We start from the raw sequence: 65320 nt of genomic DNA on the forward strand, positions 1-65320 counted from the left end.
AGATTTCGAGAATTCTCCGATTGGTTTATTGGATGGCAGTCCTCTTGATGACGTCCCACATTCATCATGTGTCATGGATATTGACGACAAGCATAAAGCTAAGTCGAGCTTCCTTTTTTAAGTTTGATTGTGTGCGATTCCAATTTGCTATTCGAACTAAAGTGATTTTATTTTTTGTTTCTTGCCTAGATTAAACTCCTACATCTCCAACGATAATTCCAGCAGCGAGACATTGAAGTGGCCAGTGTACCCAAGCACTGATTGCCATCCAGTGATTTCACTGTGATAAAACTGGGTTGTTTCTCTCTATTAAAGTTGTTCATTCCATATTTTTGGTATTTACTTTGTTTTGTTATGATGTTGTGGTCGTAGGCAATTTAATGCCGAACAAGAGGCCACACATATTGAATACATGGCCATTGAGAGAAAAACATGAGTGAGGGCGAGACTTAGATTGGAAGAGAGAGAGATCCTTACATCTTGAGGACGACTTCTCTGGACGACCAATATTTTACCCTTCCGATATTGCGCACGGACCTGCAAAGCCCACACCCATATCACGACTAGTTGCTCCTGCCACGGATATCCCAGGTCATCCAGAAAAATGCAGCGTTCCTTCCAGTCGCGATCTCGAGTTCAGGGGCTTCGTCAATGGGAACCCTTGCCTAGCCGTGGAATTTGATTTGCCGGTCGCATGGAAGTCCCTCAACGTGAAATCAATGAAATTCACCGGGTGTGGTGATCAAAGAATCGAAGATCAGAGAGCACAGCTACGCTCGTGAAGGAAGGAGGGGAGGGCTAATAAAAAATTCTACTTTGGTCGCATAGGGGATGTTCTTCTTTGGCCTTTTCTTTTTGGATTATGTTTCATGGTTTCACTGTTCTCTCCACTCCATTATGGACACCTCACTTTTCAAAGATCTTTTTTTTTCTTGGGCGGTGCTAATGCGATCTGCTTGCCGCTCATGAATTAACGCTGCTTCTGATGTTCCTGCAGTCCTGGCGGTTACCAATTGACTTCGATTTTCATTGGTGAAAGTTCATCAATTGTTTTGTTGCCCTGCCATGCTGAGCCGCGAAGCCTCGACGTGAGCTACTCCGACACCATCCTTTGGCCCGACGTCAAGACAAGCTACCGTCCCGTTGGGCTCATCCCCGAACCAAGCATCCTGTGAGGTTTCTGTTTTGTAGGTTTGTTGATCGTAAGCATCGCCGAGAGACCCATGAACCACCACTATGAACCACCACGTGACCCGTCGCACTGTCAGTTGCGCCATTGGCCATCGTTTGCAAGCCATCCATCGACAAATTTCAATTTTGAATTATATCTGCAAATTAGGTAAAAAAATCTCATCCAAATTTGATTTAGCTATCATATTGCCTAGGTTGATGAGATTGATATCTAATTAAATCTTTTTGAGTAATAGGCATAATGTCAATTATAATTTATTGCCTAATTTGCAACCGCACGTCAATTTTTATTCCATCTATGAGGCTTTAGATGGAATAATTATTTATGCGAGAATAAAATTGATATCTTGATCTTTAAGGCTTAAGATCAATTTATCGATTTATTAGTGAAATAATCAAGTTTGATTAGATATCGTTTCCAAATTCGAGTGATGGATAATATCTTTGATGACTGTGGATGATTTGATGCTTATCTTTTAATTGCTTTATTTATCCCAAAAATACAAAAAAGGTTGCATTTACATATCATGTAGATTACTGTCATGCCCCGATCCTCCGGCACGCACACATCCTTCTCACTTGGTCGATTATATAATGCGATATCCCAGGACTATGTATCGCCGACCCTTTCTCTTTATTAAGCACATGCGGAAGCAGTTAAAATCCTCGGACAATAAAACGATGGGATAGAAAAGCAGGGCCATATTTTTCATATTGAAACTTATAACCAAACTTTTATACAAAACACAACCCATAGCACTTCACAACTTTTTACTCTATCTCTATTCACATCAAAATGGAGATCTCAGAATCTCAATCCCTCTGGGCCGTACTCAAGGCCCCTCTCGGGATTATCTTCTTCTTCCAAAAATCATTCTCCTTAAGTTTCACCTCCGAGTTCTCCTTCTCAGACTTCTCCTCATCAGCTCCTCATCGGGGTCCTGAAATGTTTTCCCCAAATTGGGATGAGACTACGTCTCAGCGAGTTCTACTCCACTAAGCCCGATTAGTAAACCATTATACTACAGGCTGCCTAAACACACACAGGGCAGAAGACGTACCTTGGCCTTAGATCCCACCTGCAAATCAGTACAATTCATAATAGGCACCTAAGCAATCATATCACCGATCAAAGCATCGATCAAATCGACCTAGTCGATTAAATGCCAACGAGACCACTCACGGTCATTTCCATTCAGTCAATCAATTCACAACATCAAATCAAAGTAATGATCAATCGACCTCGTCGATTACATATCAGACGAACCATTCTAGGTCAATTCGATTATTCCATCTCAATCATCAATTACGAACTACGATCCTCATATCACATCTTAAGCAAAGGTGGAAGACACAGTCCACCACTCGACCACTTTCGATACTCAATGGTTTTACGGTCCCACTCGACCACTTTCGATAATCAATGCACATAAATACGGCCACGTAGGCACAATCTACGCCACACAGGCATGATCAACTATCGCCACACAGGCATGATCAATTATAGCCACACATGCATGATCAACTATCGACAATTTACGAGCATTCTCTAAGGCAACCTTTTTGCCAAGATGACATATTCAACCACTGAATACACGTGCATTCTCCAGGTGACATTCCGATTCACTGAGCCCACGTATTTCCTTTTAGGTGATAACCAATACCCAACGATTGCTCAATCAAATAATTAACCATCAAGTCAATATGAATAACTCGTAAAAATTCATAATTAAATCAATTCCATACAAATTGATGCTCAATTAAATAAACGGACTGCGCCACGATGATCAGCACGAGATTTCGATCGTTGGCCATCTCACTCTTAATTTCCGAAAAATAAATAATTAATTAATTAATTTCTAGATTAATAATTAATTACAATAAATCAAATTTAGCTCAAAATTAAGCTCAATAAATAAACGAATCATCAGCATACAAATTCGATCACGGGCCATCCGAGTTGAATAGTTAATTAATTAATTTCGATTAATAATTAATTATAATAAATCCAATTTAGCTTTTCTAAAATTCTGATTATAAATAATTATTTAATTTAATTCCGAATGCATGTTTAGATGATATCTTTCAGTAGTTAGATAGTAATCATTTAATTAACATTTATTAATTAAAACTAAACCAACCTTAAGCATAATTAGCTCAAATCCTGATAAATTTATGAGTTAAGATAGGATTCAGATTAGTCTCCGGCGGGGTTGATTGAGCAGAGCTGAATCGAGCGGGGAGAGGCGTCTGGGCGGAGGAAAGGGCAGGCGGTGCACGGCGGCGAGCGGCGGACGCACGGCGTCCTTGACTAGTCAAAGAAGATATGTAATATCTCACTTTAGTTAGATTTTCAATTATTTTTCTTTCGAAATTTTTTTAAAAAAAAATTAACAGACAAATAAAATGTCATTGCAAAATGTCATGATTAAAATTAGATTCAATGAAATGCATATCATTTAGTGATTGTTGCTAGGTCCATTTAATTAGATAAATTGCATGTGCATGTTTATGATATCTAGGTTAATAGTAGGAATTAATTTAGTTATATTGCATTCCAACTAAATAGATAATTCTCATTAATTTTTAAATAAATTTTTAAAAAAAAACAAATAAAATGTCATTGCATGTCATAATTAGATTCAGAAATGCATATCATTTAGTGATTGTTGATCCATTTAATTAGATTGCATGTCATTAGAATTAGGTCATTTAGTTATATTGCATTGCATAAATCATGATTTTCATTAATTAAATAAAAACAAAAAGAAATTGCGTGTTAACTAGAAATCATATCTAGGGTTGATGATGTGAATTTTAATTAACCACGTAGATGCTTTTGTTGCTATAAGGTAAGTCTATGCAATTTATTAATTATTTATCTGGGTGTTAAATTTGTGGTTTGCGCACCCGCATGATCGCCTCACATGTTAGGAAAATAGATTTAAAATCAGCTGCCTGCAAAAAAACATTTTTCAAAATAAAAAGAATGGTACCGAAAGGGCATTGAGAAATCTAGTGTAACCAAGTCCCCGTACCTTTAGTCTCTGGTTCGTAAGAGTAAAGTGAAACTCCCGTTACTTTACTTGGGTTTCTAATCGACCCACCAAAAAATAGATTAGTGGTGACTCCTGATTAAAAAATCAATTGCATGTTAAGAACTTGAATCTAAGTCGCGAATTGGTATGTGCTTGGGAAAGTCCGAGTTAAGCCTAGGCTTAACAATCCATTAGCCAAACTCTAGGTAGTTCACCAAAAAATTGGTTGCGACAGTTTCAAAAACCAATGAACTTCTTTATGAAATGTGATATCATGGATCTTATGCGTACTGCATATATGGTGATGTTTGGCATATCATATGACATCAAAAGATGGTTTAGATCTTTGATATTGTTGCATCTAATGCCATGATGAAAATGAGACATATATAAGATTATATATTGTGATAATAATGAGACTGTCGGAGGTGTGAGCCGACGATGCCCTGGGAGTGTTGGGATGCCCAGAGTGTGGGTGTCGGATACCTGGAGTTTGTGTGCCGGATGTCCTCGGGAATTTCAAGATACTCGGAGGTGTGTGCCGGAAGCCTTAGAGGTGTGTGCCGGGGATTCCTCATAATGCTAGTTGGGGTGCGAGATGCCCAAAGGTTCGAATGAGTTAATGCCCTTTGGATGCCTGGTTGTATTATGGTATGAGCCGGAAGGTGAGGGGTTGTATTATGATGCATGCTCGAAGGTTTCTCGTGACGCTAAGTTGGGTACGAGCGATAAATTGTGGGATGCAAACATTGGCTCCTGGAAGAAAAATATTGAGATCCTTGTGAAAGATAAGAATTGAAATTGAATAATGTGCATGGGTGTATGCATATGGCATGATGCATGATCTGCTTATGAAAGTAAATTGATGCTATTTGATATTGAAAATGTGATCATGAAGTCATGAATGGATCTCATGGTGATGTATGCTTGATAGTATGGATGATACGAATCATGATGGTATATGCACGATGACATGGCAAGATATGCATGACTGCATGGTAATATATGCACGACTGCATGGTGATGTATGCTTGATAACATGGATGATATGTGCTTTACTTGTGATATCTTGATTGTTCTTACTTGTTGCATTGTGTAGTTTGGTGGATCTTTACTGTTGAGTGGTTGTATTCACCCTATTTGGGGACTAATATTTCAGACTAGATAAGATACCTCTGCTGCCACTGCCATCGGTAGATGGATCAAGTGGTTGGATATGACCGTGAGGAGGAGGATAGCAAATGAAGGAACTTTTGGACGCCGACACTAATCGATGGACTTTAAGTATATAATTATTGGAGGAGATGTCGGTCATCTTTTGAAGTATAGCTGAGTATAGAAGACTATGGCATTTTGATGTACCGATGAATGATGTCCATTTGATTTAAGTAAATAAAAATCTTCGGCTTTTATCTATAAATGTTTAGTTGGTGTGCATCGTTTTCTGAATATAAGGAAGGGAGTTGATAGATGTGCTTCCGCCATATAAATTGCGCAGGGACCGATCTAAAAGATATAAACCCCCAAGATTGATAGACTTTCAGGTCAAGCAAGAGAATGGTAATCGAACTGTGGTGACCCTAACGGTTTGGGGGCAGTTGAGGGGTGCCACATTAATGGTGTCCTAAGAGAATTGTATTTTAAATTGAGTACTATGTTAAGATTGATAGGACTTAAGAGAGTCCTTGCTAAGCGTGGCCAATTGCCTCATGAGATAAATCTTTGTTCCTGTTTACTAATCTTTGGCTCTCCCTTAGGTGCTTCACCTTTGGAAAGGTCACGATAGCTCCTGGACTTCAACTTTTTTAAATTCAAAATGGCGAAAATTTTCATAACTTATAAATACTGATATATAAATTAATGTTGATTATTTTCATAATTTTCTGAAATTTATATAACCTTTTAAATTCTGCATTAAGAAAATAATTTTTGCTTTTGATTAATGGAAAATTGACCATTTCTCTCACAAAGTAGTTATCACTCACGTGTTAGTACCTATGAGATCGTCTAGGTGGAGTCAATGGCCTAGAAAGCCTTGGCAAATTAACATTCCACATATCAATATTAACATTCCTAACTTCAAGACTCCTGATGTCCTTTTCTTTTCTCAAAGTTGAGTTTTATTCAATTTTATTGACTTCTTGGGAACCCTAGCTACATTTTATAATTTTTTAAACGGGAAAGGTTCATATTTAGTTCTTAAACTTTAATTATTTTTATAATATATTCAGCAAACTTTTAAGTTATACAATAAAATCCTTATACTTGTACATTTTCCAATAAAGTCTCTTATCTCCATTTCAAGCAAATTGAAGATGATGAGGCTGTCAGTCCAAAAGCATGATCGAAAATGATAAATGTAAAAAATGAAATGAAAAGCTATTGAAGATTTGCTTAAATCTTTGTATAATACTTAATGGTACTGCTAATTTCAACAAAAATTGTTTGACAACAATGGCATTTTTTTTCTACATCACTCAACCTCTATATACGAAAAAGTAGAGATCAAGAGGATTGAAGTTTTACAAGTTCAAGAATGCCGAAATTTACAAATTTAAGGACCAAATTGAAAAAATAATCTCATTTAGAGGATGGGAAAAGTACAAAAAATTTCTAAATTTAATGTAATCGTGCCAATTTAGTACTAAATTTTTTTACAATTTGCCGATTGAGTCCTTTCGGTCAATTTTATTCGAAAATTGTGGACGTGGATGACAACCATCCTAGGTAGCATTGCCTAGATAGTTAGCACTAACATGAACATTTTTATTATGTAAAAATTAATTTTTCTATAATTATTTTCCTTTTTCCTTTAATCAAAGCCCTCATTGGCCATTGACAAGGGTTACGGCCCTCGCTAGATTTGGGTGAGGGCTATCTCGCCTATAGTTGGTAGGGTTGCAAAGGCCCAGGGTGAAGGCTTTGCGTCCTCAAAGACTTTGTGGCCCCAACGGCTATGGATGAGGGCATGAAAGCCCTCATTAGATCTGGGCAAAGCTCTCATCCTTCATGGCTAGTGAGGGCCTCGCTTAGACCTGACATGGGCTTAGGTGAAGGCCGCGATCCTCTTGAACAGCTGGTGAGGACTTGGGTGAGGGTTGCGACCTTTACTATCGATCAACAAGGACTTAGTAGCCCTTATCTAGTGGCCAACAAATGACTAAAATAAAAATAAAAATAAAAAAAAAGAAGAAAAAAAGTGAAAATTTTAAATTTTTAAAAATTATTAAAAAAATATCAATATCATTGTTGACCATCATTAGTCATGGTCAGTGAGTTTCGATCAAAATTTGCCAAATAGATTTAATTGATAAAATATGAAAATATTTAGTATTAAATTAGCACAACTGAAATGTTTGGGATTAAATCGACATAATTGCAATATGTTTATAACTTTTTTTGTACTTTTCCATATAAAGGACCAAATATTCTTTTTTCCCATTTTTAATTCATGTACTTCTTCTGCCAGCTTCGTCTGGTCGACTACAAATTGGATTTTGATCATCTATGACTTTCCATATCGCCATTGAAGCTAAAACCGTTAAATACATATTTTGCAAACGAATTTACCTTTTGGTTACCCACCATATTTTCCAGAGCCACATGAAATCCTTAACATGGGGACATATGAGAGAAAGAGAGAGAGTGTGTTTTTGGAGTATGTATAAATTTATTTATTATTCAGTGAGATTTTACACGAATACAAGAAAGCCACGCCATTTCAACCTCTAGGGTGAGACTTTAGTGCATCATGTTTTCTCTTTGGAGTAAATTTGGAATGAAATTTAGGTGGATATTGGCAAACACGAAAGAAACTGTCACATCGACAGTATCTCAGCTGTCCACAATCGCTAAAAATATTGCTTCAATGGGTGACGTCTTGTGCTTCGACCATCACTTGAGAACCTATACAAAATGGCACATGCCCATAGGATTGAACCACAAGCAATCAAATAAGAAACCGTCGCGTCGACCGTATCTCGGGTCTCCACAATCGCTAAAAATATTGCTTCAATGGGTGACGTCTTGGCTTCGACCATCACTTGAAGCAAATTGACTTCGATAAAAATTTCTCCATCATTTTTGGAAGGAGGATTAGAGATGATAACTAGGGAAATTTGATTCTTTCGTTGTAATCTGATAAGGTTTACTTTGCCAATCCCCGCTATGGACCTATACTTTGGCTTGATGTAAATGTGAATTAAGAGCCATATTATATAATGGATCTCGTCTGAGATTCTCATTAATTTTTATCGGATGTTCTTTCTCCATATGTAATAAATTGTCAAATTTTATTTACCCAGTACAATCAATTAAATTAGACTGTTAGAATGGAGTGCAATGTGGACATTAAAATCCCTCCATTATTTTTAGATTTTTCCTTTTATTTACATAAACAACCATCAAATAAATTAAAAGAGAAGATAAAATTTGAACATATTATTATAGGCATTAATATTAATATAATTTTCACAAACTACTTAATATGAGAATTTATTGACAAATCGGCAAGCCAGTCCTGTGCATCACATAAGGTTAATTAATTGTTGTCGTACATATACTTATTAGATCAATTTTAATATTTCACCCAACTAAAGTCATGTGGATGTGTAGCTTGTGAAATCAATTTAGATGAATTAAAAAGAAGTGCGCACCATCTATATTTATAGCTGGTCTACAAATATATATACCACTCCTTTTGTTCGTAATTACTTTCCAAGAAGAAGTGTAGTTGAAATGGAGTTTTAGATTGTGAGTGATTGGTCTATTTAATTTTCACCGAATACTTGAATAAAAACTTTTCGTAGATCTAAAACTGATGAGTAGATGCACACTTCTATCTAACAGAACTAAAAAGGCGAATTAAGTAGCTCCAAACTTAAAATTGATGAAAATTTTTCTAATCACCCAAAGATTCAGCATTAAAGTTGGACATCCTTAAATGACAACTCGATAAAGGAAATATCCACATACGATGCTATCGGAAAATCCTCATCACAAAAAAATCTAGTAGCAGACTGTCGATGAAAGCCGACGGCCAAATCGAGCTACGTAGGCGGTAGTGGGTGATAATGGTGGCTATCTACGGTGGTCTAGCTAATTCTAATTCATTATTAATTTCATAACGATTTCTCATTCTTTGGAATGCAACTCAGTTCCAACGGGCGAACAAGTATCGATTTCACATTCACCCATTTGAACTAGAAGAATGCACGCACAATTATCAAAAAGTCATAAATTTATTATAGTTGTGACAATTCAATCATAAACATTTTTTACCAATTGAGTCCTAAACTTTTTGTATTTGTGCTAATTTGGTCCATCTAATCAAATTTGGCTGATCAATGCTATTGTAGACAATTTTTAATATTTTTGAATTTATATTTTTCTTTTTTTCTCTATGTTTTTTTCCCTCTTCCTTCTTCCTCATTGTCACTGGGTGAGGGCAAGCTCATCCAACCATTAGTAAGAACTCGCGAGCGAGGTTGAGGCTAGCTTCACATAGCCATTGGTGAGGCTTGCCCTCATTAGTGGCCGATGAAGTCAACCTCACAGGTTCTTGTCTCTGGCTAGTTGTCTCAGTTCAGTGATCGGTTAGAGGAAAAAGGAAGGGAAAAAAAAAGAAAAACCTTCCTCACCCAACGACAACAAGGTTGAGCTTCGCCAGGGGCAAACAAGGCTCCCCCTTTGCTCGTGGCTAGTGAGCTCAACCTCATAGGCCCTCACCTCTAGCTAATTGCCTTAGTCCAGTGATTGGCTAGAGGAAGAAGGAAGAGGAAAAAAATAAAATAAAATAAAAAAATTAATTCAAATTTTTGATAAAAATTTAAACTATTATTAAAAGTTGTTTACATCAGCACTAATCATGTCAAGTTAGTGCTAGCTAGTCAAATTTGGCCAAATATACTGAATCAGCACAAATGCAAATGTTTAGAACTCAATTGGCATAAAACATGGGGTTTATGATTGAATTGATACAATAGGTTTAAGATTTTTTTTTGGTAATTTTCCTGAATGCAGGTTCTTGTTGCGATAGCTCCTGAATGATGCGAAACCAAATGATCCAGTTACGAGCACAACGCTGCAATTCAATTGCTTTTTATTGTCCTTCATTATGACCCATTTTTTGCGATCATCATCAAACCCAGCCCATGCAAGGACTCTTGAATCACCAAAAACCTCACTAAAACCTCAAAGTACGCAAAATTAAGGTAACAAAGAAATAGAACTTAACCGTGAGAGAGAGAGAGAGAGAGAGAGAGAGAGAGAGAGAGAGATGGCGTTTTAACTCCTACGAACGATTAAAACCACAAAATCTCGATCCAAGCTTACATCCCTAGCTTTACAAAAAGAAGAAATTATTCGGGGTCTTCTGATGGCGTTTTGGTCCCCGAACTCCTCCTCTCCCTCTTGTCCCACATCGAACGATTAAATGGCCACCTTACCAAATCTCGATCCAAGCTTACATCCTTAGCTTTACAAAAAGAAAAAATTATACGGGGTCTTCTCGTTAATGATTGTCACATATCCTCTCATCCATTTGGCTTAGTCTCTGTGTAAATCTAGACGATATATCTGAACTTCCTCTTATGTCGATGAAGCGCGTCACCTCAATCAAGAACCGCCTTCATTTTCGTTTTTCTTCGTCAAAGTTGCCTTGCTCTGGCTCTGATGATCGCTGCCCTTGGACCACCATCCTTTGACGGCCCAGCTTGATCTGTTACTACGATGGCTGCTGTCGTTGCAGTTCTCTACGTCCCTCAGCTGCATGAGCTGCCGCGCTGCAATGATCACGGAGGCTGTGAAGCCCTCTCGACTGCATAACCCTATCGATCCCTTAGTCTTGTCCATTTTAATTGCTTCTTTAGATTTTCAGGAGGAGAGAGTTCGATTCAGTAGTGGTATATAAAGGCAATTTTGGCAATGGCTTAACTAGTACATACATTGCAATAAATTTAGACCATAAGATCTGGTGGAATCTACAGAAACAACAATCATTTCAACCGGTCCAAATTCAGTTTTTATCAGGCTCATGCAATGATCTTTTCTTAAAAGGGTGGCGTAGAGCGCAATTCTTGTGATTACATATATGTGTTTTGGATGAATATTGGAAACGAAATACTTCATAAGTCATCCTATGGAGATAAGTGTTTTTTTTTCGCCGGATTAGACGTGAACTTCTATAATTTCTTGAAATTGATTTATTTTCAGTTGTTTGGAGTTTTAGGACGTACATGATAACCATTTTATTTTTCATGTTTCTATTTTTCTGTTCTTGGAAGCAAGTTTGGAACAAAAGTTTGTTTAGTAACGTAATTTCATTTTTTATTTGTTGAACTGATTTTTGGTTCAGTAATAGGTTTAGAATAGAAATAAAAAGTAAATATTATTATATATATTTTATTTATTTCTAGAACAAAAATGAAAAATAAAATTTTTTCTCATTGCATGTCCTCGTTATTACCCGACTGCTGCTCTTGCCATTGGAGAGAGAGAAATTTTGTATTATTATCAATCATATACTTTTATTTAGAAACTTGTCTAGAGAATAAAAAAAAAAATTATTTCTAGATAAAAATTGAATTCTGAAATAGACTAGTTTGTTATTTGAGTCCAGGGGTGGTTGTACTTATCTTGAAGAGACAATAACAAAATATTTAACCTTGAAGAGACCTTAATGGTAGTGGTACATTATTTTTGTCCCTTTCAGTGTGGAAAAAAACTGTCATCTTAGTAATTTTGTCTCCACACACTTGCTTTTTAATATACCTCTGATCGGTCTATATTTTGTTAATTCATGAACTAAACCTTAATCATTTTTTTATTATCAAGCCACATCTCTCTCTCTCTCTCTCTCTCATGTCCACCTGTTTGGGATTTCATGTGGCTGTCGAAAATATATTACGCTTTTTTTTTTTTTTTTTTTTACAGGCAAACAGAAAGGAAATTCATTTGCAGTATATTTATTTTGTGGTTTTGCTTCAGTGGCTATTTGGTTCCGCTTTCAACTTTTCAACTTACGCCTTTCAAAATACGAGCGAAGTATAAATGGGAAAACGGCATAAGTTAGAAAGTGATTGATTGTTCTTGACGTTTGTCGCAGTACTTTTCTTGAGGTCGGCAACTTCGGAGAGAATGCAGAGAAAATTACATCGGTATCACTCAAAGAGCTTGACAAGGTAATGCGCGATAGCTTGCTCCTTGGTCTCAACTGCATGACGTTCGAAGCATAAGATGTTTAAAATTGTTAAAATATGTTTCAAGTTTGAGCATATCAATAAATATAAGTTAAACCGAGTCATTTTGGAGAAAGCTTTTATACTTTGTTTGTTCGTGCATTAATAACTATGCACATGCCTCGTTCAAGAGTGAAGAATGTGGCCAGATGGGAGCGTGCAGCTGCAAGAGGGAAAGTCCAAAATTGCTGCTTGTATTTAATGCAAATAGAAGCTCTGTCTTTTGTTATTCGGCTGAAGTGCAAGGGAGAATAGTGCTCAGGTTGGACTTATTCAAGAGAGTTGGGGAGCTGGCGTGCATGAAGAAAAGTGCAATGATGGCATTCATTGCATGGGTCAAAGAGAGAAGAAGAGAAAGGTTCATACCTCCATTTTTCTTCTCTCCTTTAATGCATGCACATGCATGGACGCCCATGGATTATGGTGGGCTTGTTTTGTCTTTTCTTTCATACGAAGAATAACTCCAACATGCCAAGTCAAAAAGAGGAAGCCGCGTGAAGTCCATCTTAACAGATGCAACATTGAGATGGATTCTCTATAAAAGGCAGAGGAGCGAAGGAGAAGACGGCGCCATGTTATTTCGGTGGTCGAGAGAGAGGTCTGAGACCGTAGAAGATTGCAGAAAATTCTCTTACATGAGGGATTTTCTCATTATAATTATACCTGCATATTTTAGCCAGTTAAACTTTTGTGAGTAGAATTTATTTAATTCCTTGAGTAAGGTTTCACTAAGAATTATGATGCATTAAACACTATGTGAGTTATTTTGGTGTAATTTGGGGCTGAAAAATATTGAGAGTGTGTTTGAGTGCTCAAGTGATTGTAATCTTCGGTGTATCACTTGTTTATATAGTGGAAAGTTCCAATACTCGGACCGAACCATGTAAATCCGGTGTCCGATTCTCTTTCCTTCATTCCAACTATTTTATTCAATTTGCTTGTCCATATTTTGCAACAAAAACGGTGGTGTATTCTTCCACGGACGACTCCTCTTGCTTGAAACTGTGGAATTTGATGAAAGCATCTTGCTTTCTTTTCGAACTACTCGTCCATTTAATCCCGATGTTTCAATCCACCGCTTTCCTCCATGAGAACTTTGACGCTTTCGGTTTTGCCACCAAATCAAGACATGCTCCGTAAGCTTGATGGCCGCAAGGCCTCACTTTTCGATCCTCTGCAATAATCTCAAAATCGAAAACTCGCTCAATGGTGTTGAGCCAATCGATGAAGTCTTCGGATGGCATAGTTCTTTCGGAGCTTGGAATATCACGATTCCAATGCCGGAGACGCAAAGGAGCATTTTCACCGCGTGTGTTGGAACGAACATCATGGAAGGGGTTCATCTCGCCTTTGTCTTCTTCCTCTTCATGGTCTATGGGGATCTTCATGCGTCAACCATGGAGTTTTGCTCCAATTGTTGTTGGATTTATTGCCCGATCTATTTCGATGTCACGGTTGTCCTGCACACGGTTGCAGGTGCATTGATATAACAGATACAGAATTTTAGGGACACTCAAATTCCAGAAATTAAAGGCTGTGATTACATTAATTTAAACACTTTAGCATGAATGAAACCGAAGAGAAGTTTATATGGAGCCCAAATCTAAACCCATGGACATATCTAATTGGATCTATTTTAACTTAAGAACTTAAGCCAATGATCTATATGCCAACAGAGATTATTAACCATTCCTCACCATATTAATTTTACGATGTAGGATTTTTAAACCCATCTCATATGTGCACCTCAATAATCTTCCCTTCGTGTGTGATTTTCATGTTTGCCCTACTCCTCATTAATTCAAGTATCATTACACATCAACATGTTTCAACTTTAATCTCCCATTTGATTCTTGGTTGCCTTGTAAGGGTTGCAACAACAACAACAATGCTCGCATTCATCCCTTATCCTTGAGATATACACCAAACACTGAAATGCACTAGGGGTGGTCATTAATCAACTATCGATTGTCATACCATTTGTTGGGAAAAAAAATTGAAATTTGATACTTGGAGAGATTGCTTAGAGGGAGCTTAAGTTTGACCATGTCAATATATCCTTTTGGACCTATCTTTATTAAAAAAACTCGAGCCAACGAGTTAGAACCAACAAAGATTATTAACTACTCCAATTATACTGATGTAGGACTATTTTAACATAACTCACATGTGCATCTCAACTTAAACTCAACTTGAAGTAACCCTCCAAGCATAGGCAAATCCCAAGATGCTAACCTTTTATTTCCCATGATAAGACCAACAATCTCTAGAGAAAACATTAATATTCTTCAGATACTTGTTTTAGAAAAGTCCCACATCAGAGAATTGGGTGTTGTGAAGTATAATACATTCTAATTGGCCCATAACTTATTGGCGTAATTTTATGGAATAAATGTGTGTTCAATTAGATACACTAATGGGCTTGAACTTGAGTTTCCTCTCAACAATCTCTCTAGAAAAATGTATCAGGCTTTTATTGCTCTCTTAATAAATAGTATTAGAGTTGATGGTTAATTGGTGGCTTGCTCCAAATGTATATTGATATTTGGCCAATATTATAAGGAATGAATTTAAAAATAGGATTTGAGCAGCCTTCATGGTTTGGTCTAGCAAAAGAGACCTAGAGTGAATGTACATTGTGGACTTGGAGTGAAGGTGGCATTGTGGTGTAGCAATGTGATCTTGATGATAGCCTTCAATGGGTCTGAAGAAATAAACCTATAACGAAAATAGCCATTGGAGATTCAAGTAGAGACATGTTGGTGTAAATGAATTCCTAAATTAATGGGAAGCGGACTAACACTGTGCTCACTTGTGAGGGAGAGATTATTGAGACGGACGTATGAGTTGTGTTAGGCAAGTCTCAAATTGGAGAATCAATGTAGTGTGAAGTAGTTAATATATTTTAGCTGGCACATAACTCATTAGTTTAAGATTTTGAGTGAATGTGAGTTTAACTAGATGTATTAACGAACTTAGATTTTGACTCCCTTTTGACGATTTGACAAATGAAGGAATTTTGTTGTACTCCCAACAAATACAACGTGACTCTAGAGACAAAATACATTGAATTAGACTATACAAGAAGATATAAATACTACAGTCAATTCCCTGAGCAACAATTAGTTTGGGCATAACTTTCATTAGAAGACTCTAAGTTACATGACGCCTCATTAGTTTGAAGCTAGACACATAGTGTTTCATCCATATCTGGTAAGACCACATTGGGGCACGTCGTCATCATCATCAAATCTCAGTGAAAGTGACACTGAAATTCTGCCCACAAAACTGAACTTCAACCGTATGTAATTTTGCATATTGTTGGATAAGTCTTAGCTCTGTTGATATGATCCTTTGTCAATATTGCTCAAAATATATCTCAAATTCGAACCGTGAACGAAATTCGCCCAAACTAAAGTGTACAGAAGATCAACTACATGAAGGTGCGAAACCCATGAAGTTGCGGCGGAAAAGGAAAGTCCAACTTGGACTTGTATCAAACCATGTACCTTTCGGTTTGAGAAACACGACAATTTCCGAAATCAAGTTTGTAGTCGGTCTGATCATAGGACTTCAGCATTATTTAAAACAAATAGGTATTGTTTTGGGATTTGTCAGTGTGCTGAGTGCTGCTCCAAGAGGCGCCTTTTGATGTATAGAGAGTTGGTCTGGTGCGATTGGTGGGTTTCTCTTCCAATTTGGTGAAGAAATTTCTTCATGAATCATACTATGAAAAGCCAATGTTCAAGACAAAAGAATCTTTGGGTACAGTTCTTGTGTATTCCTCCATAAGATAGAGTAATTATTTTGCAAGAAAATGTAACTACCAAATACTTTGAGAGTTACTTGGGGAGAACAACAACAACAAAAACAAAAAAAAAAAAAGTTATAGATTTATTATATTGGTATCAATTCAGTCTTAAATATTGCAATTGAACTAATTTTGTCATAAATCTTTTTAGATTGGTACCAATTCAGTTCATCCAGCTAATTAGGCCAAAAATCTCTAATTTGTACGCTAGCCATCCTACATGACACAGCTGGCATTAACGTGGACAATTTTCTAAATTTCGATTACTTTTTTGTTTTTTTTTCTTTTCTTTCCTTTATTTTTCCCCCAACTGTGGGTCGGTGAGGTCACTAACAAGGGATGGTTCGACGCCCTCACCCATGGCCACCCCTGCACCTGGCATTCATGTCGATAATTTCCAGTCTAAATTTACTAAATTGATTGAATTAATACGAATTTAAAAATATTTAGGACTAAATATGTTCAATTGATGAATTTATGATTGAACTGATACTAATGCAATATATTTAGGACTTTTTTGGTATGTTTCCGTTAGTTGGTATAATTAAGGGTTAAGAAATATTGAGAGTATTTAAATGACTTGAGTGCCTGTTGTTTCGTTTGACTTATAATAGAAATTTCTTCTACTCTTTTGGTGGGGTAGATTACATTGATCAAATCACATAAATTCGATATCTTCTTTAGTCATTCCACGTATTATCATGTTAGATCACTTATTCTAACAATGCTTTTCACTAGGTTCGGTTTGATTCATCTAAAATATATAGTGAATACACCATATTACAAATTCGAACTCAAGAGAGCAAGGGTAATGCATTTTGGAACTCTTTTGGATGACTTAGGGTCCATTTGTTTTGAGGAAAATTGGTCATTTCCGGAAAATATTTTCCCAGAAGTCATTTTCCAGGAAAATGACAATATTTTCCGGTGTTTGGCTAAAACCTGAAAATATTTTGGAAAATATTTTCCGGTATTCGATATGGAAAATATTTTCTAAGATTTCACCACTTATGCATGTATTACTTACTAACCTATAAATTCATCAAATATGAACTTGCATTTAAATCTAGGCAAACTTGTTTCATGTATTTGTTCTCTCATTGTTACAAAACGCTCATCTACTCTAAAAAAATGTTCGTATGAATTTTAAAAAGAAGCAAAGCATGTACAACCCTAATGAGAATCTTCAAGTTGAGTGGCATGTTCTCGCCCCGTGTCTTTTGTGTTCTAATAAACAAAAGAAAAAGAAGCAAATCATGTAGAGCCATTTGCTTGAACAATGTACAATTGCAAGGTAGAGTAAATAAAGAAAATGATAAGCAAGAGTGCAGAGCACAAGCTTGAGATTGACGAGCTCGAGGTTTGCCTAGCAACGGCCGATGACTAGCCAAGAAAGAAGAAGATGGGAAACAAAGAAAAGAAAAAAAAAGAAAAAAAAAGAAATAGAAAAGAAAAAGAAATTAAAAATAATTCGAATGAAAAAAGAAAAAGAAAATTAAAAAAATAATTTGAATAAAAAAAAAGAAAAGAAGAAGAAAAGAGGGGAGGATAAAGTGAGGATTTGTAGAGGTGTGAGATAAGAGAGATTAAGTGAGGAAAATGTTTTTCATTTTTTCAAAAGTGGAAAACATTTTCTCCTAATCTAGAAGATTTTTTTCTTTTTATGGAAAACATTTTCTTTAAGAAATTCATTTTCCGTGAAACAAACGCTGGAAAATCCGGAAAACGTTTTCCCGGAAATTATTTTCCGCGAAATGAATTGAGCCTTAATATTCCTCATATGTCAAATCGCTGATCCACTCAACATATGATCGACTTAATAGCTATGAATTTTAATTATCGATCAATATACTCTCTTCATTAAGAGATTATAAGTCCATTTGGCATTTTGACCAATCCAAGTTTATCTATTTAATTCAACTATAATACATACATATATATGCGCAAAACCCAAATGAGTAGTTCAATGGTATTTCCCTTTCTTTTGAAATCATGCAAATGTGAGAACCGTGAGATAACTGATGAAGCTGCATAATTTTACCTCTACAGCTTATCGAGACATATGTATCGTTTTTAAAACAAGGTTTGCATTTTGTCCTATAGGTTGAAAAAGGAGCACTTGCCCCTTTCATATGATTTCAAAAAGTAATATCTTTTGAAGAAGAGCAATATGATAACAAAATAAAAAGACGAAGTAATTAGGTCGAAATTTCAAATGGATGAAATTACACTATACCCATGCATACTTAGTGACGTGTGAAAGAATCACCTTGAATCGGACTAGACCGGCCCAAAACTGGTTCCCATGGGGACCGGTTTGGTTCTTGGTTCCAATTTATTACAACTAGTGAGTACTATTCCGGTTCCCAATTTCAATGGTGGAATGGCCCACCTAGCTACCTGAATTGGAATGGTATACATATATAATTTTTTATTTTGTTTTTGTGTTTTAGATCAAACCCTTACTTTCCTCTTTGGGTCCATTTGATTCGGCTTTTGGGAATGTATTTGTAGAAACGCAAATACTTTTGGGTGAAGAGGGTTTTCCAAAATGCAAATAGCGTTTAGTGAATTGTAATTCTAAAGTGAGTTGAAAAACAACTTTGTTCAAAATACCATTTGGTAAATTTTGCATTTATAAAGGTCTTTTATTAAATTAAAAAAAAATTGTATTTATTTTGAAGTCTAGCCACCGAACTGCCAAATCTAGCCGTCAAATTGTTGGATTTGGTCACTGAATGGCTGGATTTGGCCGTTGGTCGCTTGAGGTTGCGTGACCCTAGGCGTTGGCCGCTTGGGTTCGCGCGATTGCCTGGGGGTCGTGCGACCTCGGGCGGCAATCGCCTAGGTCGCATGATTAGGCCATCAGTTGCTTAGGTCGCGCAACCTAGGCATCGCTTGAGGTTCAGCGAACGGTCACCAGGGTTGGGCAACCCTTAGGTGGCGATCGCTGGCATGCATGACCCTTTGGCCAGCAGTCGTCGGTCTTCGATCGGCTTCCGTGTGGTGATTTTGGAGAAAATGAAAAGTACCGAGGACTTGCATTCCGAAGATGCAACTTCCCAAAGTACCTCCAGAGCTATTTTAGGCTAAAGACCCTTAGAGCCATTTGGAGATGCAATTACATCTTGTCAAAATTGCCCAAAAAATCTAACCAAACGCATTTGTATTTGGCCAAGGGACTTTAGAATCCCAAAGCCCCTTCCAAATGTCGAACCAAACGGGGCCTTTATCTCTCGCCTCACTCATCTCGCGGCCTTTCCTCCCTCTCTCACTCTCGCTTTCGATGGCTTCCGACCTTGTTGATTCCTCTCTCATTCTCACTTTCGATCAACTCTGGCCTCATTGCTCCCTCTATTACACTCGCTCTCGGTTGCCTTTGGCTTCCAACCTTGTCACTCAATTTCAAGTCTCACGCCTCTTCTAATGGGCGATTTACGGTTTTGGCTTTTTTGGAACCAATCCTTAATCGGCAATTCCCAATTCCAGAGTGGAAACCATCCACCCTGGATTGACCACCTCTAACTATAAGTAGAAAATGTCTAACATATGAGATATCTACTCATTGATATGATGAGAACCCAATCCAACAATTTACCATAAACACTAGATCTCATTAAAAGAATGTTGTCAATACTAACTCGATAAAGGAAATTTCCATGTAGGATCCTATCGAAAAATTCCTTGTCTTGAAAAAACCCATTAGCAGACCGTCACTAAAAGCCGGTGGTGGACGACTGGTGGCGGTCATCCGCGCAGAGTAGTCGGTGGTAATGGTGTGTATCCAATGTGGTCTATCTTATTCAGTATCAACAGGCAAACGTGTATCTGTTTCACATTTTCACTCCAGTTTCGTTCAGTTTTCCCTTCATTGAGACCAGAATGATTCCTTTTCACCATCGCCAACAAACGCAGTCCATGCAAACACTCTTGAGTCGCTAAAACACTATAAAAAACTACGCAAACCGAAGGTAAAGAAGAAATAGGATTCATGTCACAGAGAGAGAGAGAGAGAGAGAGAGAGCATTATCAGTTAATAACAGTCTTGCTCTCTTTTGTTCTTTTCGATAGCCTTTTAACTCCCAATCTCAATCCAAACTTCACAAAAAGAATATTTATTCCCGGTCTTCTCCTCAGTGATCATCACACACCGCATCCACGGGCTTGGTCTCTGCATAAATCTCGACGATACTCCTGTACTTTTTCTTCTTCTGTCGAGGAAGCGACTCACCTCGATCCAGAACCGCCTCAGTTCTCTTTTTCTCGGTTGCCATCACCTTGCCCTGGTCCTGATGATTGCTGCCCTTGGACCGACCTTTGACGGCCCAGCTCAAACTGTTACTGCCATGGCCGCTGCTATTGCAGCCCCCTTCATTACTCTGCTGCTTCAGCTGCATGAGCTCCTGTATGGCGTTCATTTCGAACGCTGTGAAGCCCTCTCGACTCTGTAACTCGATCAATTCCCCAGTCTTGTCCATTTCTATTGCTTCTCTAGATTTTCAGGAAGAAGGGGCTTGATTGAAATGGGTCCCTCTCTCTCCAGAGGCTGAGTTCTGTTTTATAGGAGAGGGGGGACGGGAGGGGTTGGTAATAGCTTAGCTAATACACATATTAAGCTAAATCTGGACCATTGGATCTGATGGGACCCAAATGAGACCCGTCATTTCTATGATCGGGATTCAATAATTTATACTAGGCTCATGCAATGATCTTTCCTTAAGGGAAGTTGAGTAGACCGCAATTCTCTTGATCACAGGTACAAGATAAGAGAGATAACTTCGATACTTGTTCCACGAAAGGAATGATTAGGACAAACTTTAGTATATGGTAATATTGGCTGTATATTGGAAAAATACTTTGTAAACGCAGGCCATGTTTGATAACATTTCCGTTTCTCCCAATTTCTATTCTTTTATTTCCTAGAAAAAAAAAAAAAACAGAAATCCTTTGGTAACGTCGATTAATTTTTCTATTTTCCAAAATAGAAAAGTGGCTAGGGAATAAATTTGGAACATAAACAAGTAAAAGAAGTAACTTCTTATTCTCAAGAACAATGTTTAGAAATAAGTTATTTTTCTTTTCTTCTTTTCTTCTTCTTTGTCGACGGTCACCCCCTTGGCCAATTGTTGCTTCCTGTTGCCTGCCGTTGCTACAAGCCACTTGCTACAACTGGTCGACCGCCACCGTCGATCTACCTTTGCCACCATTGACCGTCATCACCATCGATGACTATAGATGCCCCCGCCTGCTGGCTAGCTGGCCGATCACTATCGTTGGTGTCAATGGCCGATGGTCGCCAATCACCACTATTGTCCGCTAGCCACCGGTGACTGCTACCATCCACTAGCGATAGCCGTGATGACAACTAACGGTTGCCGACGGCCGTTGCCCACTACCTGCCGCCTGCTGCTTGTTGCCAACGACCCCCTCAGCCAATGGCGACCTTCGGCCGTCACTGATCAGCAGTCGACTGTAGCAGTTGGTGGCAACAGGTGCGGGCAGCGACGGTTGACAGTGGCCGATGGATGATAGCGGCAGAAAAAAAAAATCTACATTACAAAACTTTTTGTGAATTATATCAAATGCATTCCATAATAGAAATATAAAAAGACTATTTCGGAAAAAAGAAATTGTTCTCTAGAACATAAATGTTACCAAATCAACCCTCATTCTCTAGAAATATTTTTTTTTCCCGTAGGGGTAGACGTGAACTTCTTTAATTTTTTGAAATGCGATTGATTTGATTTCAATTGGTTGGGGGCTTAAGTCAATATTGGCTTAGGAAACTATTTTTTTAATTGATTCCATTAGTTATTAATAATTGGTTAGCATTTACTAAAAATATCATGTGACAAGAGATGGTTATTTTACTTTACCTCGAAGACACCTAAAAATAGTTAACATGGATCGACAATGATACCGCGAGTATATATGTCCGTAATATTCAGAGCAGTGTAACAAAAATTCGTGTGTAAATTATTTTAATGGATTATTTGTCTATTAATGGATCGGAAGTAGTCGTTAAAACTAAAGGAAATTACTATATGTCATTTTATCAACTTTGTGTGTAAACACTTGCTTTTTAAATTACCTACGAACGGGGCAGAATTTCATTAATACATCTAATACACTTCCTTACTGGATTCATGCTTGGGAGATGAGAGAACATTGTGCGTCGTCATTTTATTTTATCAAGTCAATCATATAAAAAGAAGAAGAAGAAGAAGAAGATTAGTGTGATTTCATTGATCGGGTCAGTTGAGCTGACAAAAATTAAGGTTACGATTATTTCGCAAAAAATAAATTTTAGAAAAATATTTTCTGTATTTTCTAGTGTTAAGTCTAAGGAAAACAAACCAGTCAAAAAAATATTTTCCATCGACGGAAAAGAGATCTTCTAAAATAAGAGAAAATGTTTTTCGCTTTTAGCTTTTTGTCACTGCATGCCTCCTCCTCTCTCTCTCTCTCTCTCGGAGCTTCAGTCGCCATCCCAATGGCGTTTTTGCATCAATGTTGCTGGTCTCGCTGTCCCGCAGTTCCCAGCAGCTCCTTTCGCCATCCTCCATCGTGCCTTCTTTCTCTGCCTTCTACACCCAAACATCCATTGGCATCTCCATGAAGCTGTCCACGTCCCCAAGGATCATCTGCTGCCCTGGCTCTTTGTCATCCGCGGTCGTGGTCGCAGTCTCTGATGGAAACCGGATGGTGAACGGAGAGGGATCCGGCTTGGTTTGCTCAGCTAAGGGCGCGTGGCCAATGACCCTTTCCACTTTCCTGTTGTGAATACTCATAATGGCCTTGGTCATGTATATGTGAGGAGCGACCTCATCCAACCCTTGCGAAAGGCCGGCGAGGGTGTCTTGACCCACGCTCTCGCTGGTGGCAGATGACCTCCGTTAGCCATCACAAAGACTAGTGACTGGCGGTGGAAAATAAATTTAAAAAAAAAGTAAAGGAAATGAAAAAAAGGACAGAAAAGAAAAAAATTCAAAAATAATAATTAAAGATTAAATTAAATGTTTACATCAACGTCAGTCATATCACGTAAAAGAGCCTCCATCCACATTAACAATATTTGGCCTTAATGAGTCGAATGGAGTCAATTGATACAATTGTAAAAGGGATTAAAATTGAATTGGTCAAATTGAAAAATTAAGATTGAATTAATATCAATACAATAGGTTTAAGACTTTTTTTTATACTTTTCCCAAAATCCAAAAAAAAGTTTAGAATTGAATTAGGTGTTACTCTAATCCAATAAAGTCGCATCTTAGAACAAACCTCCAAATATAAGCAAATCCCAAAATACTAATCTCATTTTCCCAAGATAAGGCCGTCGGTTCCTAGACAAAACAGAATTATAACATCGACTTTTGGCTCTAGACTAGAGACAAAGTACATTTCATTGGACTCAACAAGACCATAAAAATATTAAATGACTTATTCTCAGTTTTCTTGTCACTTAGTATTATAACTTTAAGTAAAAGCCTCTAGGGGTGTGTTTGTTTGAAACAAAACATTTTCCGTGAATTGAAAACAATAAATTTAAGTTGTGAAAGAATATCTTTGCTTTCTAATAAGAGGGAAATCACTTTCCCTAAATCATTGAATAAATGAAAACTAACTATTTTTCAAGAAAACTATATTGATTAAAATAATTTTTCTTTATCACGAGGTTTTCAATGAAACATAAACACCCTAAGTTACATATTCAAACTAGGCATATAAGGCTTCCTATCTATATATTCTGAGATCATATTAGAGCACGAAATCATCAAAACTCAGAAGAAAATGACCCTTTGCATTAAATGTTGGAAAAGGCTTACTCCTCTTGAAATGATTTTCATCAAGATTATTGAGAATATGTTTTGATTTTGAGCCCGAAAATAATATTCAGCCTAAATTAGAGTACTTCCCAATCCAATGAAAGTAAGAAAACCATGGAGTTACGGCGGGAAAAGAAACTTCCAACTGGAAGTTGCATCAGCCCACGTATTTTCGGTTTGAGAAACACGCCGATTTCCGAATCCAAGTTTGTAGTCGGTCTGATCAAAGGGTTTTGTCGGTCTGCTTCAAGAGGGGCCCTGGATGCGGAAAGAGTGAGTCTCGTGCAATTAGTGGGTTTCTCTTCCGATTTGGTGAAGAAATTTCATCGTCAATTATACAAGGAAGAACTAGTGTTCAAGTAGCAAAATTTTGTGGCACAGTTCTTGTGTATTCCTCTGAGAGATTGAGTGATAATTTTGCGACAAATTATAGGTACTAAACACCGTATGAGATATTGGGTAAAATTAGGAGTTAGGAGTGTTTGAATTACTCGAATATAGTTGTGTTCTATCTTATATCACTTGATTTATAGTAGAATTATATGCTGTCCTCTCAATGTAGTAGATCGCATTGACAATGACTACATGAATTCAGTGTTAAGATTTATTTCTTTGTTTTCTTTATTATTGTGTTCAATCACTTATTTTGATTACTACTTTTTCTTAGTCTCAGTTCAGCTAGATTTATGGCGAATACACCATATTGAAAATTTGAACTCAAGATAGCAAGCGTACATGCATTTTAAAACTTTTTTGGATGGCTTAATTTAAATAATACCTCTATTTATCAATGCAATTAATATAGGATCAAATTCTCCCTTCAATAGCTAAGAATTTGAATTATCGTTCAATATAGTCGCTATATTAAGAGACTATATGCCAATCTACGGTACCGGGAGTGCTTGTTTTGGCTTTTTGATCTTCCTTTAATAGGCCCCCTAAATGCAATTCTGAGTTTATTTGTTCATGTATATAAATACATACACATGTGTATGTACAGATGTGTACGTCATATGTATGTATAATATAAAGGGAAAATTTGAAAAATTGGTACGAAATGGGGTCATTTTCTCAAAAAGACATCCCAAAGTATAAGTTCATGAAGTGGCTAACTTAATCTCAAATAAGGTTTTAAGCTTGTTTTAAGCTTGTTGGCCTGTCAAATTTTCATCAGCCAACAAGCACGTTTATTTCACGAGCCACTTTTCAAGCCTCGGCCTATTTTTCTTTCTCTCCTTTTCTTTTTCCCCAGTTCTTTTGTTCATCTTCTTCTTTGTTTTTCTCTTTTTCAGTTTGGAGTCAAATTGAGGTAAAAACGGATTCAATGAACTCGACATCGGCCAAACTTTGAGATGTAACTGCGGCCTAACATTGAACGATGACTTGAATACCGCGTTTTGTTCTTCAACGTCGTAGTGTATCGAAAGGTGCTTAGAGACAAAAGCCAGGTGAGGCTTAGCAATCTTGGCCTTCTTCTTGTTGGAGAGCTTGAGCTTGGTGAAGCGGGAAAATTGTCCAAAAAGTCCTAAATTTATTACACTTTTGCCAATTCAGTCTTAAACCTTTCAACTTTGCCAATTGAGTTCTAAACCTTTTCATTTTTTTTTATCAATTAAGTCAATCTAGCCAATTTTGGCCGAAATTTGCTAACGTTGACAATTTTTTACTATTCTTTTCGAATTTTAAAATTATTTTTTATGTTTTTTTTTTATTTATTTCTTTCTTTCCTTTTCTTTTTCTCTGTTTGGTCACCTAGCCTTCGGTGACTGGCCAGAGGCCACAACTAGCAAGGGTTGGCCTCATCAGCCTCAAGCAAGGCCGCCCTCGCCGGCCTAGGGCGAGGCTTGCCCTCACTAGAGGCCAGAGAGGGTCGGCCTCATAGGCCTCAAGCGAGGTGGCCCTTGCTGGGATCTGGTGAGGGGCGACCTAGCCAGCTGCGGCGAGGCTCGCCTTGGCTGGATTCGGCGAGGGCTAGCCTACCTAAGGCCGGTGAGGTTGCCCCTCGCCTGAGGCCCGCAAGGTTGACCCTTGCTGGCCTCTGGTGAGGGCGACCTCGCCCGAGGCCGGGGAGGCCGACCCTCGCCGATCATGACCTTTGGCTGGTCATCGAAGACTGGGCAACTAGCCAAAGGAAGAAAAGGAAAAAAAAAAAAAAAAAAAAAGGAAAAAAAGAAATTAAAAATACAAAAATAATAAAAAGTAATAAATTTTGTTCACGTCAGCACTAACAATGCCACGTAGGATAGTTGGCATCCACGTCAACAAATTCCGGTCAAAATTGGCTGAATGGACTCAATTGACAAAATGTTGAAAAGGTTTAGGACTTAAATAGTAAAGTTGAAAGGTTTATGATTAAATTGGCAAATGTACAATAGGTTTAAGACTTTTTTGGACAAGCTGTTGAAGAGTTCTGCAGAGACCTTGCAGAAGAAGATGGAGCTCTCGTTGTTGTACTCAAGGTGATCCGAAGGGTCGGCCTCTTTAGAGAATGAGAAGAGGAGTCGAGGTTGCAGCGGTGACTGTAGTGATGGTGGTTAGGAGGGAGAGGATGGTGGGACTAGATGCTTAGAGTTCAGATGAGATGGTGACGAAGAATAAGATGAATAGACAAAAAGGGGGAAAATAAAAATAAGCGCCCCAGATGAAATTACCTTAGCCCAAGGCTTCAAAAGTGGCATGTGCTTTGGCCGACCGATGAGCTTAAAACCTTAGTTGAGACTTTATTAACTACTTTAGGATTTTGTTTAAGATAAATAACACTTTTGGCCTTCGGAAAAAAGCAACTTCATTTCATGTCCTTAGATGAAATTTTCCCTAATTCAAATGAGTAGGTCAAAGTTATATTTTATTATTTGAAATATTCCTAATGTGAGAACTGTGAAATATTTGATGAAGGTGCATGGTTTAGTAAATTAAAACACTCCAAGACATATGTATCATTTTTAAAAATATCTCGTGTTTATATTTTCTTCAAAAAAAAGGACATCATAAGTGCAACAATTTGTATATGATGCTCATTTCATTGTCATAATATATTGAGTGATTACTTGAGTATCACTTTTGTAATTAAAAAAAGGAAAAGATCACCTTAATGTCATCACTAATTTGTGTGGCTGGAAAATTTGACTTGGCAATTTTTTAGTATTATTCATCCGACGTGGATTGTTAGTAAAGTGAATTAAATATTTGATGCTAAACGACATCGTTTAACTAATTTATTTGTCCCAAATTAAGGAATTGGGCTAAACCAGAGATGTTCTTCAAACCAAGCCCCAAATCGAGGAATTGGAGCAAAGAGGAAGGCGACTCCAGATGAAAGAACATTTACTCGCGGGGTGAATAGAATCTGCACTTTTTTGGGAGGAGAGAGAAAATTTGAATATTTTCTTCAAATCCAAACAATTGCTTTGGATCACAGAGGAACATCAACAGCAAATAAGATTTTCTTCCTCTGAAACCACAACACCAGCAGCAAAGAGAAGGGCGATGTTCGTTTTCTAGGCTTAGGTGTCTTTTTACGGTTGCAGTAGTGTCACCACCTGTGGTAGCAAGAGTTCCAGCAAAGATGAAGGGTAAATTTAGCAGATCGAGGAGAGAGCTATGTCGTTTGTTCCTTTATTTCGGTTCAGCGAAAAAGACGAAGACGAAGACCAAGAAGAAGAAGGGGAAGACGAGGCAAATTGGTTGGTTAATTAAGGTTCCATTCGTTTCGTGGAAAATAAATTTCGGGAAAACGTTTTTGGATTTTCCGGTGTTTGTTTTACGGAAAATAAATTCCTTTAGGAAAATGTTTTCCATTAAAGGAAAAAAAAATCTTCTTAAGTAGGGAAAAATATTTTCCACTTTTGAAAAGTGGAAAACATTTTTTAAACTTGATCTCTCTTATCTCACACCTCTACAAATCTTCACTTCCTCATCTCCTTTCTTCTTCTTTTTTTTTATTCGAATTATTTTTTAATTTTTTTTCTTTGTTAATTCGAATTATTTTTATTTCCTTTTTTTTCTTTTTTTCTTTGTTTCTCACATTCTTCTTTCTTGACTAGTCATCGGACCAGGTAAACCTCAAGCTCGTTAATCTCAAACTCGTGCTCGTCGATCTGGCGAAACTCGAGCTTAACGCTCATACTTGTTAATCTGGTGAGCGGAAAATATTTTCCTTACCAAACATCGGAAAACATTTTCCAAAGTATTTTCAAGTTTTAGCCGAACACTAGAAAATATTGTCATTTTCTAAAAAATGACTTCTTAGAAAATATTTTCCAGAAATTGTTTATTTCCTGCGAAACAAATGAATCCTAAATAATTGTTGGGTCATCTTGAGGTTTGTCGATGTTGGAGATCAATTTCTATTTTTTTTTTCTTTGTTTTTTTCATGAAAAGCCACATTGAAATTTAAATCTCACTAAAAAGTCACGTAAGACAAATGAATTTATTATTGGAGACACTTGAGTAACTGTTCAAAAAGTTTTGATATGGACATGAACATTGTATGAAAATTATGTCACTTTTAGGCTCCATTCGTTTCGCGGAAAATAATTTTCAGGAAAACGTTTTCCGGATTTTCCGGCATTTGTTTCTGAATTCCTTGAAAATATGAATTCCTAAAATGAGGAAAATGTTTTCCATCAAAGGAAAAGAAATCTTCTAAAGTGGGGAAATGTTTTCCATTTTTCAAAAATGGAAAATATTTTCCTCACTTAATCTCTCTTATCTCACACCTCTACAAATCCTAACTTCCTCCTCCCTTTCTTCTTCTTCTTTTCTTTTTATTTGAATTATTTTTTAATTTTCTTTTTTTTTTTTTTAATTCAATTATTTTTAATTTTATTTTTCTTTTTCTTTTCTTTGTTTCCCATATTCTTCTTTCTTGACTAGTCGTCGGACTAAGTGAACCTCAAGCTCATTGAACTCAAACTCGCTCGTCAATCTAGCGAGCCTCGAGCTTGACGCTCACGCTCACTAATTTGGTGAGCGGAAAATATTTTCCTTACCGAACATTGGAAAATATTTTCCAAAACATTTTCAGGTTTTAGCTGAACACCAGAAAATATTGTCATTTTCTTGGAAAATGACTTTTGGAAAAATATTTTTCGGAAATTGTTCATTTTCCACGAAACAAATAAGACCATAGTCCCTTTTCGGATGATTTGAGAAGACTAATACATATTGAAGAGCAACATGGAACATAGCCGTAAGACAAATTAACCAGCTTGACACTTCAAAGCGATGAAATTTTTCTATACTCACCCAAATATTCACCATAAAAGTTAGACATCATAAAATGACGGGTCCCTTTATTTTGCTGAAAATGATTTCCTCATTTTTCAGAGTTTTGTTTGTTTAGGAAAATGAGTCATAGGAAAATATTTTCTTACCAAAGCTTACATTCAAAAAAATGATTTCCTTTTTGAAAGAACCAGAAACGTTTTCAAAATATGACTAGATATCGGTGGTTGGACTCGAAACTTTACTCTTCGACTTGAAAACCCCAAAGTTGGTTCATGAGTCTCGGTGTTTAGGACCAAGGGCCTAGTGGCTGGGCTTGGGTCCATCGAGGATGGGCTTGGGCCGATGACTCTCATGCGTGAGTCCATTGGAGTTGGGCTTGAGCCTTTAGTGTCCGTACTCAACGCTTTGGCACTCAAGCTCGATTCAAAAGGTTGTGCTCAGGTCCCAAATGCTTAAGCTCTGGTCCCGACCCTCAGGCCCAAGTTTACAAAGGCCATGCATGGGTCCTTAGTGCTCGGGCTTGGATTCTTACAAAAATGTTTTTAAAAAATGGATTTCTAATTATTTTATTTTTTATATATTTTTCTTTTCTTTTAGTTTCTTCCATGGCCGGTTGCAGGCCACAATGAGAACTGACTGGCCATAGGCGAGCTTGAGCTTTGCCAGATTAGTGAGCTTCAAGCTTGCCACAAGCTTGTGAGGCTTGAGGCGAGGCCTTTGGCAAGGCGAAGCTTGCTTAAAGCTCTAGAAATGGCGGACGAAGCAACTTCACTCCTAAACCTCACCGAGATCGCAGGCAGAGGGTGGGCTCTGGTGGCGGTCGGCCAAATCGTCCCAAGGGACTCTCATATTCTTCTCTACTATGCTCTTCCCTTCACCAAACAACCCCCTTCTTCTTCTTCTTCTTCAACTACTTGCTACTACAACAATTGCTTCAGAATCCTGCCTCAATCCTCCTCGTCGCGAGCCATCTCGTGCCTTACGTGCGCTCACCATGTGTTTTGCAGCCGTAGCTGTCTCTCAGTTGCTGTCACGACCTCACTAACCTTTGGCGAGGCTGGAGCTCGCAGCAACTTGCGAGGCCTCAAGCCTCACCAGCCTGTGGCGAGCTCAAAGCTCATTGATCTGGTGAGGCTTGAGTTTGAGCTCACCTATGGCCAGTTGTTGGCCATCACCATGGCCAACAAAGAAGCAAAAATAAAAATAAAAATATATAAATAATTAAAAAATATGAATTCTTGATAATTTTTTTCATAAGATTTTCCTTAGCAAATGATAGGAATTACTTTCCAAGTCTTTTCCAAGTTTCAATCAAACACCAGAAAGTAAAATTATTTTCAGAAAAATGATTTTTAGAAATGGTTTATTTTTTGTGAAACAAATGCAGCCTATGATCCTATAGAAAATTTGTCCTCGCAAAAGAAATCCACTGGTAGACAGTGTTAAAAGCGAGTGGAGGCCGACCGGTGGCGGTCGATCGCGCCGTGTAGGCGGTGGTGGGTGGTAACGGGGCCTGTGTCTACTGTCGTCTAGCTTAATTATTCCGACGGGCAAACATGTATCCGTTTCACATCTTCGACGCATTTTGAACCAGAAAGAGTGCAAGTTCTTCATTCTATGGCTCCTAATTTACGCGAACCGGAATGATCCGATTACGAGCATGATACTGCGATTTAATTTCTACTTTTCCCATCACTGCAAACCTTTTTTTCAGGTTATCATCAAACCCAGTCCTTGCAAGAACTCTTGAATCGGTAAAACCCTGAAAAAGTAGGCAAACCGAAGGTAGCAAAGAAATAGGATTCATCTCTAAGACAACGATCAAAACCTCCAAGCGTCAATCCAAGCTTACATCGTTAGCTTCACAAAAAAGAACAAATTATTCATGGTCTTCTCCTCGATGATCATCGCCTATCCCTGCGTCCACTGGCTCGGTCTCTGCGTAAATCTCGCTGATACTCCTGGACTTCCTCTTCCTCTGTGGGCGGAGCGCCCCGTCTTGATCGAGAACCGCCTTGGTTTTCATTTTCCCCGTCGACGTCACCTTGCGCCAGCTCGCATGATCGCTGCCGCCCTTGGACTGATCTTTGGCTGGGCTGCCTCCATTAAGAACTACCTTGGTTTTCGTTTTCCCCGTTGACGTCGCCTTGCTCCGGCTCTGACGATCGCTGCCCTTGGACTGACCTTTGAGGGCCCAGCTCGATCTGTTACAGCCATGGCGGCTGCTGTCGCAGCTCTCTTCATCGCTCAACTGCATCAACTGCTGTGCAGCGACAATCGTCGAGGCTGTGCGGCCTTCTTGGCTCCCTGATCCGATCAAGCTCTCTGCCTTGTCCATTTTTATTGCTTCTCTGGATGTTCAGGAAGAGAGAGCTTCTCTCTCTCTCTCTCTCTCTCTCTCTCTCTCTCCAGAGGCTGAGTTGTGATATATAGAGACCATTCTGGCAATGGCTTAATTAGTACAAACATCGAGATAAATTTGGACCATTAGATTTAGTGAGACTTAGGTGAGACCAACCATTTCTAATGATCCGGATATAGTTTCTACATGCTAGGTTCGTGCAATGATCTTTCCTTAAAAATGTGGCATAAGCCCCGATCTTCATGATTACGTGTAAAGGATAAGAGAAAACTATTCCTTAAGAGGAATGGTTATGATGCGCTTTATTTTATGGAAATGTTGGTTGAAAATCCAAAAAAGGTCATTTATAGACTTGTTCTATGGATATGAATGTTTTCTTGTGGAATTAGATATGAACTTCTATAGTTTATTACTTACCAAAAAAAAAAAAAACTTCTATAGTTTATTGTAATGTGATTGACTTGATTTCAGTTGCTTGCATTTTAAAAATAAATATTGGCTTGCGGGTATATTTTCCAATTGGTTTAATAGTTGCCAAGAATTGGCTAATACCTATCAATGACACATAATTTCGCTAATACATCTGTTAAAAATTCTTGCTTGTTGCATTCATGCTCACGTGATGAGAAAACATCGCATGTCATCATTTTAGTTTATTAAGCCAGTGATATAAAAATAAAGTTTTTATCGTGTGTAAAAATTGTACCCACATGAAAAAAATGAAGCATGAATTTATCACGTATGAAAATTGATTGCGTCTCATTCAAGAAAAGAAAATTTGATTTTTAGTAGTTTCTTCTCCCACATCTTGTGAGAAAAATGAATAAATACGAATATTATTTTTCCCCTCTGACCAGAAGATTACGTTCTGTCAGCTCTGTCGGCCTATTGACTGGTTGACCGCTTCTCTCATTTAGTTGGCTAAGCTCGTCCAAAACCAAGAAGCACTCCTCATTTTTTATATTTATTTTTTAGGTTTCAATTGAATGGAATTCCTAATGTCAACTTTCTTTCTATATTTCCTAACTTTTAATTTGTTTCAATGCTCAAGCTGGCTAACTGGAACGTCCTACGAAACTAAATCTATCATTATACATACCACAATCTTGACTGGATTTGCTAAGTTCACAAGAATCAAGATTAGATTGATTATGTTTATGAATACAATAACCACAAATCAAAATATACACCCATCAAAATAAGGGAGGATAAATTGAAACATACATTTAATGTTAAATTGGTTTTCATCTTAAACATTTTTACGATCATTTTGATTAAAAATGCAAATGCATACCACTAAGGAGAAATTATCCAATTGGTCATAAATTTATTGTACGAATGTCAATTCAATTCTAAATTTTTTGATTTTGTCAATTTATTTTTAAATCTTTGCACAAAATTCCAATGTTCTCCTTTCGATCAATTTTTGTCAGAAATTACTAACTAGTTGGCCCAATTATTGCAAGCCATCTTACTAACATAGATTTAGGATTAAATTATCAAAATTAAAAAGTTTATGACCGAATTAGTATCCGTATAATAAATTTAAGATTGATCAAGTCATTTTCCCGAGCTGCTTGTCGAGTGGTTCTCATGAACAACTTTTTGTTTTTGGCTTCTCTATTTCATTTTTTTTTCAGGGGTTAAATCAGACTTTTATTTAATGTTTAGCGCATCAAATATTTTAAAAAACATACACAACGATGTTTATAATAAAGTGAGTCATCAAATAAAAAAAAGTTCACGGATGGCCATTTGCTTTGGCTCAAAAACTAACATGAACTCAATTCACAAGTCCTTTTTGGGGCCAAGAACTCATTAAAGAGTCAAGGAAACGAAGCGTTGACGCTACCTGTAGAATAGCAAGACTCATGTTTGGCCAAATCCTTAGCAAGACTGGGTCCAAAATATGATCCTACGTTGATTTTGTCTGCTCTGCTGTCATGGGAAAAACCTGCTATTGGTGTAAGCATATCATTCATCAAACCCAGGAAAGAGTAAACAGGACCAAGTCCACACGGTCCATTTCGAGAAAGACCTTTTACTTTGGACATTTGTTATCTCAGTGCTTGAAGAGCAAACGGATTGAAACTAGGCAATGAATCGCTGCACGCATACGAGAGAATGCCGAGCTCGCACCTTCCACCCAATGACAGGAGGAAAGGATACAATACAGCCCTCGATTTCACTGGTATATCCAGACTGCAGTGATCACTATCATTTGTAATCATTTAAGTTGAACAATGTTTCAAGAAAAGGGAACCCATGAGTTTCTCTGTCACAGACAAGAAATCAAAATGCACATTCAGCTCATAGATTATCAATCCATCCCATCAATGGTACACAACCCCTAAGAAATTTGCTGGAAGTGCAATTGGAACACTCCCGAGCTAGACTATAATATACATGAACCTCAGCTTCCGAAATTCTGCAAAAAGTTTTGCTACCCAAAGATATTACCTCCTAATGAAGCATGAAAAGATGCATTGCCTGGGGCAAAAGTAAGTACAAATGGTCTGATTCAAGATATCCTAAGAATTGACTCGGTGAATTCCCTATATCATATCTCAGACAAAGGAATGATCCCTCAGGCTCAGCTGAACAGTTTCATGTCTTCCACACCTTAATTGTGCCATCCACAGAGGCAGTGATCATACAGTCTTCCTTTGGATGATAACTTACACTTGTTACCTGCAAGAGAAAAGATAGAACAACCACAGTGAATTGGAATATTTAAAACTGCAAGAGTCTAGGCATTGTGATGAAGATCCATGCAAGTTCTATCCACAACACTCCAAAGAATCAATAGCATCATTAAGGTTAATGGAAAATATACCATAGTCCTCTAGGATTTTAACGATATTTGATTATTATCGAGCAAATGGGACTATAGTCTATACCTGTCCTCTAGAATTAAAGGCTCCTGATTATCATCAAGCAGATTAATATGAGCTAAACTCAACCTACAAGGAATTCTGGATGGATCCCAAGAAGCAGGATGGCCCATGAAACAAAATAAGAAGAAAAGGTAAGAAGGATTTCCACAATCAAATGACATTCCAGCCACGAAATGGTAGAAGTAGATAAAAATTTTCGCAAATGTTGTCGATGCATGAAGTAGAACTTTTGCTCTTTCTGTACCTCCACTGGACATGCAAATTTGGAGAAGTTTCTACATTCTACCGATAGGAATTGGGTCATAGCAAGTTCAGTAGACAAGAAATCTAAGCTTGGCAGAGTGTAAGAGTCCTTCAGTAAGAGAATAAGCTCTCTCGGTATTTTGGTTACCATGGGATGAAAAGCGCAGATGGGCTAGCAATTGGAAAGAATTTGCTATTTAAACATTTAGTGGGCGAAATTAATAAAGTGCAAAAAAAAAAGATTTTCATGGATGCAACTGCTGTGATAGACACTGTAAAATGTATATTCTCCCTGATAAATGCGCCCACCCCTGGGATTTGTGCTATTTCTGTACATTTCACAAACACCTGTTGAGATCTAGATCTAGCAGTACAGGTAGGGGCTGGTTACAAGGTATTATCAGAAATGCCAAAATTTAAAGCACCAATTTGATAATTGAGAAGAAACTCATGATTAATCCTTTTTGTAACATCAGCATCTGGCCTGTTTCCACCAGAGTGACAATATGAAAATGCATCTTTCTATATGAAAGGGCACAAATAAAATACAACACGTTTTGAACAATTAGCACCATTTATCAAGACATATGGTACAATATGTACAGCATAAACAAGAAAAGACTCACCACAGAGGAATGAGCTCGAAATTTGGATATCACTGATGCATCGACCAAATCCCAGAAGAAGACATAACCGTCCTCAGATCCACCAGCCACATGTGCATCAGTATTAGTAAGACAGCAATCCAATTTGTAGGACTGATGAATCATATCAAACAAGAATCATTGTTACTACATGAGGATATGACCCAGCCATTAAAAATTAAAAGCATGAGTGCAGGGCAAAATTTCGAGTGAGCGAGTGCAACTACATGACACATCTGCCAAAGCTGATTCACAGAGGATGTTGGGAAATCTAAACAGATTAACTTATCTTGAACCAATGGATGTATAACAGGTGAAGTGTGATACCCTGAGATGGCATGAAATGGAAAATAAAGTGGCATTTTTTTGGTGCACAAAAATCTCAGACTAATCATCATTCCAAAAAATTAATTTCTACATTGATAACGGATCACTACTGCAAGAAAGCATCAAGATTACTAAATTTTGTCATATAAAAACCTTGCAAGTATGGCCCTTATATTCTTGCAATAGCTCACCGGCAGACCTGTCATAATAAAGGACAATCAGCAGGAGCAATGATGGCAATGCAAATTAAATGACTTCAAATGCTTACCTATCTACAAGACGCAAAGTTGAATCTAAACAACTTGCCAATATGCAGTTACCATCATTTGACATTGAAATACAGTTGACAGGTTGCCCCAAGTCGTCAGATATTTCTCTACATGATAGGGTGACAACACAATTATTAGAGATAGGTATCAAAGTTACCTAGCTATATGGATATGTCAGATACTTTTAGTTTATTGTGACCTTACAAAGAAAGAACAAGAAACGAATGCACAAGGTACAGCCAAAATTCACAGTTCAATATAGATTTTTGACCTTCTTTTAGGGTAGAGAGATTGTCTCACTACAACAGGATCCAGATTGGGGTCTGGGTAGCAACAGAAATAAATGCTGCCTCACTAAAGGCATTGCTAAATGCTGTTTACCTTTCTTAAGCTTCAAACAATAATACTTCTGTACGCAGTAGTGTCTTAAAAGCAAGAAGGGATATTCACGACACAACACACATACCTACCAATACGAATATCAAATGTTCGAACAGTACCATCAACGCTTCCACCAATAATTTCAGTTTTTGTTAAGCAAACAGACATCACACTGTCTTGAAACGTGTTGATAATCTGCAGTTCAATAAAATAACTCAAGTCAGTTCATTCACACGAGCACATATAATTAAAAAATTCAACAATGTCAGCTGGAAAGTTACCTGAATCGGCTCAGTGCTATGAGATCTGCAATCCCAAGCACGCACTGAACGATCATAGCCGGCTGATACTACGACAGATGCATAGTCGTTAAACTTTACTGCATTCACCTGTGCAGAGGAAGGGGTTGGATGGAACATTACGAGAAATTCCAAAAGACATGGGATATGGCCAGTTGGGACAAAATTTACAGTTCAAATCATTGTGAGTGCAAACCTCGCTATCATGCCCACGGAATCTCCTAATGACTCGGCCAGTCGACACATCCCAATAGAATATCTGCCGGTCACCACCGCAAGATATCAACTTTGAATTGTCCCTACATCACCAGCGAAAAGATTCAGCATTCGGACTTACATCATCTATCCTCAGTTGGCAAAAGTAAAAAAAACAAGGGCATCCAATAAATTCATACATCATTTTCCTTTTCCACTTCCTAACCCAAAATGTCAACAAACCAAGAGAGCAAATTTTCTGATCCCAACAACAGAAGCAGGACACTTCAAGATTCATCACTACACAAACCATCTCACATTCACAATTTCAACGAACCCAGTCCAGCCAATCAGCTGCCACCTATCATACACGAAACTAACGCGATACACTCTTCTTTAGGATCAAAAAGCATCTACCCAGATGATCCTCCGACCGAACACACGCGTCGGAGCAAAAGAACCGGCGAAACAGCGGAGGAGGAGGAGGAATTACGAGGTGCAGTGGACGTCGCGGACCTCGCGGCCGTGGGACTTGTAGGTCTTGATGTGGATGCCGCGGTGGGGGTTCCAGAGGCGGATGGTGCGGTCCTTGCCGCAGCTGAGGCAGTAGTTGCCGTCGCCGTTGAACCGGGCGGCCAGCACCGCGCCCTCGTGTCCCCGGAGCACGCCCGCCTCCGTCCGGGGGAGATCGCCCTCGCCCATCTCTCTCTCTCTCTCTCTCTCGAAGCTCAGAACAGCCGCCGTTCTCCGCCGCCGGCGGCGGGGGGGAGAAATCTTAAAACGGGTGCCCGGCGCTGGCCAACGGGCCGGGCCGGGGCCGGGCCGGGGCCAACCTCTCCAACCTATAAATCTCTCGTTATCTTTTTTTTTGGTTTATCTTTGTTTACACTTTCAACTAAAAATAAAAGTCTTCGGTCAAAGTTTATCAGCTTCAAAAACTTATGAAAAAAATTATACGTGAATAGACTTGTCAAAATATGTATATCTTGACAGTTTAAAGTGTCACGTGTTAAGAAAAGGTCAAATTGCAAAGTAAAAATATATTTAGACATGTCTAAAAAATTTCTTCATTTTTCGATACACGTGTACGTGTACAACATTATTTTGATAGTTAGTGGAAAAACATGTATGCAAATAGTAAAGTGTAAAATCTGTGAGTGTGCAAAGGGAAAAATGGAAATATTTGAATATTTCGTTTATCATTCAACATTGTAAGTCTATTATTATCTTGATGATTTTAATTACCTTTCGACAAAAAATGATGGCAAAAGATTGAGGTCGAAATCAAAGGATATTAAATGATGATCTTATTGACGAGTAATAGCAGTTACAAACATCCATTAGCTTTGCACAAGATCCTTCGGCTCTTTGCTCGGTTCCCTTAACCATCGCTTGCTCTCTCGCATTTCAGGTAGGGACCCTCGGCTGATCGCCCTGTTTTCGTGCCTTGTTTTGGCCGCTTTGGGGCTTCGTCGTTATCTAGCATGAACGAGTACTGGCCCTGTTCGTACGCGTGCTGCAGTTCTTGGGACGTTGCTTGCCAATTATTATTAGTCCCGGCACGAGTTGGGGCTCGGTCGGTTCGCTTCTTCCCGCTTTTAGCTAATGATTCTCACGTGTTCGATGAAATGCTCGAACCAGATCTCGCTCAGGCTTGCTCCGATGTTGGGTTTGATTCTGGGCGTTTGTTGGTCCTTAGACACGGCTGATATGTTTTTCTTTGATTCGTCACTAGATGTGTCGTCTCCTCATGTGTGTTTCTTTTCAAATGAATCCGGGGATTGGCCGGAGCGACACTAGCCATCGGAAGTGGATTCCCTTTTCGACGGTGAGTCGAGGTGGAGGCCGACCGGGACGCGGGGCGTTGATGTCCAATCGGTTGGTGTTAGAGGCGAGAATCGATGGCCGTTGGTGAGACCACGATGAAGGGACCGAGGGCGTGAAGCTTCCGTCCAGGGAGTGGAGTGAGTGCAAAGGATGGGTTCAAAGCTTGGGCTTGTCAATTTCAATTTGGGTTTGGGCTTGATTAGGTTTGAGTGACGTTGGGCTTAGGTTGAAGCTGGGCAAATATGGGCTGTTGTTGTCATTCAGTCGAGCTTGGGCTTATTTAACCATGTTTAGATAGTGGGCCTAAACCATTCCGAAGACTGGCTTATCAAAAGCCCGATTTGTGTTCGCGACTTAAGCCTGCAAAAGACTGGCGATAGCCCACATTCGGACTGGGCTCAAAGGCCCAACCCGGGTCCCAATTCGGAATAAAAAATTATTAAAAAAAATTAAAAATGGAAAAATCCCCAAAATTTTTAACTCTTTCAAAAAACATCAAAAAAGCTTAAAAATAGTCTTTGAGAGGTTTTTCCTTAAAATAATCATTAAAAGAAATAAAAGGAATTTGTGTTCAAATTCTTGGAAGCAAATGTTATACTGCTATTTGCATAATTTACTTTGTTCCAATTATGCCCTTGTAATGCATGGATTGTTATTTTCCATCGAGCAAAGAAGATCCGAAGATCAACTTCCCAAAATTCGAATTTGTGTTGGAGAATTTGGTCGCTAAAATAGGAAAGTTCAACTTTAACTTGGACTTGGATTTTATTTAAAATATATAAAGATATGTTTTGGATAAAATCGTTTAAGATAGGACACGAAATCCTATGAGAAGTTGGCAAAGGAATAAGGGCTTCACTTATATATATATATATATATATATAGACTTGTGGCCATGGATGGAAAAATGTTGATCGTGAAGAATTGGTCTTGAAGCGCCGTCTCGTCGTTGAGTGCTTGGGAGAGATTTTCTTTGTCGTTCTTGTTCGTGAATTACATCCAAGGAAGTTTAGTGTAAGCCAATTAAATTTTGTGGTAAGATTTGCATGTAATTCTTTTGTGAGATTGAGAGATTTTTTATTGAGGAATTTTGGGGCTAGACATTGCGTGTGTTATTGGGTGTAATTGGGAAATATCGAGAGAGTATTTGAGTGACTCGAGTGTGTAATCTCCTTGTATTGCTTGATCTATAGTGAAATTCGATGCAGCTCTCCCTATGGACGTAGATTTTTACAATTGAACCACGTAAATCTGGTGTCCGATTTATTTTATTCTTCTGTCAATATTATTGTTCGATCGCTTGTTTTATCGCAACAAATGGTATCAAAGCCAGGTTTGGCTAAGTTGAAGCAAATCGATGGCGACAAAAGAAGTAAAAGTGAGAATCGACAGATTTGATGGGAAGGATTTTAGTTTCTGAAAGATGTAGATTGAAGATTATCTTTACCAAATGAAATTGCACTTGCCCTTATGTGGGGAGAAACCAGAGACGATGAAGCAAGCCAATTGGGATTTGCTGGATAGACGAGCTATGAGTGTTATTCGGTTAATGTTGGCTCGTAACGTCGCGTTTAACATATTGAAGGAGAAGACCACTGCTGATTTGATGCAAGCCTATCAAATATGTACGAGAAGCCCTTTGCGATCAATAAGGTCTATTTGATGCAACGTCTGTTTAATTTGAAGATGAGTGAAGGTGCGTCAGTTTTAGATCATATCAATGAATTCAATGTGATTGTTAGTCAATTGAGTTTAGTTGAGATTGATTTTGAAGATGATGTACGTGCTTTGATTCTATTATCCTTATTGCTTGATAGTTGTAATACTATTGTTACTGCTGTGAGTAATTCCTCTAGGTCAACAAGTTTGACGTTTGATGGGGTTCGAGATTTGATTCTAAGCGAGGACATTCGTAGAAGAGAATCTGGAGAACCTGTATCTGCTACTTTAGTAGGTGAAAATAGAGGAAGATCTGTAACACGTGTGGATAAAATTAATATTAATATGAACATACGTAATCAATCTAAGACCATTCATCTTTTGATGGATGGATTATGGATTTTGGTTGTTCCTTTTCATATCACACCAAATAAAAACTAGTTTATCACTTATCAGTGCACGGGTTGCGGTAAAGTCTAGCTAGAAAACAACGCTGAGTGCGATGTTATAGGTGTTGGTGATGTTAAAATCAGAATGCATGATGGCATTGTGAGGATATTGATTGGAGTAAGACACGTTCCAGAATTGAAAAAAAACTTAATTTCCTTGGGTGCCCTAGATTTAGCTGGTTGTAGATATTATTCAAAATGTGGAGTTCTGAAGGTTATTCGAGGTGCTTTGGTGATAATGAAAGGAATCAAGCATGGAGGCCTATATAAACTTCAAAGTGAGACAATGACAGATTTTGCCCCGGAGACACCGGATGCATCTGTTCGAGAGTTTATTGACTGCTTGAGGAAGACCTGGGTGTTTGTGCTAATGCACAAGTTTGATGCTGGTGTCAGGATCACGCGATTGAGAGCTTTGATCGAGACAGAGACTAGTAAGTCGATCAAGTATGTGCGGACTGACAATAGCATGAAGTTCTGCTAGGAGCTGGCAAATAAATTCTGCATGAAAGAGAACATAGTGAAACATTACATTAATGCCAGTAAATCACAACGATTTGCATAATTGATAATTCATCCGATATCCCATTAACTCAATTTTTGCACCTATAGGAGCTCGTCACTCAATTTTTCCAAAAATGCGGTATGAACTTCAAGAATTGGACTGAACAAACCCCCCGACAATATTTTTTTTTCATTAAAAATCATTATGATGATTGATCCTAAATAATTTAAAGGAATAGAAAATTCTAAACCTGACGATGTGCCCTTGGACGAGTAGGGCAAATGACTGAATTAACCTTATAAAATTAGCCAAAGCTGAAGAAGATATTTTCAAATGGTTTAATCAAGCAACTATCCCAATTTCAGTGTTTGAGCATTGAAGAGTGTTATGAAATTAGGGAGATCATCATTGTCTCCGAAAATCCTTGCTTGAACTTGAGAATAATTCAAATTCTAAAAAAAAAAATAGTATTTCACGATCTTCTGAAATTGAGAAAGAGTAACTCATTGATCTTGCCTTTTCTATAAAGGGTTGAGATAGTTCATGTTCCTCCTTGTCGAAACTTCCTTTAGCAAGAAGAGCACTATCAATTTAAGATCCGTTGACCTTGAATAATCATGATTGTCTACATGAATATGGTAAGACAATACGATGGAACAAAACTTTACTATCTTTTTGCTTGTTTGTTGTGATTGAAAAAAATATTGATTGTGATGTACAGAATCAATCTTTCATGTTATTCAAAGAAAGAAAAAAGCTTTCCCATTTATTTCTTTCTACGTATAATCTACTAGAGGGCTATTTATCATTCAAGGTGATGAAAATAATTTAAAAAATGTTATTTGTGTATATTTTTATCTAAAGTTGACCAAACCTTGATCGGCATATAATTTTGGTCCGATGTCCAATTGACTTGATTTTTCACCTATGAAAAGTCCACCACTTGATTGTTAGAAAAAAAGCAGTTTGATTTTAAAAAAAAGGTGTCCCGATCATGAATATCTAGAAATCGGACCAAATAGATAACCCTGATTTTTTGTTCATTAAAAATCTGATCTTCGAGATCGAGCCTAAGTAAATTTAGAAAGATTACAAACTCTAAACCTCACTAGGTCTAGTATTTTAAATCATCTGATTCGGTAAATTTATGAAAAATAATATTTATCTATTTTATTACCCAAATTTAGCCAAACTTTCGTCGGGCAAAACTTTTCTGTTCAACGTCTCATTAACTCGACTTTTGCGCTTATAAAAATTTGCCTGATATTTTCAAATATGCGATTTGACCAAAAAAAAGGGTAATGGGATTGAGAATTTTTAAGAATAGGACGAAACGATGGACCATGATATTTCTTTGTTTGAAAATGCGATTGACATAGTTGAACTTAAGTAATTTAGATGAAGCAAAGCACAATATTCTCACACTTTAGGAAAATTAGTAATTATACATTTATTTTCACATAACACATTAATTATAACACAACAACACAACATATATATTCGAATCAACAAATATTTTTTAAATATGATTAATAGAAATTTTTGATAATATTTTTTTTAAATATGATTAATAGAAAATTTTCATACTATAATTGATAAACCCAATAGCTGGCTAAGCAATCTTCAGCTTATAAACATGGTAAATATATGACAAAAAAAATGGTAAATATATTAATCTATATCTGTAATATAATAATCTAAATATGCAAGTCAGGTGCTCTATTAATTAGATCTTTGCATCTATCGTCACATTAGCAAGAAACCTTTCATGATCCTAAATTCCTCCTGTCATCAATCAATTAATCGACTTATTATTGCAGCATTAAATCATATTTATTCATGGCATGCGATGCAAGTCCTTTCATTCCCCTCCCATCATCCTTATAAATATACACCAAGCCTTCATTATTTCTCCATACGCTCTTGTGACCTTAAGCCTTCCTCAGTCGCAAATCCTAGCTTCAATCATGGCCTTGAAATGCTTGCTCCTCTTGCTCGCCCTTGCCAGCATAGCGGCTGATGGAACTGCAGCTCGCGAAATAAAAGCCCCCATCGACCGCTACAAGGCAGGCCTGGACTTGGCGGCACGGCTCGAGGCCGTCCAAGCCAGCGGCGGGCTGGTTGAGTGTTGGAATGCTCTGGTGCAGCTCAAATCATGCACCAACGAGATCATCCTCTTCTTCCTTAATGGGGAGACTAGCTTGGGGCTTGGGTGTTGCGGGGCCATCGACATCATCACCCGAAACTGTTGGCCCGCGATGCTCACTTCGCTCGGTTTTACAGCCGAGGAAGGGAATATATTGCGTGGGTATTGCGATGCGGCGGCGGGGGGAGCTCCGATTGGCTCGCCGACTCCATCTCTAGTTATGGATGTGGCATAGACTAGGACGAGGTTGACAGTGTTAAGAGAGGGCAAAAGTGTGATTTTGTCTGTTGATAAATAAAGTTAGACTTTGAGAGTCCTGTTATATTTGTGGGTGTTGCCTCAAGGGCACAAGTGAAATTTTGGTACTTTTCTTAATCTATATCTACACTATCCATCTAATACTTTTCTTCTTCTACGTTTCAACCAATTACAAAACAAAAAAATTTATCACCTACCAAAACATTGGTTAGAGAAATGCATGCCACTTACATCCGATTTGGTAAATTTATGAAAAATAATATTTAATCTAATTTTTTACCCAAATCTAGCCAAACTTTGGTCGGGCATAACTTTTTTGTTCAACATCCCATTGACTCGATTTTTTAAGCTTATAAAAGAGTTCGTTACTTGATATTTTCAAAGATGTGATTCGACAAAAAAAAAAAAAAAAAGTGATGGGATTACGAATTTTTAAGAATAGGACCAAACGATCGACCATAATATCTCCTTTTTTGAAAATCCGATCGCCATGGTTGAGATTAAGTAATTTAGATGAAGCAAAGCATGGTATTCTCACGTGTATTAAGAAAATTAGTAATTTTAGATTTATTTTCACATAACACATTAATTAAAACACAACAACACAATATGGATATTCTCATCAACAAATTATTTTTTTAAGTATGATTAATAGAAAATTTTCATTCTATAATTTTTCATTGTGAACAAAAGTGAAGTCTTCCTTGCGGGGGACTTTTCATTCGCGATAAGCTATTTTCCAGACTCTCGGTTTCAGGGAAGGAGTACTCCCGATCCGTTATCTTGGAGTTCCTATTGTGTCATCTCGGCTTACCAAGTCTGGTTGCAGTGCCTTGGTTAATCTTATAACTTTCAGAGTCCAATCTTGGGCACAACGCTTTCTATTCTTTGCAGGTCGACTTCAAATAATCAAGCTGGTCCTTCACTCAATGCAAGTCTATTGGGCCAACATCTTTATGTTATCTAGTGGTGTTAGATCATATTGAGCAACTTCTACAGCAATTTCTTTGAAAAGGCCTTGACCTTCGGTTGGGGGGGAGCTAAAGTGGCATGGGACTATGTTTGTCTCCCAAAACAAGAAGGCAGCCTTGGCATTCGCAATCTTCGTGATTGAAACACAGCAGCGATGTTGAAACATATCTGGATCCTATTTACAAATAAGGAATCACTTTAGTGTAAATGGATACACTCAACCTTTCTTAAAAATAAGAACTTTTTGGTTGTTAAAAAACCCACATTTTGTTCCTAAGCATGGAGAAAATTGTTGGATCTCATAAATGAATTCCAACAATACTCTAAATGGCGGGTGGGTGACGGTCGATACATTTCTCTTTGGTTTGATCCTTGGCATCCTTGTGGCTCTCTAAATTTGTTCGTCACGGACTCTTTTATCTACCGATTGGGCCTACCCAAGCATGCGAAATTAGCGGATTTATTCTCCGCCTCAGGTCAAGAGACCAAAGCGTTTCTCCAGACTTGGTCTCATCCCCTACCTTTTCTCAATCAGACTCCTGATAGTTTAACTTGGCTGCAGCACTCATCCGGTATTTTCTCGATCTCTCCATTCGCAGGAAGAGCAATGTGGTGCCTTGGTTCTCCTTTGTTTGGCATAAAACACTTATTCCCCGGTATTGATTCCGCTTATGGCTCATATCTAAGAACAGGTTACCCACTCAGGCTTTGCTACTTTCCCATGGTTGAATTGTGAATGTCTCTTGTGGTTTTTGCAACTCTGTTCCGGACTCTAGAGACCACTTGTTTTTTGAATTCCATATCTCTTATGGACTTGCAACCTTTTGGGCTTCGAGCTGCAACCTCCCGTGGCAAAATAGGTCATGGGTGGAGAATTTATGTTGGGCCATTAACTTCCTTTCTGGTGATGATTTCTACCATGTTATTGTTCGGTTCTCCTTTGCTGCTCTTTGTCATATTATTTGGAAGGCTAGGAACCATTTACTGTTCTGTGGGCAGACTTTGTTTATGGTGGCTTTGAAGCATCATCTTACCAAAGTTGTTAAGGACAAGGCTCTCACTTTTAAACAAGTGGCAGACACTCGAAGGAATAGAAGATTACAAAGAAGTTGGGGACTAGATCCCTCTCTTTTTTCTTTATAGGTGTTTCTTTTAGCTCATTCTTGCTAGAGGGTGGTCGTTCTTGTAGTCCTCCTCTTTCTTTTTTACTCTTAGCACCCTTCCACTCACGGTATTGTTGGCATTGTGAGTGCAAGTTTTTTTCGGTGCCGAGACTTACTTCTTGTAAAGTTCCGTAGGTAAAAGTTTATATAATTCTTATTTTACCAAAAAAAAAAAAAACCTAATAGCTGGCCAAGCAATCTTGACCTTATAAACATGGTAAATATATGACAAAAAAATGGTAAATATAATAATCTATATCTGTACTATAATAATCTAAATATGCAAGTCAAGTGCTCTATTAATTATATCTTTGCATCTATTGTCACATTAGCAAGAAACCTTTCATGATCCTAAATTCCTTTGTTTATCAATCAATTAAACCGACTTAGTATTACAGCATTAAATCATATTTATTCATGGCATGCGATGCAAGTCCTTTCATTCCCTTCCCATCATCCTTAGAAATATACACCAAGCCTTCATTATTTCTCCATCCACTCTTGTGACCTTAAGCCTTCCTTAGTCGTAAATCCTAGCTTCAATCATGGCCTTGAAATGCTTGCTCCTCTTGCTCGCCCTCGCCAACATAGCGGCTACTGGAACTGCAGCTCGCGAAATAAAAGCCCCATCGACCGCTGCAAGCCGGGCCTCGAGTTTGCGGCACGGCTTGAGGCCGTCCAGGCGAGCGGTGGGCTGGTTGACTATTGGAACACACTGGTGGAGCTCAAATAATGCACCAACGAGATCATCTTCTTCTTCCTTCATGGGGAAGACCAGCTTGGGGCCTGGGTGTTGCGGGGCCATTGACATCATCACCCGAAAACTGCTAGCCTAAGATGCTTACTTCGCTTGGTTTTACGGTCGAGGAAGGAAATATACTGCGTGGGTATTGTGACGTGGCAGCGGGGGAGCTCCGGTTGGCTCGTCGACTCCATCTTTAGTCATGGTTGTGGCTTAGATTAGGACGAGGTTGATAGTGTTAAGAGAGGACAAAAGTGTGATTCTGTCTCTTGATAAATAAAGTTAGACTTTGAGAATCTTGTTATATTCTGGGTGTTGCTTTAAGAGCACAATTAAAATTTTGGTATTTTTCTTAATCTATATCTATACTACCTATCTACTACTCATCTTCTTCTATGTTTTCTACTAATTAAAGCAAAAAATCTTATCACCGACCAAAAAATCGGTTAGAGAAATGCATACCACTTATCTACTATTTCAAAATATGATAGTAGCCCACAATGGGCTCCACTTATCGGCTAATTAGTGCCACTTATCCACCAATCCATAGTACAATATCTACTCATAACTGAGGCAAGGGCACATTGCCGCCACTCTCTTACTACATGATTTTTTTTTTTTTGCAAACTCTAAGCTTCAATTTATTGAGTGAAACATATCTCGATTCACCCGCTACTCAATTTGATTCTTCATATTGCCGCCAATCTACATACACATTGTTTTGAACGTGGACATTGAATTAGCATTTTTATGGCACCAAAAGAGCATGGAAGTAACCACGCATGCGCAGAGCGCGTACTCGTGGTCTTATCAATGTAGAGGCAAAATTCCAATGAGGTGTTCAACCTCAAAAAGACAAATAAAACCCTACACTCTGTTAGACAATCCCTAGAAAACGGAATGAAACATGGTGAAAATGTGGAACCCCTGGACAGGTATCAACATGAACCCTTCTTCTCTTGGTCTTGCACTTGAACCCATGTGGGAATCATGAATTTGGCTACAAAGGAAGAACCTATACATCAAAAGGGATCACCACATCTTTTGAAAGTTGTTTGCTTGTCATGAAGCTTTCTCAGATTTCCTTAATTGTTTGTGTGAAAAGAAGTTGTAAATACTATAGTGCAACTTCTAACTTAATCATATAGAATTTTAGGGTCATGTGATCTCCAAAAATGACATATCAGTTGATCCAAAAAAAGTTGAAATGGTGGAATCGCCCTATTAAGGTAAACATAAATGATAAGTTTTCTTGAGTTAGCTAGCTATCATAAGCGATTTGTGGAGGGATTCTCTAACTACTTTATAATTAGGGTAATATGAATACATGGGCTAAATGTGACCCTCAAAAAGTGAGACAATTGGGCGTTTTTGTCACGTCTCAATTCTCCAAGCACGTGCCCATCCCTGCTTGATCAATATAATAGCAACGCCCTAGGACGCATTGCCAACCCATTTGTTTCAATACGCATGTGGAATCATATAAATAATCCTAAGACAATAAAACATTGGGATAGGAAAGTAGGACTAATTTTTCACAAAATACCTTTTTATAAACACCCGAGTCTATCCACAAAGGTTTACAGAAAGGAATTGGCTCCCTACAAAAGAGAATTGTCTACGACTAGTTAGTCGGACATGGTCATCAATTCTTCGGACTTCACCTCACGAACTCCGAGCTCTTGGTCCTTTACTAACACCATCTATAGACCTAAAAATGGTTATTTAATAACCAATGAGATAATGTCTCCGCGATTTCTACTCCCTAAGACCCGATTAGGAAGAAAATATGCCTTAAGGGCTGAATAAGCACAACCATGAGTCAGAGGGCTTACCTTAGCTTTAGTTCCTTCCTGCAAGTCAATCAATTCATAATTACTAACAATCACATCATCTCATCAGACAGATCGATTCATTGATCAATCAACTCAATTAATTACATGTCATCAAAACCATCACACGGTCATTTCGATTAAGCAATTTCAACTCTTAATTTCAGCCCCACGGGCACAACCTAGATTAAGTGGTAATCACGGCCCTACTGGCATATTTTCTATATTTGGTGGTCATCACGGCCCCACCTAGCAATTTTCTAAGTTTAGTGGCATTATGGCCCCCACTTGGCAATTTTTCTAGATTTAGTGGCGTCGCGGCCCCACTTGGCAATTTTTTTTAATATAAAGTGGCATCACGGCCCTACTCAGCAATTTCTTTAATATGAAGTGGCATCACGGCCCCACTCGGCAAATTTCCTAGACATAGTGGCATCACGGTCCCACTTAGTAGTTTTCTTAGGTTTGGTGATATTTAGTGGTATCATGACCCCACTTGGCAATTCTTAAATTTATACCCACACTAATCAATATTTGGGATAAATCCTCATACTCACCAATACACTCAATTGCATAAATTATCAACCAATTGCATAATTAAGCAGTCAATAACACATATCCCCCGTCAATGACCATTCTTTGCCATGACCATAAACATTTACCATAGTACAATCATTCTTGTATCATCACTCATAAGCTTTAGACATGTCACAAACCAACATATCATCAAATATGCACAAACCAATATGCATTGCACCAATAACACCACAAAATCATAATCAGCCCTAACCTGTAGAAAAGGACCACTTGCGCATCTTCAAGTTTAAATCCAGAAATCAAATTAAACGAGTTCAGAAAATTCCCAAATTTGAATATTTCGTAAAAGACACATATATGAACATTTTTCATGAGACACCTTAACCCAGATCCTTTTATATTCGGCCTAGTAAATTGCTCAATCTAGTACAAAATTGTGTCAGTTTTCCAAAAGTCAGTTTTCCGAAATCGGTTTAGTTCAAGATCTAAACCATGTCCATTTGATTTGAAATTTGAATATGTTAAACTTTAAGATATGAAAAATAACTTTTGTGGAGAAACCATTTTGAAATTAGAACCCTAAGAGTTGATAAAAACCCATAAAATCTTTAAAGGTCACCCGTTCCAACGAAAACTAAGGTTCTATATGAAAATGACGGAGCTGATATATCCTTCTTTTGGATCCCTAAAAATCTTGAAAAAAAATATATGTTGTAGCTGAGGATGTCTAAAACATTTCTCAAGAAGACATCAACTTCAAATTCGCAACCCATTTTGATCCACAAAAATGGCATACAACGAGCAAGAGTCTAAAACTCTAAACTGCATAATTTCCACTAGATTCGACTAATCCAACATCAATTGTACAAATCTCACTAATTAAGTTACACTAATCCATTCTAAGGCTAATCTAACCATTCTAGCTTATCACTAATCCATACTTAAGCTAGTCTAAATAACCCTTAAGCATAATTAACTTACTAAGCAGGAATTAGTGAGTGAAACTCACTTGTTTAACAAGCTAGTTGGTGCAAAATGATGGGAACGTCACGGGGTCCTTTCTCTCCAAAGTGGTCCTAGGTTTTGAGGCTCGGAACCCCCTCAAAACGGACCAAATGACACATTTGAAACCCATAAACTTTCTATTATGTTCTTGCTAAAACAGAAGAGAAACAAGCTTGAGTTAAGCGGGGATTGATCGAAGAAGAGTGCATGGGCCAAACCGGGCCATGGCGGGCACTCACGGGGGTCGGAGGTGGGCTGGACAGCTCAGGTTGAGCCTGTTGGACGGCGAGGCAACTGGACGATGCAGCTTGAGACGGAGACGCGCGTGGGGGAGGCGGACGTGTGTGGGCACTCGCGTGACAGCGGGATGGCTTTTCGGCGGCTAAGCTACTGTCCCTGGTGGTTCCTTGGTCTGCTGGTGCAAAAATGGAGAGGAAAAGGAGGAAGATGGCTTGGATGGTGGATGAGGATGAGAGGGAAGAGGATAAGGGAACAAGGGCTCCACCACTTGCTTATCTTCCATAAGCTTGTCCCCTTGACCTCATCCATGGCCAAGTATACTTCGTTGGCTCTCAATGAGCCACCAAGGCTCTCTTTACAACATTGATTTGGTCCAAAATAGGGGAATGGGGCATACAATTTCCATAATTTTGGCTGATGTCCAATTGGACACTTGGTCCTTATTAAGTCAACATCAATTGACTTCAATAAAATCAATTAATCCACCATCGATTATCTTGGCATTTTTTCACCAATTGATCCTACTTGTTTCAAGATTTGCAATTAAAAACTTATCTTCCATAAGCTTGTCCCCTTGACCTCATCCATGGCCAAGTATATTTCGTTGGCTCTCAATGAGCCACCAAGGCTCTCTTTACAACATTGATTTGGTCCAAAATGGCTAGGGGAATGGGGCATACGAATTTCCATAATTTTGGCACCAAATGGACACTTGGTCCTTATTAAATCAACATCAATTGACTTCAATAAAATCAATTAATCCACCATCGATTATCTTGGCATTTTTCCTCACCAATTGATCCTACTTGTTTCCAAGATTTGCAATTAAAAACAATCTCCAGCATTTTCTGGACAAAAACGACCTAGGACGACTTTTTCCCAAAAAATCTTGATTTGTAGAAAAATTTTGTGAGATTGAGTTAATGCTCTTAGAATTTATTATGACATGACACAACCTTCAATTTTTGAAATCATATTCAAATTTGTGGTTAATTTCATTCCAGCGCATTTTTTTTGCATAACCTAGGCTATCGAGTAGCTTGCGGAAATTTTTAGAGCAAATGACCCGTGGTCAATTTTCTTCAAGCCACAATAAACCTATTTGACATATTGGCGACTCTCGGTTGTCGTGAAAATCTCAAGATTTCAAATATGGACACAAGGCACCAAAACGATAGAAAAATCAAACTAGTGCCAATCGATAAGAATTTTGCAATTTAATGGGATCACCCACGTTTAACCACTCATTTCAGTTAAACCAACTTATCTCTGATCTCTAATCAATTTACGTCTGGTGTCGTAATGATCTCGACAGATGAATACGGTTGAGCAACCGATTCCTGGTCGAATCCTCAAGTCTTTTTACCTTAAAATCCTTAATGGCTTCCCTAGATAGTCTAGTTATCTCAAGAGAGATCAGCTCTGAGAACAGCCCTATAGGCGCATCGATGAAATGCCCGATTTATTGAATTGAAAGCAGAGTCGAAAATCTAGGATGTCATAGTTTTGGCTTAGATATATGATTATTTAAACTAGAGAAAAAGGCACATTCTTATGTATAATTAAAACAATTGTAATTATTAAAGAAGTGGATGGAGTCTGATTATGTTTTACAATTATTATTATTATTGTTGTCCCAAAAATTGGGTCCAAACCCCTACCTCCACATCTTAAAGGAGATGTGTAACCAACTAGGCCCATTCAATTTGATGGATGAAGTGGATGAAGCGAGACTTGAGTAGTTACTAAAGAAAGTGATGAAGTGTTTCATTTTTTATGTTTTTATTTATGTTGGATTTGGATTTTGATTATATTAGAAAATATTGCAGGTGATGGTGTATTAGAAATTAATGAAATGGATACCAAATTTGAAAGGGTCCATGAGAATGCTCTACCATGTACTTCATCCATGCTAATTAATACCAAATCCTGACAATTGTTCTCTTGATCATTACTCTTTTCTAATGCTAGAAACATTTGGTTACCTCGAAACTCTCTTTGCATCATGATTTCTTCTCACAAAGATTAATATGTGAAACACATGTTTGTCTTTGCAACATTCGAAGATTTTTTTTTTTTTAAGACTTCTATCGATCATCATAATTGATCTGGTTCCAACCTAGGTATTTGTCATACAATAGTTGTTCAAGTTATGGGAGAAGAGAAAATAGGAATCACTACTGGATAAAAGTTGAACTTATTATTGGGGAAATTAAATCTTATAGAGTGGATATAAAACTAAAGATGTTGTGAAAAGTGATCGATTGAACAATAAAGTAGACAAAAGAATGAAATAAATTAGATACCAGATTTACGTGGTTTGGTCGTAAAAGCTTACGTCCACGGGGAGAGCAGCGACGAATTTCACTATAGATCAAGCAATACATAGAAATTACACACTCAAATAACTCTCCGTGTTTTCCAAGCCCTAATTACACCAAATAACGCACACAGTGTTTAGTTCCGAAATTCTTCAAGAAATAATCTCTCAATCTCACGAAAGAATTACATGCAAATCTTACCTCAAGATTAAATTGGCTACAAACATTAATTCTTCTCGAATGTAATTACATGAACGAAAATCTGCCAAGCACTCACTAGAATAACATTGCTTCAATTGCTCGTATCAACAACAATGCTGACCGCAATATTCATGCAAGCAAGCCACAAATATATATATACTTGTATGTGCACTGCCTCGGTCAAAGAAGAGAGTCACAAGCCAAGTCAAATTAGGAAGTCCAACTTCCTTTAATCGAGTTTATATTCTTTTCCGTTTTATTTATTTATTTCCTCTCTTGGCTGAGGAAGTTGACGAGTGCATCTTTTATCCAAGTCAAAGTTCTGACTTTCCCTTTTTGATTTTCCCTTGCCAATCTCCGCTTGAATGATAGTAATATTTCCTTATCCGCAAGTTAACTAATTTGAGGTCCAAGTTTGTTTAATGAGCTTAAACTTGAGACATATTTTAACAGAAGACTTACTCTAGATTGTTTTTGCAAGCATGAAAGCCTTGTTGGTGACAGTTTTGACCCTATTAATCCCTCCCAAAGAACTCTCATTCTTTGATCACTTCTTTGGATAACAAATACCCCCTTGTTTCTTGGCTGAGGCAAATGTTGGTGATTTTACCCAAACTAGTAAAAGCACCTATTGAACTCGAAAAAAAGATTGTGAGTTTCTTTTCATTTTATTACGACTTTAATTTGTTAACATAATGTCGATTCTTATTTAATTTGTGAATGTGATGTATTCATCAAAAGGAACCTTTAAAAATTAGCTCGTTAAAATTACAAGTGGTTTAATTCAATAGGTCGATTCTAGTTTAAATACAAATGAATTTTGGCAATTAACTTACATAGAAAGATTAGTAGGATATAGGTTGTTTGGGGCCTCGGTCCAGTTTAGATTGCTTCTATGCCCCTTTTCTTTTGCGATGATATTTCCTCTTTTTTTTTTTTTTTTTGGGTCTTCAAATCTAGGTAATCAATAGTGTTTTTAGCCATGATGATCTTTATAGACTTGTCCATTAGTTTTCTCTTTTTCCAATTTTTATTTTATTTGATTTTGGACTGATTTTGTTCAATTCAATTTTTAGCATTTCCTTAATCATAGAAAAAGTTCAAATTTACTAAATGAGGTATCTACTCTACCTTTGGTCTTTGAATTTGGAAATGAAAATTTCACACATATTCACTGATCCATCCACACATGAAAAAGATGGGATGGGTTTTGCAAACCGTTCCAACCATTGTTGGACGTGATGAGCTGAATGATAATGAATACAGTGGTTGAATGCGAAATAAATGCATGAACAAATTAACATGTAACCATGCTTGTATTATTGAATTTTTATCTAATATAAGCTTCCCATGCATAGTAAATGGAAATGACAATGGGTTTTCCTTTCTAGAGTTTTCATCTAAAAAAAAAAGGGAAAAAGCCACCAAAAACCCTAAACTTTATCCAATGTGATAAATTTATCTCGAACTTTTTTTGTGACATCTCAGATTTTCAATCCTGTTTTCTATTGAATAAATCGGGTATTTCATCGACATGTCTATAGGGCTATTCTCAAAACTGATCACTCTCGAGATAATTAGATTATCCAAGGAAGCCATCAAGGAATTTTAATTCAATAGACCTGAGAATTCGACCAGGAATCGGCTTATAGGTCGTGCTCATCTTTAGAGGCCATTACGGCATAGTTGAAAATCGATTTGAGATCAGAGATATATTGGTTCGACTAAGATGTGTGGTTAATCATGAGTGATACTATTAAATTATAAAATTCTTGTCGGCTGGCACTAGACTGATTTTTCTATTATTTTGGTACCCCGTGTATGTATTGAATCCTCGAGATTTTCACGACAACCGAGAGTCGCCAATGTGTCGAGTGGGTTCATTGTGGCTTGAAGAAAATCGACTACAAGTCATTTGCACCAAAATCTCCGAAAACTACCCAGTAGCCTAGGTTACACTAAAAACGCGCCTGAATAAAATTAATCGCGAATTTGAATATGATTTCAAAAATTGAATATTCTGTCATGTCATAATAAATTTTAGGAATATCTACTCAGTCTCAAAAGATTTTTCTGCAACCCGAGACTTTTTTGGAAAAAGTCGTTCTATGGCCGTTTTTGTCCAAAATAAAGCCAATGACCGTTTTTTATTGTGCATTTGGGATGCAAGATGATTCAATTAGTGATGAAAAATACCAATTTGATTATTGACTCGATAATGGAATTTATTGAGGCAAATTTGGATTGATTTATGCATGAATGAGTGTTCAATTGAGGGAAAACCTATGCAAATTCGTATGCCCCTTGCCTAGCCCATTTTAGACCATTTCAAAGGTTGCAAGAAGAGCATGGGTGGCTGATTTGTGGCCATGGAGACCAGCTGTGGCTGAGGTAGAGTCAAGGGGACAATTTTGTGGAGAAACAAGGCCAGTGGCCCCTTGGTTCCCTCTCTCTTTTCCTCTTCCCCGCCTTGCCGTGCGATCACCACTCCTCCTTCCTTGGTGTGCTTTGAAGACTTCAATCTGCAGAGGAACTAGCAAGCCGTTGGAAGCAACCGCGCCACTGCACGCCATCGCTGTCCATCGCCTCGTGCTCTCACTGTTGCTGGCCACGTGTTTCCTCACTGTGCTACCTGTCCGTGCGTCCCAGCCCGTCGTCCGCCTTTGTTCATGCGTCTAGGAGGCTATCCAACACTATGAGTGGCCGTGGAAGCCCATCGAAGTCACCATTCAACCTGCCAAGTGCCCGTGCAGCCTTCGCCGATCCTTGTCGCCCCTTTGAGCATTGGTTTTTCTCTTTTGCAGCTCAAAACATAGGCAAAGTGTAGTGGGTTTCCAGCAGCTTTGTGGCCCGTTTTGAGGTGGTTCTGGGCCTAAAAGCTAGGCTCGCTTTGGAGAGTATCGAGTTTTGTTGCGTCCCCGACATTTTGAACCGTCCGGCTTGCCGAACAAGTGAGTTGAACTCACTAATCCTCGCTTAGTTAGTTAATTATGCTTATGGGTTTATTAGATTAATTAAGCATGTTTAGGTGGATAGATTAGATTAAATTAGTTAATTTAATTATCTGCCAATACATGTTAAGTGGTTAGTTACTATACTTAGCGAGTAGACACGTTCTAATATTTATTGAACGAACTTCAAAATTTTCCAGGTCCGTTTCGACATCCAATTAGGCATTACGGGCCTAGATTGGATTTATTGGCATTTATTTAATATTTTCCATAATTATTGAATTAATTAATTATTTTTCAAAAATTAGGCTGGGATAGCTAGCGACGGAATTTTGCTGGTTATTGTGGTATAGTCTGTTTATTTATTTGAGCTCTATATTGTGTTGAATTGAGTTAATTGTGATTTTAAGATTTAATCCCTAAATTAATTATTTCAGTATTTGATTGGAAATTAATCGAGCGTCGGTTTACAACGCCAAAAATATTTTGGTGGACTATATAAAATTGTGGGAATTGTGGAAGTGAAACTATGGTATTTTGGCTAAAGCCAATCGTGTCCCACACACGGCTATTTTTATTAGGCACGATAAAAATGAGAAATTAACCATATGATTGGAGTGGTATATTATATCAGCCTATGGGCGATATGTTAGCTTTAGGTGAGTAGTATATATCAACCTACAGGCGATATGTCAATTTTGGGTGAGCAGTATACCTAATCTACTAGTTTTGGACGAGCATATATATAGTATACTATGATGGCCTCGGGACTCTAATCTATCATCTTTGGGTGAGCTATACTATCTATTTTCAGCTTTGGGTGAGCAGTTTTGAAATAATAGGACTTATAGATAGTATTGAATGTACCAACTAGGAGAAAGTCGTGATGGCATGTAATCGACCAAGTCGATTAATTGATAGTTTGATCTGATTGTGTGAATTGATGTGGTTTCTATATATATGATATATATATTGACTTGCAGGATGAAACGGAGGCAAAGGTAAGTCCTCCGACATATGTTGTGCTTAGGCAGCCCTTAGGGTATATTGGTTTCTAATTAGGTCTTAGTGGGGTAGAACTTGCTAAGACGTAATCTCACCTCGTTGTGGGACAACATTTTAGGTCTTTAGATGGCAACACCTCCCCCTCGTCTTGTGCATTTTGGTATACCTGAAGAAATCACTAAGATAGGTTATCATATTCCAATACACCCCCACCTTGAAGGATTGGAATATGTGCTGATAAAATCCACCGTTTGGGTTGATGTGGGTGAACCCGAAAAGGTACTCCACAAATATTGATCATGGTATCATCACTATCACGATGGGTGAAGGGAGGGCCCTATGCTAGAATTTGACGTGCCTCGGTATGTTTTGGAAGTTGCATTTGGTAAGGGTACAACAGACCTTGAGGGTGGAGCAAGACACATGTGAAGGATCCAAAGCTCGAAGAGTCAGAGTCTCTGGTATACTTGGCAGACAACTCAAATGGGGATGACGATGTGGAGCGAGGAGTTTAGCGATGAGGAGTAGACGTGGTTGTTAGACCCCCGCCCCTGTTTGTTAAACCTCAAGTATTTGGATAATCAAAGTTTGATTTGGCTTGTATTGTATATGACTAGTTGTGTTATATATATATGTAAGTGTGGTTGGTGTAGTTTGAAATTTTATGGTCCTACTTTCTTATCCTATTGTTTTATTGTTTGGGAATTATTTATATGTTTCCGCATACACATTAAAATGAAAGGATGCGTTCTGAGACATCTCTATTAATCGACCAAGGTGAGGGATGAGCATGTGCTCGGAGGATCGGGGTGTGACATTTTTTGTGACATAAAAAACTTCCAAAATTTGCTAACTGTGATACATTTACCTAAACTCTATGGTAGAAGAGCATCTTCGTCTTTTTTTATTTTAATTTTTTTTTTTTTTCTATTTTTCCTTTTACTTTTTTTTTTTTTTTCTTCTTTTGGCAAAGGGAAGCTGGACTTAAGCAAGGGCAAGCCTCCCCTAAGTCGGGCAAGGATAGCCTTTGCTAGATCCGATGAGGGCATTCCTCGCCAATTTGGCCCAGGTGAGGGTTGCCTCACTTGTGTTGGGCAAGGGTTGCCCTCACCGGATCTGGGGAGGGCTGTCCTTGCCCTACCTAACACAAATGCCCTATAATTTGGGATAAATGTATCAGACAAATATAAGTTTGAGGTTTTTTATGTCAAAAAAAAAAAATTAGAGTAAATGTGTCACTATTAGTAAAGTTTGCATTTTTTTTGTGTTATAAAAAAAGTTCGGGGTAAATTTGTCATATTGGATAAAGTTTAAGAAAACTGTCCATTCTGATTGGTGTCTTCGACATGAACATGCACGACCTAATATGCAGGAGATTATGATTGAAGCGGTGGAACAATCCATCAAACGCAGTCGAAAGGGGCAATTGCAGAGATGATCCAAAACCATGTTTTTCATGTTTAACTTGAAACGACAAAACTTGCGAATTATTGAGTGTCCCTACCTTTCCTTTACCAAGTTCAATGTGAACGAAGTGCACACAAAAATCCTATACTAGCAACAGCTCGAGACAACTTAATAAATAATGACTGTAGGACTTACTCAATTTCAAGAGGTGGAGATTATATTGAAGATAGAGAATTTTACATCACTACATTACAATTTGTCTTGAGCATGAGCCTGTAATTCACACTCGAGATTTCTTATTTGGATGTCCAGTTTCTATCCATTGGACATCCGTTTTTATTACATTAATATCGATTATTCATAAAATATATATGGAAGTACATCACCATGACTTTGTACTTGCATCTATGCAAGATAGAGATGACTTGGCAATCGCAGCTCCGCTTGAGCTACTAGTGGTTCGGCGAGGAATAGGTCATTTCTCGACTCGGCAAGGCTGATGCTCGACAAATTGGAGGGTTTACTCCAACTAAACCCTTGGATTAGCCTGGCGAGGAGCATCACGGTCATTGTTGTCCCAAGTGTGGCACCCATGCACCCGCGCCGGCCAGTGCTGAAAGAAATGAAGCGCAAGTTGGGTTCAGTCAGCACGACTTCCGCTTGGTCACTCGTGATGTGCCGGTCCGGCTTAAACTTGAGGGGTTCCTCCCAAACCTTGGGGTTTCTACCGAGGCCGACCCGGCTCAAAAGGATGTGGCTGCCCTTGGGAATGCGATAGCCGGCGACCACAGTGTCTGACATGGCTACGTGTGGAACGTTGAAGGGCGCGATTGGGTGGAGCCTAAAGGCTTCCCGTGCACATGCTTTGATGTAGTTGAGCCGGGGGATATCGGATTCTTGGACTAACCTCTCCTTGCCCACAACTCTATCTAATTCTTCTGTGGCTTTGTTAAGGAGTTCAGGCTGATTTATCATCTCTGCCATTGCCCACTCGACTGCGTTTGATGGATTGTCCACCGCTTCAATCATAATCTCCTGCATATTAGGTCATGCATGTTTATGTTAGAATTTAAACTATTTAGACCACTGTAGGTCCGTGGCCTGCAGATATGGAGACACCAATCAGGTTGTATAGTTTTTTTAGTTTATATTTGATCGAACACTCTAGGAAGAGGGATATAACTTTACCATGGTCTGCGCTCGAACTTCTTCTGGCGTCAGCAATGGCATCCCTTGTGGGTCTTTAAGCATAATCAGAACATCTAACAAGTCTTGAGGCTCTTTTTCATTACACTCCGAACTCAAATCGTCCCTCCATCGTTTGATCCTCTCACTTATTATGGGTTCATGCAACCTCCTAAGAGTCCTCTCACTCTCTTTTACTTCCTTCTCATGCCCATCAAGGTCAAGCCCCACTGAGAATGGAAAGTAATCAGAAACACAAAATGCATAGAGATAGTGCAGTGCATGGAAGATTGCATCGACATGTTGTTCTTCATCAATGGTTGGTCCTCCATCTTGCCTTCCCTTGCCAAAGTATCTCTTGTTGAACATCAGCCTTCTTGTCACATTCCCTGTATAGTGCCTCGTAGTGCTTCTCAAGTTCACTTGATGACCTGATGTTTTGCATAGGTTAAAGACATACTTCATTAGGTTATCGGCTTCCTCTGCTCTCTTGTCGTGGAGCCACTTGTGCCGAGCTGGGCATACTACCTCCGACACCAAGACCCGCCTCATCTTCTTCCATTGCTCCCCATAGGGCGAGAGGGCTGTCGTCAAGTAGCTGCTGCTGAGTGTGCCGGACGCCATCGTAACTGGCCTCGAGGCGAACAAGGAGTCCTGCTTCCTGAGGAATTCTTGGGCGATTGTTGGACAAGTCACGGGAATGACGTGCGTGCTCCCTAGGCGGATGCACGCTATATCGGTGTTCATCTCCTTCATCAGCCGATGGATCCACCGGAACACGGGTTTGTTGCGAAGCATGCCGGGGCACAACCGACCACTGGCGACGGGGTGGGGCCCGGAGGGAGTGGGAGTCGATTATGTTTGTTTCTGATAGTTTTCCGACAAAGCTGCCGTTTCACGATATTACATAAAGCAACGAGTGCCAAGAGAAGTAGGGCATTAATGGTGGAGGGGGTGGTGGAGCTCATTGTGGCGGCAGCAGCCGGAGCGTTTGTCTATGGCTATTGCTACACGATATATCTTTGGCTGTGGAGGTTTTCGACCACCAGGGTTTTGCTATGAAGAAGTAAAAGGGAGAGGTCGTGGTGAAGTGAACATGCACGCAGGACGCCTTTAAATAGAAGCGGAGGCCAACAAGTGTTCGGAACGAGTGTTTGCATTCATTCTACTGACAGTGTGTTTTGTGTGTTCGAGAAAAACGTGCATGGTGCGGATCTCCTGTTCTAGGAATCCCACTTTCAGACGCCGAAGGATCAGCAACCGATTAGAGCGTACAGGTTAGGTCAAAGTCCTCACCACCTAGAAAAAGCTAAACTTCATAAGCATTTTTATAACATATCACATTTTTTTTTTTTTGCTAATTAAATGGAGCCTAGATGATCAACAACAAAATAGTGTATATTAATTCATAATTAACACCACCCCGAAAAGCTTAACTTCTCCGTATTGCCCTTACATCATGTGAAAATTTACACATACATTGACCAAAATCCCAACCCAATTATTCTCTTTTCTCCCTCTCCACCTTGTAGCCCCTCTTCAGCAGCTAGCCATCTCCCCCGTCGCTCTCCTTTGAGATGATCCTTGGCCAAGAACAACTTCAAGAATAGTGCGAAAAATAAAAATTGAGAATATATGTATATTTCGATGTATAAGTATACCTCAGCCTATTTATATGCTTTATTAAATAACTATTTTAAGATAATATCTCAATCAATATATGCACAATCAAATGGAGATATACGTGCAATAGACACATAATCTTGAAAGATACGGATAATCAACATGAATATTGTAATTATCTCTAATAGTGAAAAATATCTTATGGAAATCCCTAGTTATCTCTCATATCCCTCTTCAAAGTTAATGTAACTAAGTTAGCTAAAGTTTGAAATCAAGTGAAATAGTATCATGAAAACATGTTTCTTCATGAAATTAACACCCAATGGATTCGAGGTGGGGGTGGTGCGTGTGATTGCTACAAGCTTTTGTCGTTGGCTTCTCGAAATGAGAAGTTAAGTCAAGAATCAGAGGCTAACAACATGCATCCTTTGCAATCGACTTTGCTATTAGAGCCGAATTGCATGTGTCCTTTGTGGTCGACTTTTTTTGTCAGAATAGCAACTAAACATATGCGGCAAATACGAATGGCGTGGCTATAGCAAGTTGAATACACCAGGCTTTGGCCAAGCGAAAATTACCATGTAAAAGATGCATCTCTGTGGTGTCGAAATGTGGCCGATGCGGATGGTGTGGCTATAGCAAGCTGAATACACCAGGCTTTGCTAAGCAAAAGTTACTATACAAAGATGCATCTTCATGGCGCCGAAAATAAGCTTCATAACATGACCATTGTGGATAGTTCAACCCAAGTTTTTAAGCTAATAAGTAAATGAAGACCACATGAAATAAAAAGTATTTAGGACCCGTTGTTAAGCGATATGGGACATTATTTCGATACCCCTTCTCATGTGTAATTAGGATTACAAGTGGCATGTGGAACTTTGACTACACACATTCACATGGAATTTTGATCACACACATTCACCCAACGGATTTCGTGGGACCACTGCCAAATATTCTAAAAGTTTAGGTAGTCTTATGAAAGTATGTTTTAATATTTATATATTTTAACACTTGCCATCATGCGTAGGTTGGTTTTTGGCCTAAGCCTAAAGTATATATATATGTAATTGAAGATGGAGCTAGGTGCCTGAAAAAATTTGAATTCTCGACTTTTTGCTCTGATATCATGTTAAAATTTGAGAATTTCTTAATATTCCAATGTTATATTAATGAAAAAACATATTTGTCTATTTATATATTTTATTAAATAACTATTTTAAGATAACATCTTTTATCAAAATATGCACTAGGGGTAATCAAAACGGATTGCTCAATCCGGGTAAAACTCAAATAGGCCCGAGCCTTGTCGATTTTGAGTAGTTCTAAGGAATGCTGGTCCAGTTCTCGATTCCATGAAAATGGAACTAGTGATTTTTGGTTTGGTTTTTGGTTTGAGGGTGGGAACTAGACTGACCGGACAAGACTGCCAATATATATATTTTTAATTTCTTAAAAGAAACAAATAAACCCTAATTAGCCTTTACTCTTTCCTTCTCGCAACGCCTCGCTCTTTGCTCTAGTCTTTCCTTCACACCTTGCTCTTCATTCTTCGATCTCCTAGCTCCCGCTCGACTCTCAAATCTCACTTGACAACCAAATGTTGCTCTTCAATAGCTTGGTCTCCACTCTTCGGTCTCAAACCACCGCTCCCTCTAATGGAGAGTCCTTTATCAAGAAAGGCCCAATTTCTCTACATGTTTCGAGTTTCCTATTTCGCTCTTCACTCTTCGGTCTCTCGACTCTCACTCTTCCATCAGGCTCTTTCGCTTTCACGGTCTCACTCTTCACTCTTTGGTAATGCTCTAAATGAACCCTTGTAAAATGATGCCAAGAATTTAGCAGTTTAGCTTTTAAGTGTGAAGGCGGCCATATGTTTGTTTTGTACATATGAAGAGCTTGTGCTGGATCTCTAATTCACATGTCCCTTCCTTAGTAGGGCCTCTCATTGCAAGTATTCCTCATTCATTTTGCACCCTTGAGGAAGAGGAGCACCAATGCCTATATCATTGTTTGGTCATCTGATCGTTGTTAAGTGACTGGTTCCATAGAAACGGACCGATCAACTGGTCCTTGGTCTTGAAAACTAGGAATCGGTCCTCCCGGCTTGGTTCCCCATTCCTAGGCTAAATTAGACCAAACCAGAAACCGATCACTCCTAATATGCACAATAAAAAGGAGATATACATGCAATCTTGAAAGATATGGATAATTAACATGAAGGTCTAACCCAAGAACTTAAAATGATAGGTGAAGTGAGACAACATAAAATCAAGAGGTTTTAAGATTTGCTGTCAAGCGATATGAGACAATACTTTAGCACCCTCTTTTAAGTGCAAGCTGCATTACAACAACACATAGAATTTTGATGACACACATTCGCGAAAGGGCTAACACTACCTTTGACACCAAGTTAAGAAAGATCGAAAAATGTCATCATTTCTGTAACATAGGAAAATATCTTATAAAAATTCCTTATTATCTTAAACACCAAGAGGACCACCTACTCTCTCTCTCTCTCTTCCCCCCTTCTCCAGCTTAACTAGAATAAGTTGTCAAATAGGCTCGCATAATCGAGTCGACTCCACCCTAATATTCAAGATCCGGTACTCTTCTTGAGCTTAACTTGAATAAGTTGTCAAATAAGCTCAAGCTCGATTTTACTCACCTTGATTAGTCAATTAATATTACTTGCATTTTGAATAATCTCGAACTCAAAGTAATTGAAGAGTTCATAGTGTATTCATAATAATGAGCGTACATGTATAATTAAAAAATACAATTGTATGATCAGCACGAGCTAGACAGGTTAAGTATTCAAGCTTGCGCTCGTCTCCACTTGATTCAGGTTCTGAATCACGTGGAGCTTGAATGCTGATATAATTGGGCCTACTTGAACACCAAGTTGACTTGTGGACCCATGCCCGTGATTCTCGGGGCATTGCCAGTAGGTTAGGGATGATGGCCACGGTGAACAGCTAATCTCCCGTTCCAGAAATCCCATTTCAAGCGCAAACTCTATTTGTCCTTTCTCTTTCTGGGCCTTCTGACTTCTGAAACATAAAACCTAAGTTTTGACTCTGAGACATAAAACCTAAGTTAAAAGTAGCATTTTTCCAGGATAATCGCTGGGCATCTACTTCATTTTCACGGCAGCATCTAAAGCAGTTGTCTCAGATCAAGGAGCAGGTCAGAGTTCATTTCATTTCATGCAAAAACTTTCCAGATTCGATATCGCACCACCATCTAAAACAATAGGGTTGTTTCGCTTCGACCATTGTACAGTCAAGACGTGCATCTACAAGAAGAGGTTTCTTCTCCATCTCTTACTGTGCGACAATGAGATTCAGAGATTCACATGTAAGATGGAGAAAGACGCGTGGTAGAGACAAAACGAGCAAACGAGCTAGTCTTTTTCAATTTGGTTTGTTTTTGGTCCTGGTCTCTGTAGACTTTGGTTTTTGCATTCGATTCAACGTACGTGAATGTGTTCACAGCCCCACATTTTCCTTACGGTCTCGTTTCTCGAACTATTTAGCGTCGAAAATGATTCTTTTCCATTTTCAGATTATTGGCACAAAAGTTTCCTCTTGGATATGTTGTTAGTCCAATTTCATTTGGGGAAAATTAGCAAAAAAGTCCTTAATCTATTCTAAGTATGTCAGTTGAGTCAATTTGGCCAATTTTAGCCGGAAAATCGTTGACGTAGATGCTGCTTGTACTAAGTGGCATGAATGGTATTGATATGGATATTTTTCAATTTTCTTTTTTTTTCTTTTTCTTTTCTATTTCCTAGGGGATGCCCTTGCCCCAAGTTGACTTCAGCGCAACGCCTTTGCCAAGCCAGATCTAGTGAAAGCATGTTGGCCATCACCGGCGGTAAGTCTTGAGAAAAAAAGAAGAAGAGAAAAAGTAAAGAAAAAAAAAAAAGAAAAATTCAAAAAATTATAAAAAAATTCAAAATTTATTAAAACATTATTAAAAAAAATGCCAAAGTTAGCCCGACCGTCATCCATGTTAGTATTTATAGCCAAAGTTAACCCGATAAACTCAATTGACTAAACGTGAAAATGTTTAAAATTCAATTTGTACAATTAAACTATTTAAGATTGAATTGGTATAATTACAATAGGGTTAGGACAATATCATCATTTGTTTTGTTGGCTTCAAACCCTTTCAACTCATGCTCTTATGTATGATTAAATTCTTCCTTGACTCGGCATTAGCAACTTCAGTGGTTCGCTCATGTGGCAAAAATTGGCACGTGATGCTCACATGGGACTCCACGTGGGAATGAGAAAGAGGCGTGACATAGATTATTTTGTAAATTGATGTGACATTTT

At 38.2% G+C, this 65320-nt stretch overlaps 3 protein-coding genes across 3 annotated transcripts; 1 reads left to right on the forward strand and 2 right to left on the reverse strand.

Annotated features, from left to right (window-relative positions):
• Positions 1-33964: 33964 nt before the first annotated feature.
• On the reverse strand, positions 33965-37756 carry LOC104415851 (WD repeat domain-containing protein 83). The gene is made up of 8 exons (XM_010027236.3): positions 37443-37756; positions 36951-37053; positions 36737-36844; positions 36541-36650; positions 36074-36181; positions 35959-36004; positions 35461-35592; positions 33965-34385 (listed from the first exon to the last, which is right to left on the reverse strand). Exons 1-8 carry the CDS (start codon positions 37649-37651, stop codon positions 34302-34304), a joined length of 900 nt encoding a protein of 299 aa, XP_010025538.1. The 5' UTR covers positions 37652-37756; the 3' UTR covers positions 33965-34301.
• A 5600-nt stretch (positions 37757-43356) lies between these two features.
• On the forward strand, positions 43357-43770 carry LOC104417838 (egg cell-secreted protein 1.4-like). The gene has a single exon (XM_010029048.2). The coding sequence runs from the start codon at positions 43357-43359 to the stop codon at positions 43768-43770; it is 414 nt and encodes a 137-aa protein (XP_010027350.2).
• Positions 43771-58460: 14690 nt separating this feature from the next.
• LOC104417840 (tyrosine N-monooxygenase) lies at positions 58461-60322 on the reverse strand. Its single transcript, XM_010029049.3, is given in 3 exon segments — positions 58461-59204; positions 59358-60160; positions 60163-60322. Coding segments are annotated over 3 exon segments (1593 nt in total). The 3' UTR covers positions 58461-58574.
• Between the last annotated feature and the right edge of the window lie 4998 nt (positions 60323-65320).

This window comes from Eucalyptus grandis, chromosome 8 (assembly GCF_016545825.1).
Source record: "Eucalyptus grandis isolate ANBG69807.140 chromosome 8, ASM1654582v1, whole genome shotgun sequence".
Classification (NCBI taxonomy): Eukaryota; Viridiplantae; Streptophyta; class Magnoliopsida; order Myrtales; family Myrtaceae; genus Eucalyptus; species Eucalyptus grandis.

Bases quoted from the DNA above. Each gene is read 5' to 3' on its own strand.
- LOC104415851 (XM_010027236.3), bottom strand. From the start codon at position 37,651: ATGGGCGAGGGCGATCTCCCCCGGACGGAGGCGGGCGTGCTCCGGGGA. The intron at 36,845-36,950 runs GTTTGCACTCAC...TCCTCTGCACAG, and splicing joins TCCGTGGGCATGATAGCGAG to GTGAATGCAGTAAAGTTTAA. The intron at 36,651-36,736 runs GTAACTTTCCAG...ATTGAACTGCAG, and splicing joins ATAGCACTGAGCCGATTCAG to ATTATCAACACGTTTCAAGA.
- LOC104417838 (XM_010029048.2), top strand. From the start codon at position 43,357: ATGGCCTTGAAATGCTTGCTCCTCTTGCTCGCCCTTGCCAGCATAGCG.